The sequence below is a fragment of the Paramormyrops kingsleyae genome, chromosome 12, assembly GCF_048594095.1.
Source record: "Paramormyrops kingsleyae isolate MSU_618 chromosome 12, PKINGS_0.4, whole genome shotgun sequence".
Classification (NCBI taxonomy): domain Eukaryota; kingdom Metazoa; phylum Chordata; class Actinopteri; order Osteoglossiformes; family Mormyridae; genus Paramormyrops; species Paramormyrops kingsleyae.
This window is the reverse complement of record NC_132808.1, coordinates 8,142,475-8,209,963: the sequence shown is the minus strand read 5'-3', so window position 1 is coordinate 8,209,963 and position 67,489 is coordinate 8,142,475. Positions and strand designations below refer to the sequence as shown.

Below are 67,489 nucleotides of genomic sequence, written 5' to 3'. Positions count from 1 at the left end.
TCCCGAACTGTCATTGCCGTGGACCGGTTCTACGTAGATGGGCAGCTCTACCGCGACCCTAACACCACTCCCCGGTTATATTAACGCCACTCCAGATAAGAACCTGTTATATTTTTCTTCTTTTCTCTAATCCTCTTCCATTAACATCAATGTAGCTTATACATGTTAATTCGCTAATTTAATGTTATGTCATAACAAATACACTACCGTCAGTCTCCGCAGCGCTACAGTCACAGTGCTAACAATGTTTTCGTTTCTCTGTTTGTCACTTATACCCTTACTCGCGTGCCGCTTTGTATGTCTTTTTCATTTCTCCCTGCTTTTCTTACACCGATCACCTGCTTTAACTTTCTACTCAGTCACACACAACACCCTCGATTTTTACACATCAGCACGGCACGACCGAGTACATGTACTCAGCATCACCACAACCACTCCGACCTCATAGTGCACACAAGACATATAGGATACACACACACACAAGCGCTCACATGCTCGCTCATATCTAACTCATTTGCACGTGCAATATTAGCTACATACACACGTCTATGAGCACACTAAGGTTTGTCTCGTGGAATGTGCATGGAGCTGGCTCCAGAGAGATTAAAAATATTCCTAAATTTTCCTAATGTGTTCTGAGCCTGTTATAACTCTAGGCAAAGGGGACTAGCAATTTTAATACATAAAAATGTTAATTTCACAGTACTCAACACAATTATAGATCCAGAGGGTAGATTTATAATCATTAAATTATCTATACTTAACAAAAAGTTATGTATTGTTAGTATATATGGTCCAAATGTTGATAACCCTTCATTCTTCCACGTTTTCTTTACCACACTCTCTGAATACCTAGATAAAGACTAAATAAAGAAATGGACAGGCTCAGTACAGCTTCTCAGTGCAATTGGGAATCCATAAATATAGTTAAGCAGTACATGAGCGACCACGGACGATGCATGGCGTTCTCTTCACCCCAATCGTAGGGAATATACTTTCTTCTCACACGTCCATCATTCTTACTCTCGTCTGGATTATTTCCTAGTCAGCAGCTCACTGCTGAGTGACATTTCAGACACTGACATACACCCTATAGCTGTCAGCGATCATGCTCCTGTATGCACCCTAATAAATAAGAAGGCCATTCCACCAATTAGAAACTGGAGATTTAATACATCATTGCTTAAAGATGGAGATTTTATGAACAATTTCAAAAAAGAGTGGGCTTTATATTTAGACTATAATGACCTGCCTGGAACATCAGCATCTATTCTCTGGGAAGCAGGCAAAGCTGTGATGAGAGGTAAAATAATCTCATTCTCATCACATAAGAAGAAGAGAGAAAACAAGTGTATTCAGGAATTAGAAGAAACCATCAAATCCTTAGAAGAAGCTTATGTATCATCCCAGGAACAGGAAATGCTGAACAAAATACGTAAAGCAAAATTAGAATTAAATGAAATTACTAATAAAAAAACACAATTCTTAGCACAAAGACTTCGCTGACAAAATTATGAACATGGTAACAAATCAGGTAAATTTCTAGCTAACCAGTTAAAAATAAATAAAGAAAAAACAACTATATGTGCTGTTAAAGACTTAATCGGGGATACAGTATATGAGCCTGAAATAAACAACACTTTCAGGGTTTTCAACAATCTTTATACTCACCACAGATAACCCCATCTAAAGACGAAATTGATCAGTTTCTCGATAGTATAACCCTTCCGAAATTATCAGACAATCAAACGATGGCACTGGATTCTCCGCTGGCACCAAGTGAACTCCAGGAAGCTTTGAACAGTATGCCCAATAATAAGGCTCCAGGCCCAGATGGATTTCCAGTAGAATTCTATAAAGAATTCTGGACAATTCTGTCACCAACATTCTACAGAATGTTGCAGGAAACCAAGGTAAATGTTAGACTACCACCAAATATGAATTCTGCCAACATTAGTCTCTTGCTAAAACCAGGCAAAGACCCTATATTGCCTACCAGCTATCGTCCAATATCCCTTATTAATGTTGACCTTATAATCTGCAAAGCTCTCTCAAAAAGAATAGAGAAGATAACCCCTCACATAATTCATCCTGACCAAACTGGTTTCATAAAAGGGAGGCACTCATCAACAAACACACGTAGATTACTTAATCTGATAGACTATTCGTGCAATAAAAACCTTCAAATTACAATATTGTCTCTAGATGCAGAAAAAGCATTCGATAGAGTTAGTTGGAATTTTTTATTTGCAACATTACACAAATTTGGTTTTGGAACCTCTTTCATAAACTGGTTAAAAATATTAAATAGTTCCCCAACAGCATGTGTTAGGACAAATGACCAAACATCCTCCAGCTTCTGTCTCAAGAGGGGCACCAGGCAGGGATGCCCTCTCTCCCCCTCACTGTTTGCAATTTTTATTGAACCACTAGCAGCAGCAATTAGACAGGTTATAGTGATTAAAGGCATTAAATGCAAGAATGTAGAACATAAGGTTAGTCTTTATGCAGATGATGTGTTGCTTTTTCTCCAGCACTCACAAACCACTCTCTCTGAGGTAATTACATTAATAAACTCTTTCTCAAGAGTCTCAGATTATTCGATAAACTGGGTAAAATCCACAGTTCTTCCAATTCAGAATTCTTCCTCCACTCCACTGCAATCTGGAGATATTAAATATTTAGGTATTAATGTTTCACCTAGGCTGGCAGATTTAACTAAATTAAACCACATCCCACTTTTAAAGAAGGTAGAGGATGATCTGGCTAGATGGAAGTCCCTAGCCATACCACTAATGGGACGGGTCGCCTCAATAAAAATGATGGTGTTGTCAAGAATTAATTATTTATTTGCAATGATCCCGAGCAAAACCATCACCTGACTGGTTTAGATCTCTGGACTCCGCATTCTCTAAATTCCTTTGGAAAGATAAACCCCCGCGTATTATCTTAAAAACGCTGCAAAGGACAAAGGAGGACTAGATCTGCCTAACTTCCACCACTACTTCTTAGCCAACAGGCTTCAAAACATCTCAGGGTGGTTACAACATACCTTCTTAGATGAACCTTGGCTAGACGTAGAACAGGCACTATGCAATAACTTAGAGATTTCGGATCTACCATTCATTAGCTCAAACATTAAACGACACGAATGCTTCAAAAGCATCAGTATCAGCTCTTCTCTGACAGCATGGTGGGAGTTTCTTAAAATGACTGAGTCTTCATTAATCCCACGCAAACGTACTCCCATCTGGAACAACCCTGACGTACTACTAAACAATAATATGATAAACTTCCCGGATTGGAGTTGTAAAGGTATTAAATACTTGGAACATATATTCGAAGAAATAGATTTTATCCCCTTTGACATATTAGTTAAAAGATATGGGATTAACAAGAATAGATTTTTAGAATATCAACAAGTTAAATCTATAGTAAAAAGGAAATTCAAGTCTAATCAATCAAATTACAAATACCACCAAGTGTGGCAGAATTCCTTAATCTCAAAACCCCCAAATTATTGTCTAAAATATACAGGACACTTTCCAAAATGGATGAATCAATATCCCTTCCTATTGCAAAATGGGAGGCAGATTTATCAGTCAGCTGGGACCACAATTTCTGGTCTAAGATATGTTTAAAAACCTTTGATCTGATTAGAAATCCCAGTTTACAATTAATTGGCGGTTGCATGCAGCGCTGCTGGGGTAGCCTGTGCCGGCGGACGTAGGTTACCGGCCTGACGGCCGTGCTGCTCCTGGGTGGGTCCGGGGCGGGCTTGGGGTTCTGGGGGCGCTCTGCCTCCAGGCTGGGGTTCCGGCTGGGCTGGGGGGCTTGGGTCCTGGTGGGTGTGTCGCCGGGGTGTGGGTTGGCGCGTGCACTGGGGCCCGGCCCCGGCACGGGGGCCTTTGGCGCGTCGGTGAGGCTGGGGGCCTCTTTAGCTGGCGGGGAGGTTGTTACCATCTGTCCGCAGGTGGTCCCTGCCTTAGGGGTATCCACTCTGCAGGGGGGGGGGGATCCAATAGAGGAGGAGAATGGACTCAACCTGGGTGTCTATTGTCTTATGTAGTCTGGGAGTTGACTGAGTGGTGGGGTGGGTGTAGTTTTTCCTCTGTGGTGGGGTCTGGTTGGCTGCCCCGGGCTCTGTGGTGCCCGGTGGTGCCGCTGCTCTGGGCCCCAGTCTGGATGGGCCTGGACCCCCCGCCCTGGGTGGATTTCGGCGAATGGGGGTGCTTATGGGGGTCAGCGGGGGAGCTGGCTCCAGAGGGGGGGTACTTGCCCCCCCCACCCAGTCCTTTCCTCCCCATCCCTAAATGCTTCCCTCCTCCCGCTCTGTCACCCCAACACACACGTAGGGCTCTGAGGTGCAGGTGCGTCGCTGGGATGCAGGGGAGGTATTCCTCCTCTGTCCCCTCCTAACCACCTGTATCTCAATCACACATCACAACTTAGACACTCTCATTACTTACTCTCTCATGACACATACATTTAGGGCCTTGGGGGGTGGGCACACGGAATGGCGTCCAGAGGGCGGTCTGTTCACTCAGCCTTACCTCTGGTGCCAGTGCCCACTTCTCAATTTTAAGTTGCACATAGACATTGAGGGTTCTGGGGAGGGGCCGAGCTGACACCAGCTGCTGATTGGCAGAGGGTGGTTAGCACCATGCCCTTCCCCTGTTTTAAAGCGCTTTAGAACAACACGCACTAACACCACATCTGAGCGGGCGGAGGGAAGCATGGGGTCTTTTCACACCCCCGTTCTCTGTTTGCCATCTGGGGGGGCTGGTGGTCTTCTCGGCTGCTGCGGGGTCTGGGGTGGTCTTCTGGTCCCAACACCAGAGGAAAAAAGGGATCCATCTCCGAGGTCTGGTGGCGGATTGCCCCTCTGGGGGGGGTGGTGCCTGGATGTCGGAGTATAGAGTATATATGGGGAGTGTGAGTGTGTGTACGGCGTTCATTTCTGTGTGTCTCCATGTTGGGCGATTGGGTGAACATTTGTTTATGTGGGCATGAGGGTGGGAACGTATGCTTGTGTATGTGTGCGCCTGTTTGTCTATACGCATGTGTCAGGTTGGGTCTTAGACTCCACCTGAAATAACATCTCAGGCTCTATTGCCCCCCACCACACTCCCTGCTGATGCGTTGGTGGTTCTCGATGTCCGGGGTTGGATGCTCTGGTGTGTGCTGGCTCACTCTGGGCAGTTGCCTGGCAGGGCCCGGCCCCCTGGCTCTGTCGGGCCCTGGCTGGGGGGTGGGGGGAACCTTGGATCTCTGGGCCCGGGGTCCGGTCTGCCCGGCTGCCGGCGGTGCCCGCGGGCTCGCCGCCACGGCCCCCTGGGGCTCCTGCGATGTGGCTGCCGGATGGCCCCCCTCCGGAGCCAAGGTTCTGCCCTTTTCTGGGTGGGGGCTGCAATTGTTCCTGCGGTGGTCCTCCTGGGGTTCCCGTGCCCTGGGGGGCCTCTGGATGTCTGGGGCCCGGGTCTCCTCCGTGTCGGCTTCATGTCCTGGGGGGGCGGGGCTGTGGCTCCCCACACACACTACTAGACATTGACATGGAGAAACCTTATGAACACCAGCGCGCTGACACACACAGGTGCTCACAGACACACACCGTCTTGATCGGCTGTTGCTTCTGGGCATGTGTTGTAATGCTGGTTGTGTGTACTGTTCAACAACATTTAATGTTTGATGTTCGTTGTGATTCGTACAGATGTTGGTTGTTGCTTTTCTCTCTTCAGTAGACATGGAAGCAGATTATCTGTTTTTTTTTCTCCTCTCTCTCCCTCTATCTCCATTCTTTCCCCCCCCTCTCTCTCCCTCTCTTGAGGAAGTAAATAAATAAAAATCATAAATAAATAAGAAAATAGAAATAAAGCAGTCCTCTGCAGAGGGGTGGTGGTGGAGGGAATATATAAAAAAAGAATACTCTGGGGATGCTGGCAACTTCACAGGGGCACTTTTGATTAAACCAAACCACTCCTGACCAGGGGGGTATTCCAGAAAGCTTGGTTAACTTACCATTTGGTAAATCTTAACCTCTGGGTTGATATACCTCAAACCCGCATACCATGAGTATGTCGGTTCCAAAACACCTGAGAAGAGTAAGTTCAATCAACCTCCTATTGGTTACCCAGAGTTAATGCGCGTGCACCGTGCATACATAAAGACGTTTTCAATTGATCGCCGATTTCACGAGTCAGAATGGAAAATCAAAGTGAAAAAAAGAGAGCGGCATACTTCACAGAGGCGGAGTTGGAAGTTTTAATGCACGCATATGAGGAATTCAAGCCAATAATAATGAAAAAAAGCAATACGGCTGCATCGGCTAAAGAGAGAGTTGGCTTGGCAAAAAATAACGGACAGAGTAAATGCGTGAGTGTAATAAATTGCAAATTTGACATCGCCTCCCCTTTTATTATAATGCAAAATAATTAAACACTTAACAAGGCAAAAAATTAAGGATACAAAATCAAGTTACCTGCACATTGATACTATGAATAGATTTCCTCCGCTATCTCGCTGTACTTGTATAGTGACAATAAAGACATCTATCTATCTATCTATCAACATAGTCTCCCTCATTTATTGAAGGAGCTTTAATAGGAATGTAGGTGCCATCAATGCACCCAATTATGAATGAATGAATGCCTTTTATTGTCACTATACATGTATTACATGTATTCCAAATTACATTTGGAAACCCTGAAATAGAAAGTCATATATGGAAGTATCAAGTGTGTGTGTGTGCAGGATGAATACATGTAGGCTATAGATATAAATAGTATGACTATATATTAAATATGCATCATAGATTTTACTACAAAGGACAAACCTACCACTCTGTGGAATTCCTCTTTAATAACACGCAGAGCTCTATGGACAGGGAACTGTACAAACGTGTGTAAGAAGCGTTAAGTACCAGACATACTGTGCGAACGGCTCTACGCACAGTTGCCTTTCCTATATGCTCTGCGTCGCCCATATTGTACAAAAAATGCCCTGACGCCAAAAACCGAAGTGCTATGCACAGGATGTTTTCTGTGCTAAGCGCAGACCCGCGGTTTGGGTTTGTGACATTTGCAATATGCGGTTTCAAGAGATGTTAAGTAAATGAACGATTCTTTTGAAAACTGATAACGCTTTTTCAAATAATCATTAGGAAATGACAAGACATCAATACGCGGTCTTATAACTGTCTCCCGGCGAAAAAAACCTTGTATAATTTATGCCTCCACGTTCACAGGATCGTCATCAAAAGGGCACGCCATGCTCAGTAACCTTCTGCAACAAACTTACCCTGGAACATAACCTGCTACTGAGCAGGTTATCTTCAGGGAGTAAGCTGCTATGGTTACGTACATACCCAGAAAGTTAACCTCCGTTTTTGGAACCGAAAGTTGAGGTTATCCACTAACTTACCCTTAAACTTACCCGGGTATGTCACATAACCTGCTTTCTGGAATACCCCCCAGAATGACATATAAGGGCAGCCCTGGAAACACAGAAGTGCTAGTAAACTTCTTTGTAGTCACTCAGAGTAAATACATATGACTGGCTCTTTGGTAAACAGGCCACTTTGTAAAAACAACTTGGAAAAAGCTTTAATTAAAACATTTAAAATTCACACAGAATCATATAAAAAAAAAATCTAAATACAAACTCTTGCATTGTGGACAGCTTTATCCAAACCAGCTAGCATATCAGTTTTGGGCCCAAGATGAAGCTTACACGTCACACTAGTAAATTTACAAGCATTTGCTTACATGGCCACGCCCGGCTTCATTCGCAAAGTGCGAGGAATCCTTCAGATCCTGTCTGTCTAAGCTGACCACATAGATCTGACTGACCACATAGATCTATCTGGCTTGTTGGGTGCAGGGAACAGAGGAACTTAGGCTGAAGAGATGCCAAGGTTCTGTGCCTCACAGGCTAGCCAGCTATGCCACGATTCCTTATAAGTAAACATGCTACAGTAATGTTGCAAACATGACACTGGAAGGCTTAAATACAGTACCTATAATGAATGTCTTTGGCTCATTTATGCAGAACCTTTTGCAAAATATTACGCCATATGTGAACAAATGGAAGTAGCAATGTGTCCCTCCTACAGGCCTAGTTGTGATGTAAAGTTATCACACTTGTGTCCTTGACTCTTATAAAAATCCCACAGTAAGTACTGTTGATTCGACTCTAGTCTGTGTAGCACCAGAACCCCCCAGTAGATACAGGGGTGCTGTGAGGGGTCGAACTCAATGGGCATGAAGCCCTGGTGATGCCTGGCACTGATATTAGCTACCTCTGCACACATGCCCACATAAACATCATCAATGGGAAAGAGCAGCACTTCAGAGGAGGCTTGCAGCAGCAGGCGGATGGTTTTGTTGGATATCAGGTAGCCACCTCCTCCCATGTATGGAGGATAGGCCCCAGAGTACAGTGACCACGGAACGTAGTATTTGTTCCACCACAAGCGTACAGGAAATGTGTTAACAAACAGGCGGCCCATATACAGAGGCTCTACGTGGGTTGGAGGTCCCCGCAGGAAGTCCAGCACACGCTCCACATCAACAAACACGTCATCGTCCCCTTTGAGCACATAACGGATGGAGCCCATGCAATGGTCCTGGAACCAGTGCCAGAAGAGTAACTCCTTCAGGGTCACATTGTAGAAGGACTCCTGGAAGTCCCACTGGAGGATGTCCCTGTATAGATTGTTCTCCTCCATCACCATGGAGTTCAGGGCTGTGGCGTACGGCCCCACCCCCTTGTCCGGGATGCTAAGCAGGAACACCCGTCTTACGACCTGCTCGGACTGAAGGCGATCCTTCCCCCAAGTGTTTCGGATAGCCTGTCGCTGCTCAAAGTTGGAAATGTGCGACTTCACTGCAAGCAAAAGGGTGATGGGTCTCCGGGATGGGCAAATTCGGGGCCCATGCAGCAGAGGGTAGGTCTTAACTTGCCGAGACAGCAAGAAGGCCTGGTGAAGGCTGGACTGCCACTCGCCAGTAAGCCCGTCGTTGTAAAACAGGACGAGCAGCAGAGCTGAGGTTGATAGGAAGAACATTGTGTACAGAAGCCTTCGAGGTAGGGATGGAGCCTTCTTCAGCTGTGCCGCTGCAGGGAAAAAAAGAGAGAAGGTAAGGCTGGGGGCAAAAAGATATGGGGGGGGGCAAGGCTGGAGTACCCCCATGACGGGATTCACATTCGTATTTACATTTATTTATTTAGCTATGCTATTGTCAAACCATACAGCTGTCAAAGGAGCCAAGGAAGGTCAAGGTGGTGCTAGGATAAGCGATCAGTGACTAGTGCAAGATGGGAGCTAGAACTGTAAAAAGGAGATTAGTGTCTCGAAAAAAGCAATACAAGTGAACAAGAGTCTAAATATTCTCCAGGAAGTGCAAAATTCAACAACATATTAAGCACTGTCAAGTCAAAATCACTGGAAACAGGAACAGTCAACAATGACAGAAAGCTGGGTCAGTGGAAGGGGATGAGGTTAGATCAGGTGTTTCAGGAAGAGGTGGGTCTTCATATTTTAAACGGAAGATTTGACTGTAACACAAATGCAATTCTCCAGCAAATTTCAGATCATTTCAGATCATTTTAAGAGCAAAATCACATGCATTAATAGCCATCTTTTTATTTGCATAATGTCTTGTCATTATTATTATTTATTTGTACTGTATTATTACTGTTCCGATTTACCTACATATTCAACTAAAAGGCAGACTTAAGGAATTAATCTTGTTCATAACCTGAGGACTGCCTGTAAACCCCACCGCTGGTCCTGTACCTGGCTGAACAAAAAGCACCTCGGAAGGGGACTAAGAAAGGTCCAGGAACTACCTCCTGCAGTGGGAAGGTATCCCCTCCTGATGGAAACTATATAATTGCATGCATGACACAACAGAAATGTGATCAATGCATGCATAGATCTGGACACAACAACAATGCTGAGGCAGTCGACAGTCTGCAGGAATCCACCAGTTGCACAGAGAGAGAGAGCTGTTAGAAGCTACACAGTGGGACTGAGGTAAGAATTTCAGTGTGGTCTGCTGCTTAATTCATCCTGAACCAGACCAAGAGCCTCAATATTTCACGCCAAGCCAGCCTGTATTTCTCTATGAATTATGTATTACTGAGATGGTCCAAGACGTTCATGTTCACCCACTGTTATGTCCGCGTGCGTGTGAGTGTGTATGTGGATCCATCTTTCCCTTCAAATCTCGTTCAGCAAGTCTGCCGATCCATTGCCACTGTTTCCATTTCTCTCCATGAACGCCGTGCCAAATCCGGATGAACTGGTTTCCGTCTCCTCATTCCCGTTTCCCGCCTCTCCCCTCATGGACTATAAAATAAAGCCCCACAAAACCCATTGGACAGCTTCTGCTTTAGCTTTTACTATTTTTTTTTGTCTTAGTTTGTGATTATTGTATTTGACTGCCCGTCACGATCCGTTTCGGGTTTTCGGTACACTCTCTTTCGGATTTCGATTTGGCCATTATACTCTTGTGTTTGTCTTTGATATTTTGACCTATTATCTGATTAACGACTACTCTTTGGATTACGGATTAGATTTGGTTGCCCCGTGTAAATACTATGTAAATTCTTTGTACATAGAATATATATGTGTAAAGGTTGCAGGGAGTGGCTGCCATTTGTTTTTTTTGTGTGCAACATTTTGTCTCCGTTTTGTGCTTAGAAAGGGTTAGGTTAGTGACTGTCTCGTTTTATTTTTCTTTTGGGTTAGGGAAGTTTTCATTGGTATGCTTGTAGGTAGTTAACTGGGTTTTGTTTGTTGTGTTGCCCTTTGTCACTCCCGAAGTTCACCCTGGCGTTCACTTATCCCACATTTCCCATATATACCTATATCCGTCTCCGTTAATATCATCGCCCTGGGTGTTAATTATTTCCCGACCTCCATACCCTCTACCCCCCCCCCCCCCCCTTCTTTCCTGCTCTTATCGCTGCTTACGCCCCGACCGTAGACCGGGACGTAACGCAGCAAAACCGTATTTAGATCAGCAACTTGGCCTCTTGGACAAACTGCCTGACACACAGCACAGCCTCAGAAAAGCAACCATTGTCACTGACAGTAGTAAGGGATGATACACCTTCCCACATCAAAGGATGACTTAACACACAGCAAGCTTGATTGGTTAGCTCATCATGTACACAAGTTATGAAAAATTCAGAATAAATTAATTGTTCCAAATTCCATTCAATAATTGGAATTTGAATTGAATTAACCATACCCCACAGGATGTTGAATTGGAATTTGAAATGTATTGGTAGGAAGAAGAATTTAAGTCATTTTAATTCAAAGAAATTCAATGTAATCACACAACACAGGAATGGCATTCAATCTAGAAAGACAAATAATTACATAATAGATTTACTTTCTAGACAGCATATGTATATACTGACCTTGGGTATGTAGAAGGGAGTGAAAAGTACTTTATTTTATTTGCATGAAGACAAACATTGTGTATAAGTTTTAGCCTGTTCTAACAACATACATTTGGTTTATGATGGCCCTCCTTTTTCATTGCCACATAGTTATTCTTTTGGCATATTTAACCATTTGTTTGTCTTACCATTTTTGAGGAGTCTACAGTAGCCTGAGTGTCCATGGGTTGTCAGACGGATAGGGTTGTGATAGGGTTATTGTATGACGTTTACCATAGTAAACTATTGTTAAAAGCTGCACAGCATGCACCTCCACCTTGGATATGAAATTTTATGAATTCAATTCATTTTTCATTCTCCTTCATTAAAATTTGAATTACAATTTTGCACAGTTTTCATTTATTTAATTAGAATTTGATCATTTCTGAATGCTGCACAGCCATGCTATGTAATCAGATTGTATACTGGTGTTAAAGCTACAATGAGGCCTTTTACACAAATATATGCCTACATTATAAATTTAGAATTTGGTGATCAGTGGTCATTGTTGACACACCACAGCATAACAATAAAATGTGGCCTCTGCATTTAACCCATATGTAACATAGCAGGGGGCAGCTAATTCAGCGCCCGGGGAGCAGTGCTTGGGGACGGTACCTTGCTCAGGGTACCTCAGTGGTGCCTTGCTGGTCGGGGATTCGAACCAGCAATCTTTCAATTACAAGTGTGCTTCCCTAACCATTAAGCCACCACTGCCAAAATTTTACAAGTAAATAAACAAGTCAGTCAGTGGTCTTGGCCCAGTTTACATAACATGGGGCTTGGATCAAATGTTTAAAACCAAGCTTAATACATTCCAATTACAGTGTGCTTTTTACTACACATTCATTAATCAATGTTGACGCTATTTATTGTATTCTTATTGTCTTTTACTTGTATAGTCTTTTCCCCCGATTTACTTTGTTACTGTTATTTGGGGAAAAATTTATGTACAGCTCTTAGAATGACCTCTGCGTTTGAAAATATGATATATAAATGAAATTGCCTTTCCTAGATTATAATTTTATATTGTAACATTGACCAATTAGAGTGATATCTGTACCCACGAGCGTAATTGGTTTGAAGACACAGCACGTGGGTACAAACAATTTTTCCCATAAGGAATAATGGGAAAGGGATTAATTGGTTTTCCGGCCCCAAAATACCCACATACAAAACATTTATAGGCACAATAATTGAGCTTTTAGTGACAATATAAGTAGTATTGATTGAGAATATCATATTTTTCGGCATATTACTCACACTTTCATCATTAAATGCGGCGTAGCCTACATCGAGCATAAAAAATGTTGCTAACAATAAAACATTGAAAAACAAGCCTACATTTTACAGTAAATTGTGTTACTAATAAAAAAAAATGTAGAAAAAAGGGCAAATTATCGGTGCTATCACAAATTTAAAGTTGAACATCATTTTATTACAATTAACTATTAGTGTAGTTTAAACATTACATCAAATAGAACAGTAACATAATATTTAACAAATTACAATTATTAATAAACAATAAAACAATAGCTTAATAAAAGTTAGTTTTTACATATTATGTACAACATATACAAAACCATGTTTTGTTTGGGTGATTTTCTGTGTAGATCCAATGTGACGAGTGCATGTTGTGGACACATGTGAAATGCACAGACCTCACAGAACAGGAAATTGACACCATCAGTATTTCACAAAACTTTCACAAATCAGGGTGAGTCCTTCTAGGATAGATGAAGGTGTGAAAGTTTTGATTTGGTCAGTCAGAGGTCATCTTGGTAATTATTAGGGCCTTTAATCAGTCATAACTCTTAAAATATGACTTGTGAAAGCTTTAACAAATCAATGTCAGTGTCTGAGGGGTATATGAAGATGTGAAAGGTCTTTGGTTGACCATCACAAGTCATCTTGATCAGTTTTAACCAGTTTAAATGCATGTATGATTCATGGAATTATTAAAATGTGTATTTGGGCTATACTGTTGGTCCACCTTAAGAACTATCTGTCCGGTCCTCCTTAAAACGCGCGTTTTTCAATGTGTTTTTTATGGGTTTACACGCGATATATGGACTAATTATCAGTTGTGAAATTTTTCACAAATCAGGATGTTTAATATGAGACGCTTTTTGAGTCATGAGGACGTCTGGTTTTGACGTGAGAAGCTAATGAAAATAACTGGTCAAAATACATTAAAGGCTGTTTTTACGCAATGTATTTATATTTTCTGAATTCACACAACAGGACTATCACAAGGAACCATAATTCGTATTCGTGCATATATAAGGTTTTTATGGCCGTTTGCAACGTGAAAAACGAACCGCAAACTAACTTTACCGACGTGATGTACGTTACGTATCATAGCACCGCTCTGGTGGCATGTCGCACCAACTCAAAACAGCTGTTAGAATGAGCCAGCTGAAGCAATCGAAAGAAATCGTATCGTATCTTTTCGTTCCATTTAACTGTGCGTTTCAGTTTAATAGATTTTTTAAAACTAAAGTTACCGCTGACCCGGGTGCGCAAGTTTCCGTTGTTCCCCATTGTTTATGCATTTAGAGATAACTAGGCGGGCGGGCTCGCGGTAACGCTCGTGGCTCCAAACATTGCTCGTGAGTACACTGAGATTTTATTAAATAAAAAGGCTCGTGACTCAAGTTTCCCTTGTTCCCCATTGTTTGTGCATTTAGAGATAACGAGGCAGGCGGGCGGGCTCGCGGTACCGCTCGTGGCTCCAAACATTGCTCGTGGGTACATTGAGATTTTATTTTAAAAAAATGCTCGTGACTCAAGTTACTCGTGGCCTCAGACGCTCGTGGTTACAGGTACCACTGCATTATTGTTGTTGCTGTTATTGTAGTGCTACGAAAAATCGTCAGTGTATTTTTTCTGATCAGTTAGAGCGACCTCTGTTTATCTGTGACAGAATTATAGCTGTCAAAATATAGTCCGACGCTGAACATCATGCGTGTGTGTGTTCAGTCGTTAAATTGACGAACGAGATTACGTAGTGCTTTAGTTAGGAAGGGTTTAGGGGAATACTTAAGGGAGTACGAGAAAACGAAGTACTAAGCGGTACGAAGCTCTTGGAAAGGCATTCGAGGTTGTGGCTTAAAGTAATACTTTAATGTGAATCACATACAACGAATTATTTTAGTTAAAACAAAACAACAAAGTTTATACGACATAAGCTAATTATGATCAGGTTAGAGCTCCAAGGAACCAATTGAAACCGCTAAACTGATGCAACTTTACTGCCCCCATTATAACGAACTATACCATTTAAAAGGAGAAAACGCTTGACCCCGGCTTTCTTTTAACAGTGACATTAGACGATTAACGAGTAACCAGATAAGTACACGTGGGATCGTAGTAAATCTGCTATGGCAGCGATCGTCCTCCATTGTAATTTGATGTATAATTTCACCGAAATACAGGTTGAATGCCTGCTGAGACATGTTTAGAAGACCACAGTTTAGTTAAAACTGTAACGAATCTGGCGAAAACCGGCGTGGGAGCCGTCATTCATGAAACGATTCGCTTTAAAAGGCTTAAAAGTGGGGAAAATATGAATGAATGAACTCACCCATCTCCTGCTGTATATCCGACCGCTTGAAATGCGGGCCTAAGGTTCCGTTTTACGATCCTTCATTAAATCCCAGGCCTTTTACCACCACTCATTCCTAATATTGTGAGGGGCTGCGATGGGATGGATGCAAACCAGCAAATGGGCGTAGCGGCCACGGTCGCGATGGTCGAAATCACCGTGGCATCTTTCCGCGTATAGAGGCGCTTCCGCGTTTCTGTTGATTATTTATTTATCGTCTGCGCAAACAATTAAACAATGACTCGTTTTCATTTAGTTGTCATATGCATTATTTCTGTTGCCTAACCTACACTATAATTTATATTGCAACATTGGCCAATTATTATTGTCATCATTATTATTGTTGTCCTAAAAAGAACTTAAGTGATTTGTCAAAAAAATTATCAATTTGTATCTTTGAGGGCACAATTACTTGTCACTGGTGCTGTTCCCTCACGACTTTTAGTCTAGACCCTAGCTGTACGTAAATGTACCTTTTAAGATAAAGAAATTGATCATGAGAAACATTTTTGTACCATTGGAAGTACAATTATATATGTACCGGGGCGATACCCTTTTTTCTTACAGCGTATGTTTTAAATAATCATTTAGGGCGACTTCTGTCTCTGTGAAAGAATAGTAAAAGTACAAAGTGCGACGCTGAAAGTAAGGAGTGGGTGTGTTCGCCCCTTAAATTTAGGAACGAGATCACCTACTGGTTTCGTCACTAGGGGTTTCGGGAGGAACTTTCGGGAAAAACTTCCAGCAGCTGCAGCAGCGCAAATTGGTGACGTCAGCCCGTCTTTGCAGTTTCCCAGTCACTTGTGCACATCATAAAAACAATGTCCCATTATTTGGAATTGCACAAACTGCAAATGCTTTGACACATTCATGCAAATGATTATTTGCAATTTTCTGGTGTTTCCTACATTACCAACTGCTTAGGTCATGTGGATCAAAAAGTATTATACTGGTTCTCTGTCATACCATCCAAAGCATCTAGGCATTAGATCATTGCATTGAAAATGGTTAAACCATTTGTCATAATCTGTCAAACATATTTTCCATACATTTGTATTAGACTTTTTATATATAAGTGTGTCCTGAATTGATGAATTGCTCTCAGATGAATCTTGACTTTCACTAATGGAGGGAATTTTTGAAATGTTAGATCAACCAATAATCAACCAGTTCTCTAAAATATCTGAGAGATGCATCTCGTGAATCTTCAACTGGCAAGCTTATATTGTCAGAGGGTTACAGTTTATGACAATGAGAGAAGAAGGAAATGAACAGAGTGAACAGCTGGTAATAAGAAGAGGAGTAAGGCTGCATGGTGGATGGGCAGGAAGGCAAAACAGAGGATAGTTTAACATTGATAAATGTAAGGTAATCTATGCAGGGAGCAAAACTATATAAAGTACAGATATTTTATGGGTTCCACTGAAATAAAGATAGCTGATTCGGGAGAACATTTTAAAACGAATTTGATGAAGCACTTCTTTACGCAGTGTGTAGTTAGAGTATAGAATAGTCTTCCTACTAGTGGAACGCAAGCTAAAACCTTGGGTTCCTTTAAATCAGAGAGAGATTTTAACAACTGAGCGATTGAGAACTTACAAATAGTGTGGTTAAACTTACAAGGCTTAATTTACATAAGAACATAAGAAATTTACAAACGAGAGGAGGCCATTCGACCCATCAAGCTCGTTTGGGGAGAACTTAACTAATACTGTAGCTCAGAGTTGTTAAAATCTTATCTAGCTCTTGTATACCTGGATCATGTCCCCCCTTAGTCTCCTTTGCTCAAGAATGAACAGATTGAACTCAACTAACCTCTCCTCATAAGACATCCCTCTAAGACCAGGAATCATTCTTGTAGCCCTACGTCGAAGCCATTCCAAGGCAGCAATGTCCTTTTTAAGGTATGGTGACCAAACCTGCACACAATATTCTAGGTGGGGTCTTATCAAGGAATTGTATAATCTTAGCATCACCTCACTTGACTTAAACTCCACACACCTAGAGATGTAACTGTAAGGCTGGAGGCCTTGCAGGCCCCGTCGGTCTGAGCTCTGGCAAGCCTGTAATGCTCCACCCAGTGTCCTGAAGCAAAGGTCCACCGGCTCCGACAAGACTGGACCCAAATCATCTGATCACCACATCAAAAGGGACATCTCACCCGCACTGGGCGGCCAGAACCCTGCAGCCAAATTCCAGCGACAAGGCCTGGCTGTGTCAAGAAACAGATGCATCATACTCTCGCTAACTCACACCAATACAGGAGGTATTACCCCAGACTAACATTAAGGAAACATACACCCATGTTTGGTCTCGTTTGAAATCAAATTCGTTTTGTCATTCAAAGTAGGTCTAATAGGATTTTTTAAATTTCACGTAACGCTGTCAGTGAAATTTTATTTTATAGAGACGCAGCAGCAGCATCAACAGAAAAAATTGAGGAATTTAAAATGTAGATGCTTAACCTGTATATTCTTTAGACTATTAAGACCATTGATTCCTTTATTTTTAAGCCTATTTTTGTGTAGAATGCCATTGCCAAACGTGTATGTTGCTTAAAAATAAATATTTTCTGAGTGGCAATGTTGCCGTTGCTCATATTTTTTTATGATATAAGGCTTCGGTTTAAGGTGACATTTGTTAGGCATGCAGATTATTTGTCTCTCTTTTAAATTGGAGCGAGCATGGAGCGATTTGACTGGAGCGGGAGGAAATTTTAGTGTAGCGAAGAGCGGTGTTGTGCAGAGCGACTTAGTGTGAATTAGAGCGGAGGAGCGGGCGGAGCCAACAGCCTCGTGAGCGATGAGTGGAAATTCTCACCGCTCCACTCCGCTCACATGCTCTGGTAATCAGAGCTCACACATAGTGCTGTATGAATCTTCATCTGTAATCAGATATTTTCTGCAGTTACTATGTGTCCACTCAGCTGAGGTATGGAATTGTTGTATACTTTTAATTGGATTATATAGTTTAGGAATTGAGGCCACATGTTAGAATTACTGTTATGTTATATTTGATTAAATTGATGTGATATATATTAATTGTGAATAAACTGTGTTTTGATTACTTCTTGGCTGCCTGCTAAACCTCTGCATGTTCCTCAGAGACTGGGGTTATTCTAACAATCTCTTGAAGGCTCTGCCTCGACCCCATTTCTCCGGGACTCGATGCGACTGCCCAAGTTGAGTTACGGTGAATACCGGCTCAGCCTCTGAGGTGCGCACACGCTGGGTTACGGTAAAAGTCCGGCCCAGCCTCTGAGGCGCGCACACGCTGGGTTACGGTAAAAGTCCGGCCCAGCCTCTGAGGCGCGCACACGCTGGGTTACAGCAAAGTCCGGCCCAGCCTCTGAGGCGCGCACACGTTGGGTTACGGTAAAAGTCCGGCCCAGCCTCTGAGGCGCGCACACGCTGGGTTACGGTAAAAGACTGGCTCATTTAGATTTAGTTTTGCTGGAAACTGGTATGAAGTCCTCTTGCACTTGCAAAAATATGCTTTTAAAAAATTACCATATCTCTTCAACAGTTTTGCTGTTGAATTCCATCCAGTTTATAGTTTCAGTCTCATACCATTAAAGTTAGCCTTACTAACATTGGGCCTGATTCACCAGTATTTTCATAAGAATTCTCTTAAATTAGTTCCTACAAAATTTAAGAACAACCTACGTCGGATTCATGAGGTGTTCTTAAGTAGCAGAATTGTTCGCACCTTTGTTCTTAAGAATGATGAATCCCAAGTCTTCGTAACTGAAAGTGCTTGCAAGTTTGTCCTAATTAGCATAGGGAAACGCCCTGCAATTTCCCATAAAAGGGCATGAGACTGTAGGACCGTGTGCAAGGAATGGCGAAGAGACACATAGGCTGTGGGCCGCTTGGTACGAAGAGGAAAAAAAAACTTCAGTAATGCTGAAGTAGAAGTATTAATACAGTAAAATCCCGTTATAGTGGACTAGCTTATAATGGTCCCAGCCGTGCGCCTTCATGAACATGCAGAAAAAGCATCGGATATAGCGGACTCGCATATAACGGAATTTCGCTTATAAAGGACAGACAATTTGGTCCCCAGGGCCACTTTTAGCTGTAGTTTTGTTGGGCTATAACGGAAATGTAGCTCCGCCTACAAGGCGCGTGGCGTGCCGGTGATATCCAGCGTAGATACGGAGTCGGGATTATTAATAGTCACGCATCTGGTCAGGTAAAGTTGGATTACTACATGTACAATATAATAATCTATACCACAAGTGTGTCTGCTGGGGTGTGGCATGAGTAAATGGTGTCCTGTAGTTGTGTTCTGGGCATACAGCAACTCTGGATATAACAGACTGTTTTGCCAGGTCCCTTGAAGTCTGTTATAAGTGGATTTTACTGTACAGGAGGTAAATGCAAATAGACACATATTATTTAGTAGCGTAACCAGTGGATATAAAGCCCCAAAGAAAGCTGATACATGGAAAGATATCACCTTCTCTGTGAATGTTGTGTGCCAAATAAATCTAAATGATCTTCAAACATGCGTTCCCTTCTCAGAGCACGATTGGCAAGCTCTTCAAGAAGTAACAGAAATGCCATTTTGATAGCAAGGCCAATGCGCAGAAACAGACCTATTTATAATCCGCATGATTGCCATTACTACCATGAAAATAATTTTTACACTTTAAAATTATTTTTTATATTTTACTTTTATAAATTATTAAAATACTATCATTTTATCAACTGTAGACTGAACAAAACTGCTATAACCGATTATTTTGAACAAACTATCATTATTCAAATGTGCGTACGAATGGTCTTGAGTTCGCGTAGATTCTGTTCTTAGCTAAGAACAAATTCAGATAAGAAAACATTGATGAATGTCAGAATCTTCGTAAAAAAAATGCGCACGTGGGGTTTAATTAAGAACAAATTTATTCGTAAGAACGGTTGGTGAATGAGGCCCATTGTATATTTTTGGTTTGGACTTTGCTCTTCAGACACTAAAATTAACCTCAAATTTAACCACGTTGTGATCACTATTGTCCAGTGGTTCTAAAACCTCAAATTTTCCAATCCTATCCTGGTTATTAGAGAAAACAAGATCAAGAAGGGCTTCTCCCCTGGTAGGGGTATTAACAAACTGAGTAAAAAAAACAATCCTGTACTAATTCCACCATCTCAAGTTCATTTACAGAAGAGCCAGAGACTGTGTCCCACTGTATCCCAGGTAAATTAAAATCAACATAACCACCACATCATTTTTATTACTCATAATCCTGATGTCGTTATATAACATTCTGCTTTCCTCTGCAGCTACATTAGGTGCGCTATAACAAACACCGACAATCAGGCCATTTGAGTTTTTAGCATCAAGTTTTACCCATACAGCTTCTGTACTTTTATGTTTATCAGTGAGCTCCCTTGCCTGCAAGTTCTTTCACATATACTGCAGCACCACCTCCCTTCTTGCCTATCCGGTCTCTGTGGAACAACGTGTAACCATCCATATTGCATTCTTCTCCATCATTGTCACTCATCCATGTTTCTGTTAGTCCTATAATATCGTAAGAGTCTGATGAAATAAAAGCCTCTAAATCGTGTATTTTGTTTCTAATACTCCTAGCCTTTAAGTACAGACTGTGAAGGATAGGCCTTTTACAGTGCCCACTTTTAATATTAATTGGGGCATTCCGTCTCACCCCACCTATATTCTTAACTAACCTCCCTTCCCCCCCAGTCCCTAGTTAAAGATTCAGGATTAAAGATGTTTATTCGTCACGTACACAGTCGTACACATACAACATGTAGTGGAATGTAATCAGCTGTGCATGATAAAATATAGAGAAAAAATAATGAAAAATAATTCAATAATAATTGTTCAGCAGTACATAATCTATACATAAGTGATAGGTAAGAGGTATACTGCTGTGCAATACAATGTGCAAGAGGTTTGAGGTGTGTGCCAATGATTTGAACAGTGTGAAAGCAGGCACTGAGTACTGTCCTGGTTTAGGAGCCTTATGACCTGGGGAAAAAAGCTCCTCCTTGACCTTTCCGTTCTGGTAATAAGGCTGCAGAAGTGTTTGCCTGCATTCAGCAGGCAAAACAGAAAGTTATTGAGGTGGGAGGGATCCTTGAAGATTTTTATTGCTCTGGTCCTGCAGCGGCTGTTGTAGATTTCTTGTAAGGAGGGCAAGGCAGAAGTGGTGCAGCGACCAACTGCTCTAACCACATTCTGCAGGGCTTTCCGGTCCTGGGCGTAGCAGTTACCAAACCATGATGCTCATGGTCAGGATGCTCTCTATGGCAGCCAAGTAGAATGCCTTAAGGACAGCAGGAGAGACCTTTAAACATAGAAGGCGATAGGAGTTTAAACATTCCTCAACTACTCTACATATACGCCTCCCCAATACACTGGTTCAGATGCAACCCATCCAGCTTGAGCTGTTCCAGAAGGTCCTCCAGTGCCCCATATACCTGAACCCCTCTTTCCTACACCACCATTTTAGCCAGGCGTTTAATCTCTTTATCTCAGCTAACTTAGCCTGGCTTGCACGTGGCACAGGAAGTATTCCAGAGAATACCACAGTGGATGTTCTGCTTCTAAGCTTATCCATGACTTCTATAAATTATCCTGCAGAACAACCCTCCTGCCCTTGCCTATGTCGTTGGTACCAACATGCACCATGACCACTGGATCCACCCCTACCTCCCCAATCTCTTCCGGCTCTAAAGCTAGAAGCACCTGAAAGCGGTTAGACACAATCACTTCAGGTGATGCCGCCTCTGTAAACTGTGTACGCCCTTTTCTACATCTATGACCTACATTCACCCAGCTCTCTCAACCTCTCTGCCCTTCATTCTCCCCCCTCCCCGCTTGTGACGTACACACTGTCTCCCTAAAAGGCGTGTTAACTCTCTCCTCTAACTCCTTGTGTCGGATGAGAGCTAGTTGCTCCTTGTGGTCACAAACCTTGACCATGAGTGAGTCCACTAACCTACATGGCTCGCAGATGAATTCCAACTGGACACAAACATCCAGAAGGGCAAACATCTTGCAAACACAACACTGAGCTGGCCCCATAATTACCTAACTTGCTACGACACCGTCCTTTACTCCCAGCCCAGTATATTAATATAGTGTATTTAACTTTAAGTTGATTATTGTATTAACTATACTGTACGTTAATTTAAAGTGCCGAGCACAATTAAACACTAAGTTAACACTTAAAACGGAACTTTTTAAAATGATCTGATAGGGTCAGAAATAAAAAACCTTTGAAATCAAACTTTTAAAATAACCAAATTAACAATTACTTACCCAAGAATAACTTCCTACTGAACCACGAATAACTAAAATAAAGCGAAGTTGCTCTTTTGGGAGGCTGAAAAAACACAAAAAACCCTCTCAAAGTAGACTACTGCCGGAGTGGAAAATGTCCTCCCCCCGCGGGTGTTTCTTGCGAAGTTACACGGACAGAAATGCCGTAGCCGCAACTCAATCACTGTTCATAACACTTGCGCTGTTTATTAACAAAAACAGACAAGCCCTTTCGCCAACCGAAAAAATAACATAATATAAAAACAGCCACCCACGTAAACTGTACTGGCACAAACACTCAAATATACTTCCAAACAATTTCAATCAACCGCTTCAACAAGTGCACACCACGTCTACACCAGTCCCTCACAGTGAAACAATCCCAGCAGCAACTACAGAACTGCTGTAAGTTGCAAATTCATTTGAAGTAATAATAAACTGAAACCTAAATTATAGTTCTAAAAGAGCTGTTCCGAGTTAAAAAGGTCTTTCACAAGCAATCTCATTGGGTGCATTTTAATTAGTAACATCTTTGCAATAAAATAAAACACCAAACATTTGCGTTTAGTATCGCTTTGGCAGCCAATGACTACAGCTGCGATTAATAGCAAAATGGCAAGAACAGAGCTGAACGAGTCAGTCAAAATGTCACTTAACAGAAAGAATAAGAAGAAGTTGTGTGGAGATACGGTAAGCATCGCTTCTCAATGGACTTTTATGAAACCAAGAAAAACACAAAATTTTTACAGAATTAAGCAAGTACCCCAAGACTTTGTGAGCATCGCATCACACACACACACACACGTACAGGTTATAGTTTGCGACCCACTAAAGGATACTGATGGAATTCCTCCCACCCTATTCTCCATACCGTAACCCATTTGAGAAGTTCTACTCTGCATGGAGGTGGGGTTTACGATCGGCAACCACATACTCAGGTGACACTGTTGCCTGCCATGGGTGCAGCATGTAAGGGCATCACAGCAGATGCCCGCAGAGGCTAGATGTGACATAGCACAAGATTCTTTCCACACTGCATTGCAAGCGAAGTTATCCGTTGTGATGTGGATGAGAATCTGTAGCCCGACAGACAGGAATGTCAGGAGGTATAGAGGGACTGATCTGTAATTCCTTGTACAGCACTGCATGTACAATTCTGCCTAAGAGGTGCTTCCTATGTCTACATTTCTAATTTTGTATTTTTTCCTCCTGTGTGCTATGCCTTTGTCTGTTTTTCCTGTATTGCAATGATATGTTCTGTCAACAAATAACAGCACACACAATACAAGTGTAAATGTGAATCTTGTCCAATATCTTGCAATTAGGGGTGGGCGGTATATTCCAAGCCATAGTCATTACTGGTATGATTGTGTGCCATAACATGGATTGCACTATACTGTCAACATTGCGAGAAGTCAGTCTAATTATTCAACAGCCCATTTATAAGTCAGCAATGCAGGTCAGGCAGGGTGGTGGTTCTAAGGCTAGGGATCTGTGCCAGCAATTGGAAGGTTGCTGGGTTGAATCCCGTGAATGGCAACAGTAATCCTACTCCGTTGGGCCCTTGAGTAAGGCCCTTAACCTGCAATTGCTTCATCCTGGGTATGATGTTAATCTACATCCAGCCCTATGAGGAGGTCCTCCAATTTACAGGGAATAACTTGGGGGTTGATGGCAGGATTGGCACTCCAGCCACCAGAAAAACTCACACTGGTCCATTCAGGCTAGTGTGGTGCTGAGGTATCACCCGCCACATGACTGTACTTCAGGTTCTCATCCCTGAGGTGGCTTTTCGTGTGGTGAGCGCAGCAATGCACTGTAATCAGTGTGCACCCCTTACCTCTATTTACACAAAAATAAAGCATTGTATTTTCTTCAAAGCTTCAGCTGTAATCTGAGTACTTGTCCTTATATAGTATATGTAACCAGTTTATCCGTGTTGTGTGAATTTTCTGTTAAATACAATCTGTCGCTTTGTCGTGATAGCAAATTAACAAATTCAAAATAAACAGATTTTGTGTGATTATGCACTTTAAACAAAAATAACATGTTTACATATATATAGTAGCAAATTAAGAACTATCTGAGGCATCGACAGGAGTCGAGTCTCCAGAAAAGGAGGGCACCTCAGTTATTTTTTAATTCAGTGATCATGGTTGTCACACCACAACGAAATGTGTCCTCTGTGTTTAACCCATATGTGACATAGCAGGGGGCAGCTAATTCAGCGCCCGGGGAGCAGTGCTTGGGGGCGGTACCTTGCTCAGGGTACCTCAGTGGTGCCTTGCTGGTTGGGGATTCGAACCTGCAATCTTTCAATTACGAGTGCGCTTCCCTAACCATTAAGCCACCACTGCCCCAATTATTTGGAACTGGTTAATTTTAAATCATCCAACTCTGAGCAAATTTCAGCATTACGCAAGGTTTGTCACCATGTCCTGATGGCAAAAGTTAGAAACACAAGCAACCAGTTCCATCACTTAAAAAACACACAAAAAAGTTCATATCAAGCTCTGCAGGATTTTTGCAAAAATAAATGCTGTTGATGTTCTTCCTGACCACACTCCCCACAAATGTACAAGCGAATCCAGAACACTGGCTCTGGAGAGTAAACTTCTGTTTTTGTTTTTTTTTTGGTTCACTTGGTCACCTTGACGGGGGAAGAAACTACATTAGCAGAACTAAACGAACAGATTACGGAAATGCAAGATAAATGACACTGTGAGTGGATGCAAATCGCGCATGCGCCAGCATTGAAAGCCAAATATAAATCATCCAATAACTAACTAAATCTACCTAAAAAAAAAAAAAAAAAACTAAAACTGAAAAATGACTAAAAGCAAGTCAAATACAAAAAGTGTACGTCCCCTGTGACAGGCTTTGTCAGTGTCAATAAAGACAATTAAATGAAATTTATGCAAGTACATGAGATGGGCCTTAACTTTCTATAACTGATAAAGGTGCAGGTTTGGCAGATGGTTTGTTCTTTATTACTTGAACAATTAAATACTTTAATAACAGTTTAGAACATGGTTGACTCCGATTAGCAGAGCATGTGCAACTCAAATTCTCGGTTGACTCAGATCCTGTAGTGACCACTGTACATAGTATATTTTATGCATTTATGAGTTTTGTGCATCTTCTACGGGTTTTGCAGAACCCCCCAAAAATCCAGTGTAATTTCTCATGTCGACCCCATGATATATCGAAACCGTAATGGTGAACATCGCGATACAAAAGGGTTGACTGTAATGCATGTAATGTAAAGATAGATAGATAGATAGTTCTCGAGGTGCTTCGCCTTCAGTATTTCTCGCCTTGTACCATGCACTGCTATAATTTTCGCCCTCTGCACCTGCCATTACTTCGCATATAGCCCATACTTGGACTATAGAACAGATCACATTTCCTGTTGACTGTCGGTGTTCAAAAACTCGTTTTACGACCGCTGTTTCCTTTGTAAACTTTATTTACATTATCAATATTCATTTGGAGAACTGCGAACCTGACGTCTACATATAAAAAAACCCTAATTTTAAAAATTTCTAGTTTAATCTAGAAAATGCCTCAACAGACCACATTCGCTTTAGATTGGAGGACGACGAGCGCTATTTTTTACAACGGGGATGCAAATTACTTTTCCTTCCTACTTAATGATCACATAAAAGTACTCGTTGACAGACATAATTGTAATATTTGAACTACTTCGCAGAGCAAAGAATTTGTCTAAAAAGCTCCACATCAAACTTTTTATTTTAAAATAGTGAACTAGAAGGAGACCTTTCAAATCATGTTTTCAGTCCCTTTGAATGGACTTTTATTGTCTTATTTCGGGACCGGGAAACTCGCCTGGCCAATACACTAACAAGACTCCGAGTGTCTTATTAGAAATGGTATGAACAAGAAAAACATACAAATCTTCATTTTCAAACTAACATAGTACTCTATGCGAGTTTACCCCTCAAAGCATGGATTCTTAAAGTTTAAACTATTCACCAAAGTGCATAAGACATAATTATGATCAGGTTAAAGATCCAAGGAACCAATCGAAACCGTTAAACTGATACAACTTTACTGCCCCCATTATAATTAACTATACCATTCAAAAGGAGAAAACGCTTGACCCCGGCTTTCTTTTAACAGTGACATTAGACGATTAACGAGTAACCAGATAAGTACACGTGGGATCGTAGTAAATCTGCTATGGCAGCGATCGTCCTCCATTGTAATTTGATGTATAATTTCACCGAAATACAGGTTGAATGCCTGCTGAGACATGTTTAGAAGACCACAGTTTAGTTAAAACTGTAACGAATCTGGCGAAAACCGGCGTGGGAGCCATCATTCATGAAACGATTCGATTTTAAAGGCTTAAAATTGGGAAAAATATGAATGAAGGAACTCACCCATATCCTGCTGTATGTCCGACCGCTTGAAATGCGGACCTAAGGTTCCGTTTTACGATCCTGCTTTAAATCCCACTAATATTGTGAGTTGCTGCGATGGGATGGATGCAAACCAGCAAACTGTCGTCTCCCCCGGTCGTGATGGCCGAAATCATCGTGGCATCGATCTTTCCGCAAACATGGGGCTTCCCTATTTCTGGGAAATAGGTTCTGCGGTTAACATAACTACTGGCGATTTCAATGTATTTATCACGCGCGAATGTTTTATATATACAACTGACAGACGGATGGAAAACAAATAATGACTTAGTAATGCAAGACATTGTGACTTAAAATAATTGGAATTCTTGTTCCGGGTAGCCAAAATGTGCTTTTAAGTTGTATTTTTATACTTTGAAAATGTCGTTATTGTCGTGGTAGTGCTTCAGAGCATGGAGTTGGTGCGAATTGCCGTTTTTAAACAGCAAAAGCATTAAAACCATCGATACGACCTGAATATCTGCTGCAATGCACGACAAACCCAATAGACTATGGCGGTATAATGCCGCTGTTTAAGATGCAGCTGAGCAAATACAGAGTGTGGCGTGTTTCGGCTTTGCCGAGAAGGGTCTAGCTGCAGCCGCTCAGAACGTGCATTCTCAGCCATAACATTAAGTGCAGGGTAATCAAGCGCTAATTTAGTTCTTGAGGCCAATGTGAACGGTGAAGAGCTACGAGAATGATTCCTGGTCTTAGAGGAATGTCTTACGAGGAGAGGTTAGCGGAACTGAATCTGTTCAGCCTTGAGCAAAGGAGACTAAGGGGGGATATGATTCAGGTCTATAAGATTCTAACGGGTCTGGATGCTGTTCAGCCAAATGACTATTTCAATATTAGTCTAAATACTAGAACTCGTGGCCATAAGTGGAAATTAGCGGGAGAACATTTTAAAACAAATTTGAGGAAGCACTTCTTTACACAGCGTGTAGTCAGAGTATGGAATAGTCTTCCTGCTATTGTAGTGGAAGCTAAAACCATGGGTTCCTTTAAATCAGAGCTAGATAAGATTTTAACAACTCTGAGCTATTAGCTAAGTTCTCCCCAAACGAGCCTGATGGGTGAATGGCCTCCTCTCGTTTGTAAATTTCTTATGTTCTTATGTATGTTATGGTTTATTATTTGTATTACTGAATTATATAGTTAGGGGTGATAGTGGTGCAGTGGTTAGCACTGTTGCGTCACACCTCTGGGACCTGGTTTCAAGTCTCCGCCTGGGTTATAATGTGTGTGGAGTTTGCATGTTCTTGTCGTGGGGTTTCCTCCCACAGTCCAAAAACATGTTGAGGCTAATTGGAGTTACTAAATTGTGAATGGTGTGTGAGTGTGCCCTGTAATGGGTTGGCCCCCTGTCCAGGGTTGTTCCCTGCCTTGTGCCCATTGTTTCCAGGATAGGCTCCAGACCCAGTAGGATAAGCAGGTTGGATAATGGATGGATGGATACAATTATTATTATCTTATGAATGTATTAGTTTCCAGCATATAGTGTTTAGTTGTTCTTGTGGTCTTGAGGAGAACGTTTCTCGGTCTCCTTATGGCAAGGCAAGACAAGTAATTATTATCATACACAGAGGTTATTTAAATTAGATGTTCCTATCGGTTTGTTTTGTTTGTTTTTAATATTTTATCAGAAAAAAATGAACATTTGATTCCTGATGTCGTGTCCAGTGTTCTTTGTTTTTTTCCATCCATCTTTTATTAAGCACTGTTTGGTACCTCATGGCGTATGTAAAGTGTATTACATATTACAGTTCTGATATATAAGATTAATAACACAGAATTGTACACAGTATTTTTTTATTCTGTTTTACTCTTTTTACACACACACACACACACACACATATAAATATGGTGTGTGTGTGTGTGTGTGTATATATGTCATACATGTATGTATGTAACAGTGGTTATATAGAATAAACTAGGGGACGCGCATGTTAGTGAGTTATGATGGTTGCACAATTAATTTTTCCTTGGAATAACAGCGTAAAAAATAAAGTAGCATTGTCTGAACATCAGTGCTCTCGATACTACCACGGCCACGATGCTAATAATTACAAGAGTAACATTTAGTTTGATTAACTTGATCTGGTATTTAAAATCTAACATTTTAAATAAACCAATGGCCAGCCAAACAACATAAATATGCACATGTTAACATGATTAAGAATATTTCATATCGTTCACAAGACAGTAACTCGAAAACGTACCATTTTTAAACTTTATTAGCACTAACTTAGCAAGCAGGAAACGATACCCCGGTTGCACTTCCTGCTGAGAGTGCACGTTCTGAGCGGCTGCAGACAGACCCTTTTGGAGGCTTTGCCTATACAAACAAGGGCAAGATGTTACGCTGTTCTCCAGTTAGGAAATTACCTTACCATGGCAGAGGGGTTTTCGTACTTCGGCCATCCACAGAGCTTTATAACTCGAGCTCCTGTTAGGGTCCCTTGATGATCAGGGGCTTCTATCACGAATCAGTGACCTGTACTACAAAGCGGGGTTACTGGCTTATCGGGGTAACTTGTTGGATTTAAGGTGGTCTGGGCAAAATGTAAGTGAACGAATATGAAACTCTGGTACCTTAAATCCGACAAGTTACCCCGATAAGCCAGTAACCCCGCTTTGTAATACAGGCCACAGGTCTTTTTTGCTTAGCCGGATAAATTGTCGGATTTAAAGTAGTCTGGGCCGAACGAAAGTGAACGAAGATGGTGTCCATTAAAGACCCCAGTGGCCTGTATCATGAAGCAGGATTTCTTGCTTGGCTGGATAACCTGTAGGATTTATATTGCCCCAGTTTAAATGGACCGTATCTTCGTTTACTTACATTTACAGTAGCCCAGACTACCTTAAATCCGACAAGTTATCTGGCTGGTTTGTAGGCAGAAGCTAGATTAATAATAATAAGAATAAATGCCCCTGCGAGAGATCAAGAAAATCTAAAATACCATGCTCTGAAGGGGGGTGCTGTGACTCACCCTTTGAGCCAGGTTTGGGGGCAGTGTGTGTTAGCAAACATCTGATAGTCAGACCACCATGTAAACCCGGCAGGCTCAGTGGAAATGCCGCCTGGAGACGTTAGCTCACTGGCTGAAGGTCGTAGGTCATGGTGGGAAGCATGAGCAAGAATTCCAGATGAATCACACCTGGGATGTTACGTGTCAGGTAGATGGTCAACCACACAGGTGGGCTCTGGAGTCAAACCTCGCAATGGGGGGCGGAGGCTCCTACTCTAGAATTCCTCATGGTGAAATATTTCATGAGGGGGTGGGGATACAAGTACCAGGCAGACGGCTGTGCAGTTTTTACATTTTCTCAAAAATGTCAATAAATGTATTACATTTTTGCAGTAACAATCATAGTCACAATTTTTCACAGTACTAATTTGAATTAACAGCTTATGTAATCATGTAATGTTATACAATGTTATCCATTTTATGCGTTACATAATAAGTACATTTCAAAATAACATACGATTGTAACAGAATCACCCCCGTTTTATGGGACGCGGGTTCCATTGACAACAACATGGAAAGTCGTTAACAGAAATTTAGCTCACATTAAATGGTGTCTAAATTTCACATGTCCACATATGCATTAGACTGATGTAGTGCTGCTGTTCAAGTAGCACCATGAAAGGATAATGCTATATTGTGTTCCAGGTTATACTCAACTGAACACTGACGATCGTCCCCGACTTACAATCTATGCAGCTTACAAGAACTCGCATATATGAGCGAAGTTCGAGAAAAAGAACCAGCACGTCTAGCAGCCCTACTCTGCCTAGGGCACGTTAACCACACCGCATGACAGTTGCTGTGGGAAAATACTGTACGGCAACGGTACTGTCCCAGCCTTACACGCTTCTCCCAATCTCATTCTCAGAATGGAACTTAGTAATAATTCAGGGACAGTCTATAATTTTAAAACGCTAGTGCTAATAGTACCCTTGGGTAGCAGGGAACTGGCGTGTGGTACTACAAGAATCGGCAGCATTTCTTGACCAAACACTGTGCATAGTTTCTCAGGAGGTGCTTTTATATCCAGAACTGGAATCTACTGCCATGCAGTCATTACGTTCCCTGTATTCTATTATTGTACGTGTGTGAGCATGAACAGCCCACTAAACATCAGTGCTATGCATGTCTGCTCCAGCCCGGTGGGCTTGTGCCTCCTGGTGTGTCTCTGGAAACATTACACGACCAAGGGGAATCCGGTACGAGGACAGATTGTGAGCCGTCAGCAGCAGCATTAGTGAGACTGTGAGCGTGGCCGCCCAACTGCATGCTGGGAGGCCCACCTGTTACAAGAAGTGTTTGGGGTCAGTTGGAAAGGGAAATAGGTGTGTTACTATGCTGTTTTTTTACAGCCCTATCTGGTTAGTCAAGTGTAGCCAGTTCCATGGTAATGGAAGTAAGGTATTATTTTAAATATACAAATTCATAGATGAAACCTTCATTTCAGATTCCTGGTACTTTACTTACGGTTCCCAGAAGGTTGCTTAGGGCAATGTCTCCATATGAAGAGAGAAAAGCTGAGAAATGAGTGATATGAAAGGTTACCCTCTTCACATACAGCTGCCTGCTTCACCAGCCTTCCTTGTATTTTGCTCTTGTTGGTAGTACCACCACAGACGATCTGTGACATTTTCTGATAGATTTGATTTTCTGCAATTTCATTCTGTCATGTTACTGTAGAGATGAAGTACAGTACAGTACAGATAAAACTGGGTGTTACAGGAAACTGTGAATTAAGCTCTGTCCAGTCAAAATGACAATTAATGAGCTTTCAGTTCATTTCATGGTTCATTTCAAGAACCATTTTGCAAACGTCTTTGTCATTTGCACTTCACTTTTTCAGTGTCTTTTATGGCATTGAACAAAGAAATTTTGCAAATAGTATGACTATTTTGTCTTCAGATTCTCTGCATATGTCCAATACCTTAAGATGTTTTTAGTGATGGTGCTGTAAAAGTATTTGCAAATATATTTTGACTTTCTGTGAAAAAAAATCACATACAGTAATAGATTTAGATTTTAGAGGCACAGATAGATGTGCAGCTTTGTTGTTTGGCTATTGTCTGAAATTAAAAAGCAAAACCACACATATGGCAATTTTTATCCACTATATCAATGTCCGCTAAAGCATGGTCGTGTAAATGGATAGTCTACTATGACGATAGGTAGTGAAAATTTGCATCGTCACTACATTTACATAGTGTAAATAAATTGGAGCTTACTAAGCATCAGATCTGGTCACTGATGTGCTCACTGCTGTCACCTGGCAAGGCATTACAGCTATAGGCTGCACAGAGAATGGTCAGGGATAGGTGGACATCAATGCCTTTATCTGGTGTGTGAGGCAGCTTGCTGTGGCTGCTTAAGGAGGAGAGAGACGTGGGCTCAGATGCGACAGGACTGGTTTCCCCCACTCACCGCTGGTGATGGACAGAAGGTGGGTCTTCCAGTTGAACTTGAAGAACAGCCCCCCAACAGCCATGCAGCCCAGGGCCCCATTGAAGCCAGAAAGACCGGCGTACAGCCAAGTGCAGCGAACTGCTACTGAGAGCCCTGAGGTGCAGTTGGGGAAAAAGAAGTTCCGGTTGCTGTAGTCAAAACAGAGGCTATTCATCCGCCCCCAAACAGCCTCACGAGTTGCAGCGAGGCGGCGTCTCTAACTCTCAGCCAGAACGTGCTCGCTGCCGTCACCTGGCAAGGCGCTAAAGACACGCAGAGAATGCCTTGGATCTGATCTCACGGCCTGCTTTCGGTAGTTGTTCTGTTTCATTTAATAACATGTGCTTTCTTGCCCAGACATGGGTGTGCATGTTCTTCTAAATAAACTGCAAGTAGTGAATGGGTTGCCATGGTAAGGCATCTGCAGGGTCAGCTAAAATACTTTTTTAAAGGAGTGTGGAAATTTAGGAAAATACCACTTTTGGTATTACAAACATCCACCGGAGGTGCGAGGTGCCCAACAACGATTTCTAACATTCTCTGTACAAATAAGCATAGAAAAAGTAAAACAAACATCTGAGGAACAGTATCTTTACCCTCCTCTTAAAAGGTATTAAGATGGTGGACAATACAGAAAATTCCGAGCACTCTCTTCACATTCAGGTTTCTGACATGCAGGAAATATGCAGTATTGCATTTTAAGCTGCGGCGCATATGTAAAATGGAACCCTGTGAGGTATATAAGAAGGCTTAAGAACACTAAAATAATAAAGGGCATCAATAAACTGATCTTGTGTGACCTCTAAGTCAAACGATTTTATCAACAAGTACCTGCCTTCATGTTTGGGTGACCCACTTGTTTTTATGTTTTTCAATCTTACATCTTGCGTTAAATATAATAATAATTGATCCCTGTGGGGAAATTCCCTTTACGCCTCTGTAGGTGAGAGTAAGCTGGCTGCGAAGGGCAGCCATCCATAGCAGCGCCCAGGGAGCTGGGGGATAAGGGCCTTTGCTCAAGGGCCCGCAGACGTGCTGAAGCCGGACATGAACCGGTCACATGCACAGAGCCCACTGAGCCACACACTGCCCCTGCACATTTACATATATTCAGGCTACACTGCCTTAACCTCCCTGCATTCATGTGCACTGCATAGTTATTTACAGTAAAAGTGTTGTTTAGATGATCTATCTATCTATCTATCTATCTATCTATCTATCTTAATGGATGGATGGATGGATGGAACTTTATTAATCCCTGGAGGGAAGCTTGGGGTTTTTTGTCTTGCAGTGGATTATAAAAAACATGCCAGCACATTTTTTTCATGCTGCTTCACCGGGTCTTACCAGTTTGACATCCATCGCTGTAAGAATTACTTCATGAAAGCTTGGGAGCCAAAGTCTGAACATTTTATACTGCATGTAACCTAGAACCTGGGTCAGTCTCAAACACGGTGTGGTGATGGCAACTAGAGCTCCGGGGACTTGTTAAAACGATCACGCCTTAAAGCACACCTGGCAACCCGAGTGCATCACTACTCACGTTGTGCATTCATTTCGCTGAATACCAAAGTCCCCACCAGTGTTGTGTGGCATATCCCCCTACAACATGGTTATGACCGTGGCACAGTGGACCCAGTTGATGAACAATAGAGAGCTTTTGCTGCCCTGGTCAGAATGTGAAGTGGTCCAAACCACTGTGACTCACTGAACCAATTGTCATTTTTCATGCAAATAGTCTGAATCACCCAAGCTTTCGTGTAATTAGTGCAGTGTTTTCATCAGCTCCCAGCACGGATGGAAATGCTTCTATCATAATGACAAGACTCAAACTTATTTGGAACTCAATATCTGCAGGAAAAAAGTATTTTGTGTTACCGGCTACTTGTTTTTTATGCTTGATACACACTATTTTATGTATCATCTGTGTTAATTTTATCTTACTTTGCAAAAAAGTGTGCCAGATAGTTAAATGTATTTATAATCTGGATAATAATTAAGTTGTAGCACTTTGTAAATTATTAATAGACAGCTTAAAACAAGTTATAACACAGTTTTCTTTTTATTAATAAGTTACTACCATTTGCAAGTGGCAAACGGGAGCCTTATTGTAAAGTGGTGCCCCTTATTACTCTCCAAATGGTTATATACATTTTTGTGCTGCAATGTCAATGACCTGCATCACCATTGCAACTCTAATGCATCTTTTCATGAAGGTTGTCCTCATAAAGGCCATTGTTACAGCTACAGATACACGCCCCTACATGTCTGTTCAAAATTCCTTGTAAAATTCTTACAAATTCTTGTATTCTACAGGCAGAAGACTCAGGTTGGTCACTGTCATCAGTTGTCAGGTGATGTGTCAGGGCAGAGCACCACTGTAGACTGAGGCTGGATGACTTTCTCTCATCCTGCCCTGTCTCGGAATTGGGAGAGAGAAGAAATGGCTCAGAGTACAATGTCCTAAATTTTCATAAAATGGTTAATTACCTTCAATTGTCTCTGTTGACACTGGCAAAGCTTCTTGCAGGAACTGAAAATATGTTTTTTTTTTTGGCTTGCTTTTAGATGAGTTTTTAGTTTTCGTTAGCTTTTAGTCGCTTTTGTGATAAGCTTTCAGTGCTGTCGCCTGGACGACTCGCATCCAAGGTTGACAGTGGCCACGCTAGCTGGCCCAGACAGTCCAGAAAGGTCACGCTGTAGACTGTCAGTGATCAATGACTTATTATTACTCATTAGAGCTGAATCCGTATGACACTGACAAGCAGTGACAGGCACCATGATTCCCATGACTTGGTTTACAGTGGCCAAACTGGGGCCCCGAATAAGCTGAGTGTGTGTATGTACTGCGTCCAAGTCTCCAAAAGTGTGTCTATGATTAGCCACCTTCCCGTAGCCTCACTGTTCCCTTATTTGTTACTCTAAACCTCAAATATCTAGCGGTTTTATGAGATGCTAATTCTCTTATCTCTCTCTTTGAACACCGTATGGAAAACATAGTTGTGGCTTGGCTTTCTGTTTGAATGGGGGCGTTCCAACTCCCTGCCACCGGGCACGCGGCCTGTAAGATCCAGGGAGCATGACCTTGTGGTAATGAGTCATCAATGGGCCGGGCATCCACTCAGCTTGTTATCTCTGCCTCCCGCCTCTGAGTGCAGGATATTGCTCTGGTAGTTAAAATTCCATTTTGTTCAGGATGCCCACAGGTCTGCTCATCCTAGCAAGCATATAGCAGCATAGAGATTCATGTAGCCCTTTCAAATCGTCCTGTCAGTCTAACTTCACTTTATGCTTTGCTTTCAGTTTATGACTCCCATTCTGTGGTAATGTAAAGGCTTGACGTCATCCATCCATCTTCTGTACCCGCTTGACCTATGCAGGGTGGCAGCAGTGCGAAGCCTAACCCAGAAACAATGGCCACAAGGTCGTGAGTAACTTGTGTGAAAAGTCCTGGTGACCTTCTCACTGGCTTTTTCCTATATCACTTTTCTACAGTATAATTCCACACATCAGCCCCTGCCTTGCAGTGCCCCCTCGCACTTCGGCAAGCTGTCCCCTTTTAATGGGGCCCCCATATCTCTTCACACTTTCACCACTCTGATCTGAGAGCTGCCCCTTGTGGTAGCGGTACTGTAGCACCCATCTGCCCCCCACAGCTGAGCCCACCTCCCATCCATGACTCATTCACTCCCGCCCTGATGGTGTCAAGCAAAAACTACAGAAAAATAGTGGCTAAGATTAAAAGGTCCCCATTGAACTGCATAAATATTACATGCTAAAAGCCTATTGCTGCACCCTCCCACTTGCACGTGGGTTAATGTGACTGACAGGAAATGCTGAAGAATCCTTCTGGTATAGCTCTTTGTTTGAACCCTGAGGAGCATTCCTGCATTTTTTCTGTACTTCATACTTTGCGTGAAATATTTTTAGTTTACTGGTAACACTCTGTTGGAAGAGATCTGTGTGGTGCATTGTACCAGTATGTAACCTGAAGAACCTGACTCTGATCTGTGAGATCTTCTGCATCACATGTTCCTTGCACCAAAATGAGATCCCTCAGATAATGCATACTGTACATGTCATCTCTATTCACTGGTGGACCTGGTGGCCACAGGGTGAATAGTTTCTTTATCTTTTAAGCCTCTGCGTCTGTGATGTGGCCTCTGCACATCTGTGGGCCCCCTGACCCTCAGCTCCCTGGGCCCCACAAGGTGGCTGCCCTTCGCTGTGGCCCCCAAACTTCATGGAGAGCAAGATGGGGTAAAGCAGCAAGGAGAATTTCCCCATGTGCATTAATAAAGTATCACTATTAATTGGTTTTATTTAAATCCCATATGTGAAGCACTTTGAGCTGCATTCCATGTATGGAAAATGCTATAATAATAATAACAATAATAATAATAATTATTATATTCTGTTTTCCCCATTTCCAGTAAAGCCCCCCCACTGTCACCCACAAGCCATGCACGCCAAACGCAGGCTGACCCCCTCCTAACTCCCAATCCACTCACCTGCCAGCAATCCTGCCCCAGAGCCCAGCAAGGCGTGGATGCAGAGCAGGGGGGAGCCGATGAGCACAGCCAGGAGGATGAGCAGCGAGGGCCAGAGCTCCTCACAGGCATAAATCTGGCCCACACCCCTCACCACCCCCTGCAGGAGCTGAGGGAGGAACACAGAGAAAGACTCTGTCACTCTGGCAGCACAGGCTTCCGCCACCTTCATGTTCAACACCTTTAAGAACAAACACATCTGCGCCATTAATCACAAAATCCTCTGAAGCGCAGCAGTGCTGGAAAGAATATCTAATATCTCAAAAAGTAAAACGCCAAATCAGTAGCAGTGCCATCTAAGACTTCTTATGGAACTGATTTTAAAATTGATCAGTACAAATTATGAACTTAATCCTTTCATCTTCTGTCCTATTCAGGTTCACGGGGGTCTGGAGCCTATCCTGGGGGCTTCAGGTGCAAGGCGAAGATCTACCCAGGATGGGGCAGCAACCATCACAGGACACGCTCACATTCCATTCACACCTATGGGGTAATTTGTTAATTCCAATTAGCTTGTTTTTTGACCGTGGGGGGAAACCAGAGTTCCCAGAGGAAACCCCACTACGACACGGGGAGAACATGCAAAATCCACACACCAAGCCATGGCAGCGGCTCACAGCTGGTCCTGGAGGTGCGAGAAAACAGTGCTAACCACTGCACCACCGTGCCAAGAACTTAATCAATCACTATCACTAATTACTGTCAATATTGATAATCACTGTTACTTTTACTCATGATCATTAATTAATCTTGTATGTCCATAACGTATAAACCAGGGATCAGCAACCTGCGGCTCTTTGACCACGAGGCTGCGGCTCTTCACAGAATGATAGCCGCATTCACATTTTCACGTCTTAACATAATTATGATAATTCTTTCGTAAAGATCAATAATTTATTTATGGGTTAATATTATTTTTCATGTAGGTATTTCTTTAGCTACATATGACAGTCGGTCCACCGTGTGCCTCTGTGGCTTCTTAACTGCATCTTCCTAAAGGTCATTCTCTTCTAGAAGATTACATCTCCGGTCAAATGATATGCTCTCCAGAGTTTTCTTCAGTACCCGAGATTGGATGTACGCTTCAACGTTTCCTAATTTTTTCATATACCTTTTGTAGTAAATTGTCACCACACCTTCCTAGGTCTTTGTGAATATTACTATATTTTGTCTGACTTACAGCTGAGTTTGGAGTGGTGAGGACATTTTGCGCTGCTCGGTCAGCAGTTACAGTAGCGAGGTGGAGAGTGAAGGGCAGACGACTGCAGAGCCGAATGAACTTAACTCAGGAACGGAGGGGTGAGGATTATCACTACAGAGCTGAACACTGCTGTAATATTAGTTACCTTTGTACTGTTACGCATTCTCATGCTTTTCTTTATTTTGTGTAAGTAATTGAAGTTTTGTTTTTGTTTTAAATGCATATATACCCATATCGCATAAAAAAAAAAACGTATCTCAAACTGTCACGGACCAACCCTGGGGATCCCCGAGTGATGTCAGGAAGACCACGTCTCCGGGGAAACCCCGACCAGGCTTACCTTCCTGAAACATGGGTTTTTCCAGTTCTTGTGCACCCTTGTCTCTCAGCTGACTCCATGCTGCTCTAATCAGTGGAGTCTATTTTAGTTTATCGGATCCTGCACTCCGGTGCTGTAGCTTCATGGTTTGTCCTGAGTTTGGCTGTTTTTTCCTTTCTGTCATCCCGGCTTTCTTGACTCCCCTTCCATACCGATTCCGAGGCCTGCCTGACCCCCCGAACTCCGACAAACATCGCTCGACTTTTGCCTGCCCACTGAGCACCTGCCTGAACCCCCTGATCGCCGACACACATCGCCCAACCCTTGCCTGCTTTTTGATGAGTTTTGTCTTTCAGTTTGGACTTCATTTTGGCAAGACCTCAGTGTCTACCTCACAGCGACTCTCGAGAGTAGCCCTGTTCCGAATAAAGCTGCTTCCCGTTCCCAAATTCACACAAGTGTCCTCCTAACTCTGTATCACTGACACAAACCCCCTTCTCTACCCATTGCGGCTCTTTGTAAAACACAAGTCAGACATTTAGGATAAAATGGCTCTTTGCTTTAAGAAGATTGCTGACTCCTGCTATAAACCAACATTGTAATCAACAGGTAGGTATTTTGCAAGTAAACAGAATATTGTAACCAACAGTTATAATTCTGTGCATATTAACCTGACTGCAAGAATTGACCCATCTGTAAGACAAGATGATCTTGTGGAAAAAAATGTGCGAAAAATTTGATATGGCCAAATATATGAGGTCTGCTTCTCTAGCAACCCCTAGTAACGAGTGATGCCTCAGACTGATAAGGGGCATCTGGCAGGATGCATGGTGAATGGGGCCCCCTGATCATTCCTGGCAACCATAATAATTTCAGTTAAGTTACAAGGTAAGGAGGAAACTCCCCTTGAGCAACTGGGGGGTAAGAGAGGGCTGAGACTGACTTAGCCGGAAGCTGGGCAAAGGAACGTTGGTGTTGAATATTGTGTGAGGGTGTCTTTGATCACGATTAAATATTACACAGCTCTATTAGAAATTTTCTCCTGCCTTTGTGTTTCAATTTTGTAACCACAATTTTCTACATCCTCCATCAGTATACCCAGAAGCCACTTCTACGGAAACAGGATAAATGAAATGCCTCTCTGTGACAGCCCATAATATTTCTTGAATGTAACTGCTCAAAGCAGGATTAATAACAGAACAATCCCAGCTCACATGATTTTTCAACATCTTGCTGGAAGTTAGATATATTATTATTATTATTAAATATACAGTACTCTGCAAAATGCTTACACAGTCAAAAGAAATGTTTAAAGCTGTTTATCTGGATAGTAAGTGCATTTTTGCTCAGAACGAAAAACACAATGTAGCATTAGAACATCTGCAAATTAAGAGAAACAGAATAAAAGCTAGTAAAAATTTCTTCTGTTCTCCCAAAAGTTACTGATATCTAGTTGGATGGCTAGATGAACACCGCTTCAGTTCCCAAACCTCTCCTCAGGGGCACCTCAGACATTCCATTTATTTATTAAATTTCACCCCCAGCTCACTTAATTAATTTTAAAAAGTCATTGAGATATTGATTAGCTATACAAGGTGCGCTAGGGGTCCAGTCAAAAAATACATGGGTGTATTGGATGGTTATTGGAAATAATGGGGTGATTTTAGCAGAGGTTTGGAAACGGCTAAGCTGACACACTTTGACAGGCATAAGAGCATCATTTTACACCAGCATGAAGAGCATTAAAACATTTTCTTTGACTGCATAAGACTTTTGCACAGTAATGTAAATACAATCATCTAATAAAACACTGACATTATGAGGAAGGTAGGAGAAACAGAGGCACGTTTAGTAGATACAGCGACAGAGAGGGATGCGCGATAGTGGTAGCAACGAAAGACATGGAATCATAAGCTGAAGATGGCGAGTGACTGTAGCAGTGACCTTTGGCAAAGCCAATCTGATTGGGGTAATAGCATCAACTAAGAAACTACATCTGAATCTGGAAATGGAGGTACAGAGGAAAATGGGTGAAGCTCCGTGTGAGGAAAAGCAGAGAGAGAGCAGTCTGCAGCTACCCTGGCGTGCGGGAGCTCGTGTCTTTGTCTCAATTCACACATCATGCTTCTGAAGAGGAATATGCCACTAATGGCTGCTGACTGAAGCCATTAAATAATAAATGATGCAAGCAGGGGGAGTGAAGGTCCCCCACCAGCCTGCGACCTGAGTCTGATCCTTCTCTGCGGGGCGGCTGTCATTTGGCCCTTGTCCGACTGCATTGTTTCTTCCATTTAATTCACTCCTGCATGCCAGATTCTTACTTCCTGGGTCCATAATAACTGACATCTTATCAGCTAACTGAGCTTGCTTCTAGCCTTTGTACCTCCCCCTCCTAGTCCTGTGTCACGGCCAAGCAAACATGGGTGACGGTGACCTATTTCTGTGGGACACTGAGGATGACATCATCGATCAAGTAATTAATCCTTATTTTCATTTGGGGGTGTCCTACTCAAGTCTGGTGTCTCCTTTCCCCAATTGCTGACTTTTGAGCAGTTATATACCTTTATCAACAAGGGTCAGACATCCTTTTTGGTAATGTAATATACAGTACCAGTCCTTATGTTTGCAATGTTCCATCTCCTGTTTTGTGGGGTCCTTGTATAATAAACCTTGGGAATGGCTCTCATCCTGAATGCTTTTCATTCCTTGCACTTGAGTCTGGACCAGAAGCGTTTTGAACCTGGTGCTTCCAAGACTCCCTTAAATCCTCAAAGCCACTTCTTGCCACTGTTGACATTTCTCTTGGACTTTCATCCTTTGTCTTTCATGCTGGCAGATTGACTTCTACTTCTCCCTTCCTCTCCGAGAAGCCCCTCTGGCCCTCTCCCCTTCCCTGACCTGCAGACCCTGGAGATGCGTGTTGTTGCTATGCTCTGGTGCCACCGGTCTCTCAGCGGGGTGGTGAGGGAAGTAGGGGTTGGTGCTGCCGGTACAGGAGAGGTAGAGCAGGATGACGGTGTTGAAGGGGAACACACTGACGGGCAGGTCCCAGGGATCAAGTAGGGGCCTAAGTCCACTGTGGAGGAATGTGCTGGAGGTAGGACACACACACAGGGGTGGAATGTTCAGGTCCAGAAAGTACAAATCCAGACCAAGATTTTGTTACGGCCAACCAGCTGAGTACTCTGTGAACGTGACTCTTTAAACTCAACTCATTGGTTGAAAAAAAATCTTAGTCTGGTTTTGTACATTCTGATCCTGAAGTTTCCACCTCTGCACACAGAGGGCAACCCAGTGTGCGCAGCTTCAACTTCACAAAGACAAATATCAAGAAAACATAAGAAAACCAGAAATACATGCATGCATTGTTGATAAATGTAACAACTTTCGTGTGAAAACCTTTTTGTTATTAATTTTCACAGTGTCTGCAGGTCCGCTTGGAGTGACTCACCATGTGGCTGCAGCAAGGCACCCCGGCACCAGCAGCCACCAGTACCAGTCCCCACTGGAGCTGAAGACTCCCATGAGGAGTGTCACCAACATCCCATTGCAGCCATGGAGACCCCTGGTCACCTCAGTACTGACACAGAGTACATGGACACTCAGAGAGGGGACGCCAAAATTATTACTCTGTTGAAATAAATTCAAGACGATTCAGCTGATATTAATAATACTTGGTAACTTAGGGGAAGATTACAAGACAGGGCTGGTTCAGGTGGACGAGTCCATTCATTCATTCATTCATTCATTCACTCTCAGCTGCATTTACATTTATTTATTGGGCGACGTACAAGTGAAGCAGATAATGCAGGGGTCTCCAACTCCGGTCCTGGAGAGCTACTATCCAGTAAGTTTTCTATCCTACCCGGCTTCTGATGAGCCACACTAGTTCTCAGGTAAATACCAGGAGCAGGTGTGGCTCATCAGAAGCCAAGTGGGACAGAAAACCGACTGGATAGTAGCTCTCCAGGACCGGAGTTGGAGACCCCTGAGATAATATATAACAAGCATACAGCCAATTCTGGTGCCTGTAGAGGGAATTCAGTGACCTATGCAGGAAGGTACCCTGGACCGGATGCCGGTTCGTCGCACAACATGCAAAACTCCTCTGTTTCTTCTTTTGTTCTGTAGCGTAAGTATCAAATGTGTTTGTAACATGCCAGTTACAGTTATATTTATAATGCACTTTTTCAGTTTTACATGATTGGCCCGTTTAGGTAAAAACAGATTCATATTGTCTTACTATGTTTACTATTGTTAAAAATACCCAGCAGCTTGTGGGCCTGAGCATATGGCTCCTGATCCCCTGCATTAGCAGGCGAGAAAGCCTGTGCCAGTGTCTGACTCAACAGCTCCATGCCTCCTGCATGTGTTTGTGCAGCCATGTCAGTGTTTGTCGTCATGCTATTAGTTTATTAAACACTTTATTAGTTTAGACAGGACAGGTGCACAAACACTGACACGTAGCAATGGCTGAACGGGGAGCACAAGACTGGGAGACGCTAATTAATCTAACTAACAAGGGATCAAACGCAAAGCAGCTATAGCTGGTTAATAGAAGGGCAGGAAAGAGAGATAAGACTAATGAGCTCCAGGTACAGCTAGTTTAGGGCCACACTCAAAAGAAACGCAGGGAGCAGACAGACATGGCGGGCTGGACAGGACAACAGGCCGTCCCTGGGATAGGAACTTCTGACTTACGAACAGCTCACACTTACAGACTGCCATACAGCCTATTATATTAAACATTTGAGTTAAATACTACAGTTCATAATAACAAATGCATGCACTTTGTGACACTCAGGAAAACTGTGTGGCTTCAGTGGATCGTCAGTTTGAGGTACTGTGATGTGCTATGGAATGATTTTCCTGTCAAATTATGTTTAATGAAATTAAATGAGACTAAAATAAATTTCAGCTGTATGAAGGGAACTGAAATGAGTCGACTGAGGCCAGTAAATTGTATGCAACACAACACAATGTAGATGCCGTTTATTTTATATATGTAAGGTAATTAAACACCCAGAGCTGGAGGTATGAAACTCACTGAGCTGCCATATCACCCCTTGTGTTGCCAGAAACATTTCATATATGGTCAAATTAAATCTCTATTCGGAGAGCTACAGTATAGCGGCTGGGCTGTGGGCGTCAGCATGCTGCTCTCTGCCGGCTAGGGTGGAGTTTTGGGTTTAGCTACTGTGCAGAAGTCAGCACCGCACGACGCCTGGCACCTGTCCAGCCCGATGATGATGGCAGTGAAGGTGGATGCCAGCAAGCCCAGAATTCCCTGCACAGCCTGCCAGGGGCTCTCCACGAGCAGGGCGGCCAGGACCAGGACTCCGCTCAGGGGGTTGTCCACCATGATGACCTGCGCCATGCCGCGGAAACTCCATTCTACCAACTGCATCGCAAAGGGCTTTTCTGAGGAACATCGAGGTGAAGGAGCACATTTATCCTTGTGTAGAAACTGACATGCCAAATTAACAGTGTAGTGGTCGACTTCGTTTGGGAACGTTATTCTTTTTGGCACAATCTAAAAATTTGACCACTTCTGTGAAATGAACATTGGTAGACTGTTTTTACGCGTTAAAATGGTAGGTTACCAGTCACGGTAAAACAACCGTGTGGCTCCCAACGTCCACGTCTTTATTTTCATATTCAAAACAAAAACTTTATTGCTCCTCTGACACATACTCCTTCCGGCAGTTGCAAACCAAAACTAACCGGAGAAGCACTTTCATGTATAATATGCTACATAAATTTCAACTTATAATGGCAGGTTTAAACAACATATTCCATCCATTTAATTAAACAAAAACTACACCATTCTGCATAAATGGCGCTTACAAACAGTATTTCCTTTTGTAGCAAGAATCACTGCAAAATGTTGTAATATAATTTGGTTGGTGACAATCGGGTAGATCAATCCTGACTTAGGTGCAATGAGGAGCTGTGGAGTTTTAATAAATAAAAAGCTCTTATTTTCTTTATTGAATGTCATTTAGCAAAGAGTGTCTTTTTCACCAATGCAGGCCAAGAGCTGATATGTTTGTCTTTGATATGTAGTGCAGGAAACTACATTATATCCATTTATGATGAAGGTTGGTAATTTACTGGAATACCATTTACAAGGCCGCTTCAGAAGAGCCTCAGGGCTAGAAGGAAACATTCTTAACTGCAAAGCTGCCCGCTAACCCACTACACGAGTTTATTTAAAACAGCCCTTTGCTGACAGCTATTTAATTGCATTGCAGCTCTGCCCTGGACCACATTTTGCTGTTATATTTCGCAAAAGCAAGACTGACTGTTTGTAATGTTCCATCACCCTCACTTGCAAACCTCCTCCTGCCTCATGAAACAATGTTTGGTCTCACACCCTCTGCTTCTGCTGTATTTCACCACTGAGGCTTACAAACCTCATATATGAGAAAATTCATTCCGAACATGCAGAATCAGGAAATGTGGCTTTGGTAAGTTTTGGATTGACTAAGCTGATAACAATAAAGGACTGAAAAGGACTGGAAGATAATAGACTGTAAGAGCATGTACACTCTGAATAATCTTGTATGGTCTTGCTCATACAAGTTTATAGGGTGTTAATGTTGTCAGTGGCTTTTTAAAAAATATTTCCCTGCAGTCACTAGAAAAACACTATTATCTTTTTGTTATTATTCATATTTTTATTAAGATAGATAGATAGATAGATAGATAGATAGATAGATAGATAGATAGATAGTGCAGTCTGAGACATACACTGTTATGCAATCTTCCTTGCTATCGTGTGAAAATAATGAATTCTATTTAAAATGTACTTGGAACCACTTTTCTTGCTTATGTTTCATGTAATCTGTCCTAAGTACCCTTTTACAGGCTTTTCTGGTTTTTATGGGCTTATATAAAACGACTGTCTCACATACCATTCATGAGTTTCCGGAACTCGGTCATGTCGCCGGTGCAGTAGAGAAAGGCGTCTCGGATTCTCTGCCGAGTGCCGCTGGCTGGTCTCCAAGCCGTGTCTTTATTTGATTTCCACATTCTGAGACGTGCCTTTTAGCTTTGTGGAGAATCCTCCACTGCAGCTGACAGTCAGATGGCTTTTAACGCGCCGGTAATCTTTACCAGTAACTGAGCAAAGTTCTCATTTCTGCGAAAAGTTCAACGACCGTGTCAACACCTTCCCACACCTCAACCACACTCAGCTGGTTTTCTTCCCTTTAAGTTTTTAACCTTTACGACTTGTCTCAATATCAGTATTTTCAGACTATCCCATATGTGTAAGACTTAGCCATCTACTTTTCCTTGACCAGGCTGCCGTTCTCCAAAACACTGTGTGATGATATTAAAAGCGAATGAGTGGTAGCAGGCATTTGACAGGCAAGGAAAGATCACTGTAAACTCTACTGTGATTATCATACTCTTTTCACTGTGTAGTCAAGCATATGTCTCCGCTTGAGTTAAATAAAAGTGAACCCCTTGTTAATATTTCACAAACCTAACAATACAGTAAGTGTGGGTTATCATTAGTAACTCGTGAAGTAGTCATGTCTGTTTCCACATGCTAAGAACCGTTGAGATTATTGAGGTTTGGCTTGTGGAATAGGAGCAGGAGAATACTGAAATAACTTCATAAACAAGTACAAATGTCTGACTTGTATTCTGTGGCAGTACATCAGTATATTTGAAGCACAGTATCATTCAAACGCTTATCAGGATTTTAAGAAAAAGAAACAAGATGTGAAATTATTCTAGCTTTATAAACAGCAGCAAAGGTTTATAAAACCACATAGAAACATTATGAAGTCATTCAAAGTACAGTGTCCATGTATTTTTGTCTATTTGTTTGCCCAAAATCCCAACAGGATCCAGCTCACAGGATGCAAGTAAAGAGCACATGCTAGGAATCTCTCATCACGTAACTGTCCCCGTCATTTCAGAGTGAGCAAAATAATTTCTTTTGAATCTGTGAGTTTGTCAGCTACAAGTACATGTGTCAGTGGTACTTCTGGGCTGAAGCTGAATCGATGCCAAACCAATTTCTGAACTCCAGTTTCTTCCTGTAATGCTAAAACATTTTAGGAAAATTGGCATCTCTGAACTGCCCATAGCTAGTGCATGTGTGTGTGCCCTGCGACGGACTGGCATCCTATTCTTATGTCCTGTATATCCTAGATAGATAGATAGATGGATGGATGGATGGATGGATGGATGGATGACTTTATTAATCCCTGGATCATACCAGGCAGGTACATTTAAATCACACCATAACATTACAATACAATATGATTAAAATAAGACTAAATAAAATAGAATAAAATAAAAAAAAATGATACAATACTGAATAGGATATTGCAAAAGACATGGTGCAATAGACACAAAGCCAAAATACATAACTAATCTGGTTTGGTCACCTCAGGTGTGTCATGGGCAGTTGAGTTATAGAGTCTAATAGCACTGGGAAGGAATGATTTCCTGTATCATTCCTTAATGCAGCAGGTTAAATGAGTCAGTTGCTGAAGCTACTCTTGAGTTTCTCTAGTGTTTTATGGGGGGGTGAGAGGCATTGCCCATAACTGCCAGCAGCTTCGCCAGTATTCTGCCCCTGTCCCCCTCCCCCACACTGACAAGCTTGGAGCCGACAACAGACTCAGCCTCCCAAATGAGATTGTTCAGTCTGCTGCCTTCCTTTGCCTTGATGCTCCCCAGCACACCATAGCAGAGAAGATGGTGCTCGCAACAACAGACTGATAAGACATCAGTAGCATCCTAGTCTTGGTGGACCATTCCAGCTTATTGTCCAATTGAATTGCCAGATACCTGCAGGATGTTACGGTTCCCACATCTGTCCCACCAATGCAGACTGGAGAGGGTGGGGACTTATTCTTGCTGAAATCCACCATCATCTCCTTTGTCTATGTCACGTTCAACTGTAGCCGATTCTCCCCACACCACCTCACAAAGCGGTCGGCCAGGTCTCTGTATTCGTCCTCCTGTCCACTCTCCACACACCCAACTATGGCCTTGTCATTGGAAAATTTCTGCAGATGACATGACTCAGTGCAGTAATTACAGTCTGCAGTATAGGAGGTGAAAAGGAAGGGAGAGCACGGTGCCCTGGGGGCCTGATGCAACATCAGAAGGTCAGACACACAGCCCTGAAGAATCACAAGCTGTAGCCTACGTGTCAGATAGCCCCCAATCCATGTGACCAGGGGAGCTTCCACCTGCATGTCCTGCAGTTTAGCCAGCAGCAGTCTGGGCAGGATGGTATTGAAGGTGCTGGTGAAGTCAAAGAACATGATGTTAACTGTGGCTTCTGGTGCAGATATGTTACTGCATCCTCCACACCCGCATGGGGCCGGTATGCAAACTGCAGAGGGTTTTGTGATGAGTGCAGTAGTGGCCTGAGGCATGACAGGACCAGCCTCTCCATGACCTTCATTACGTGAGAGGGTAGTGCTATGGGCCTGTAGTGGTTTGGTGGTGCAGGATGTCCCTTCCTGGGCTCTGGCACCTGGCACCACATGAGGGCTGATGCCATCTGGTCCAGCAGCCTCTCCAGCTGCTTCTCACCTGGCTGGCTGTGAGTCCAGTCTGGCGGGCGGGGGATGTGGCAGAGTCTGAGGTAGAGTCTGTTGTGGGTGTCACAACAGGGGTGGGGGGGGAAGTAAAGTCTATAGAGTGTGTTAGAATGGGAGTGGGGGGTGGAGCAAAGTGGTGTCTGTTGCAGGATCTGGTGGCGGGTTGTGGGGGATGTAAGAGTGTTCTGCTGTTTTGGCTTGGAGGAACAGTGGGGGGGGGGGGGCACTGGGGGCGGGGGAGCTAGAGTCAAACCTGTTGAAAAACTGGTTTAAGTCATTAGCTTGTTGTAGACCCCCCCCCCCCCCCCTCAGCTGTACCCCTCCCTTTCTTCTGGAAGCCGGTGATCTCCTCATCCCCTTCCATACATCCCTGGCCTTGTTCTTCTCCAGTCTCTCCTCTAGTTTCCCCCTGTAGGTGTCCTTACTCTCCTTGAGTCTGTGTTTCAGCTCTCTTTGTACCCGCTTGAGTTCTGCTTGGTCCCCTGACCTAAAGGCCCTTCTTTTCAGTGAGTAGGGCCTTCAGGTTGCTGGTGACACAGGATTTTTTGTTAAGGTAGCAGCAGATGTCTCTAGTGGGGATGGAATTGCCTAAACAGAACATGATGTACTCAGAGACCCAGTCTGTTAGGCCATCAGTGTCCTCAACCTGTGGTGCATAGAGGGCAGTCAAATTGTTAGCGTCTTTAACATTTGCATACAGAAAATGGATGTGTGCAAAGACTGTTGGCTGGCTCTCATTTCTAGAGTAGAATATTATCGATAAATCAATAAATGCTCAGCACAACCACAAATGTAATAATTTTGCCACTGCTGCTTTTTCTTTTCAAGAGCCTATTTTTGCTTGTAAGCGCCTGAAACTTGCTTTTGACTTATTTCCTGAAACTAAGAATCAGTCAGCTGTAAGAATCTGTGTACGATCAGAACATGAATGATTATTTAGTGAGTCAGTAGTCAGTAGGCAAAATACCAACAATAAACAAGAACCAATCTAAGCATACTCATATTAATTTGCATTATCTTTCCTCTTTAAGATGGAGTAGCCTAGCACATGCCTTATGATGTCTTTCTTACTGTCTGCGCTCTGTATTTGATTGATGATGCCTGAGGAGGCTTTGTGGATCTGACATCTGGATGTGACTGTGAAGCCTGTTTCTGTCTGACTGCTGTTCTGCAGGGGGCTGTCTGTCAGGGCTGTGTATAGGGCACCAGGGACAGGAAAGGCGTGCACGGCTGGGGGAGGGGTAAGTCAGCTTCTCATTTCCTATCTCTACTGGGGATATGGAATAGTGCTACTTTATTAACCCAGTGGGGAGATTCTCTTTCCTGCTCCCCCATCTTGTTCTCCATGAGACTCATATAGGTGTGAGTGAGCTTGGGAGACACAGTGCAGGAAAAACGCTGCAGCACCTCTGAAGATGGGGCTTAAGACATACACGGACCTGTGAGAGATTAAGACACACAGAGACCTGTGAGAGATTAAGACATACAGAGACCTGTGAGAGATTAAGACATACAGAGACCTGTGAGAGATTAAGACATACAGGGACCTGTGAGAGATTAAGACACAGAGACCTGTGAGAGATTAAAACATACAGTACAGAGACCTGTGAGAGATTAAGACATACAGAGACCTGTAAGAGATTAAGACATACAGACTTGTGAGAGATTCAGACATACAGAGACCTGTGACAGATGAAGGAATAGGTTTCAAAGCCGTGTCTGACGTGATCAAATCACTATCGAGGTATTACACACTTGTATTGCCTTTCCATGACAGTTGGCACAGATTGCTGTGGTTTTCTTTACTTGTTATTCTGGTTCTGGTTTTCTAAAACACTTGGAGTGGCTCATTTAATTATAAAGAAAACTCGTCAGACTGATAATTGCTCATATGTGATTTCTTTCAAAGCATGAAACAAAATGACGTAATTTTTTTTGACATGCTAATTAATTTCTCATGATTCACACGGTATACGTCTACAAAAGGAATCTTACCAAGCCAGGGAGAAAGCCTGATAGAAATACACATGCTTTTCATAGTTACATTAAATGACGGTAGTATTGTATGTGACAACCGTTTGCCCTCTTGACGTGATTAATTAGAGCTCCCTCCCTCCCTCCCCCCCCTTCCCCTAACTGCCGGCTTTGCTATGCTCAGGGCGGGGGTGGGGGTAACAGCTCATATGAGTCGTTTCTAGGTGTTTTGGATTCCTCCCACCCATCATCAGTTATTAATGGGTGTATGTCTGTGAGTAGCGTCGAGGTTACCTGAGAAATTTGGAACTGGGGCAAACAACCGCGTATCCGGAGGCAAGCGAACAGTTGTTCTCTACAAACGAAATGTGTTAAAAAAAAAACACCACTTCTCCACCTCATAATATTTCTATATCATACCCACACCCACCACCACCACCCTTAAAGACCATGGAGAAGAGCTGAGTACCGCAATGGACACGAGAGATGAGATTTCCTGTGAATTTCCTCTGGGGGAGGGTGTTTAGAAAAAACAGGAAGAGGGGGAGTGCCGAAACGCTGAAGCACTTGCTCAGTGAGCGAAGGTGCGCATGCGTATGGCTCTGCTCTGAATCTACCAGGAGGTGGCGCTGTGCAGCCTTGTGAAGACCGCAGACAGGCGTATGTAGAGAATGCTGATGCACATTGACAGGCCTTCTCCTCTTTACATAGAAATGGTGAGTGAGCGTGGCCCGGTGGAAAATGCACCCACCATGCAGCCCCCTGTTTATGAATCCTTCTCCTGCTTACACTGGTTTTGATTAAAAGGACTAACATGGTGCCATGTGCTGTGTCCAGTAGAACTCATGTCCTGTGGTCCATGGTGCAGTCTAACCCAAACGCCAGAACCATTCCTATGACAAGGGGAGGGGAAGGATTCAGAGTGTTCACCTCTACAGTCATGCTCCTCTGTGAGAGTAATTGCCTTGCTTGTCACTGGGATGGTCTATTCCCTCTACAGTGGGTATGCAGGGGCCATACCCACTGGTGAGTTGAGTTCTTTTTCTTGAGTTATAGAAGAGTTTTGATATTGTACTTGTTTTTTTATTTTTGTCATTTGTTATTTTATTCTTACATTCATTACTCAACTGCCAACAGCTGCACTGATGGATGTTTTTACTTTTCTGATGAAGGTAAATAAAACAAAAAAAACAAACAAAAACAAACAAACAGAACAAAAAACAAACAAAACAAACAAAAAAATACCAGGTGAAGATCCTGTCTGATGGTGTTTTATTATGCTGCTGGGCTGAACCATTACGCTGTGGCTAGGGCATAGCTATGCAGATATTAATATTACATTGGTGCTGGTGGACATGTGGTCTGGTGCTGTATTTATAGCCTGCGGCATTGTGGATTTGACCCAAGACCTGGTTCTGCATGTCTGGAGTTTGCATGTCCTCCTGGGGAAGATTAATGCAATGATGCACATGCAGATTCTTGCACTGTGTGCCCCAAGGAAACCAGTGACACACAGACCCCCCCTCCAGGTCACCTGACCCACCCTGACTGTGTTTGCCTTCATGAGGGGTCCAAACTAAACCAACAGGCATCGCAAAAGCGGATCATTGCCATGAACAGCTCCTGTCACAATTCTGCCTCCTGTCCATCATCTAAGATACTAATCACTCCGGTTTGATTGCTTGGGGGGAGGGGATTCTGCTGGTCCTGACAGGGGGATTGGTGGATAGCAGGCGTGGCGGATTGGTATACCGGTCACAGACGCCAGGACAGAATCTAATTAGATGTGTGTGATGTCAGTCAGCTTTCGATCGTTAGCCCCACTGCCAACAGCACCTGATTACTCCTCATTGTTCTGATTAGTGGCGGACTTTCTGTAGAGGAAGGAAAGGCTCAGGTCGGGCCCATCTGTCTCACCGTGTTACGGTGGGGGAGGCAGCTTGAGCGGCAGACTGACATGGAATGTAAATTCAAGAGCAGGCAGGGAAAACTGGGCAGTTTAATGTCTCACCAAGGCTCTGTGTTTTATTGTGTTAGCCATTTACGATTTTAACTGGGCTGCTGAAGGTAGGCGTATCCCAACGGGGCCCCGGCTGTGACTGCGACTCAGGGTTCAGGATTTCAGCCCTTAACACATGGCTGTAGGCTTGGTTTCGTCATTGATATGGATAATCAGCCCCGAACCCCCTGCCCCACTAAACACACACGGTACTCCCGCAATATTGGTAGGGGCATGACCCTGCTGTACAGAGCCAAATCTATGCCCTTGCCTTAACAAACACCCGGACTTGCTGCTCCTGCGAAAGACAAACTGGGGAGCCTGAAAGGGTTGTGAGAATGAAAAACAGAGACATCCATCCATCCATCCATCCATAAACACTTTCTCAACACCAGATCCCAGGAATCGCAGGGCAAAGGCAGGGGACAACCAAGCTAGGGTTGCAGGGTTGTTCAGATCTAGGAAAAAAAATCATGTTAAGTTAATATTAAGTTGGTATTCAGGCTGGAGGCCTGCAGGCCAGTCCTGCTCTGTAAGTGGCGTCTGCACGTTCTTCACATGTCCAAAAATATTAGATGAATTAGTGACCCTAAGTTGCCGGTAGCCAGTGCATGTGTGAGGGACTGGCTTCCCATTGAGGCTGCAGCCTCGGCTGCAGATAGGCTGCAGGCCCCTCAGGGATTCTGACCAGGACAGACAGCTGGAGGCTGGATGAATGATGGACTCTGTAGTCTTGGTAATGGATGGTGGTGTAAATGGAAGCCGACAGCGGAGGGCTGAACCGCACGAATCCTGAGGAGCAGCCATGACGAACACAGCAAACGGCTCCTTTGAATGCGTCACTTAATTTCTTCCTTAACTACACGGGTAAATTCTCACTTTAAATAGCTTTCGCAGACCTGACTTGGCCACGTATTCCTGCAGAGGGCAGCCTCCTGTCGAATAGTCTGTAATTCAGAGGCGGTATAAATGGCTGAGTGTGGTTCTGGTTTCTGTGCCACCCTTTCACTGCTCTCATCCGCCACAGGATTAGACACATCGGGGAGACGTATCTGTGAATTGTTTCTTCTGCAGCACTTCAGTCTCCCCCACTGAATACGCCGTATTAGGGCAACATTTAAATAATAGAACAAGCAAGGGAGCACAGTCCCCACGTCTGTCATTCTCTGCCTTACTACAGTGTGCCGCTCATGTAGGTATCATAAGAAATCCAGCTTCACAGCATCCTTCCGCTTAGGCATGTGATTTATTTCATTAAATACGCATCCACGCTTGTATCGTGTGAGGTATTCGTAGAGAGTGACATAAATCATTTAGCAGATTATCGGGCTTTTTCTCAGCGCTTTGGTAGCGTCGCAGGCTCTGAGGAATTCATCACGAGGCTATTTCAGCACAGCGTGCCGGGTGGCTCTTATCACACCTACCGGAGAGCCGCGTTTGCGGCGGCATCTGGGCAGAATCAAGCGACGCTCTGAACTGCGTACGATCCCACCCCTGCAGGAAGAACCAGCTTATGAATGTTGACCAGCTTAAGGTATGTTTTCACCTGATTTTTGATAGTTTAGCTGGCCATGCTAGTTTATGACGGTCATTGTAGTTAGTTTAGCTGGTCATACCATACATGGGACATGACCATCTAAGGACCATCTTAGACCAGCTAATACCAGTGTAAGCTGGTTTTTAGCTGTTTTTATCAGCAGGGGTTTAAAAGGCCCAAGATGCATTTGCCCTGTCAGATACCTGCTTCTTTCAGCAAACGGCCCGCGAGCTTCGTTTAGCCTCCTTCACTGAGCTCCACGCCGCAGCTGCCCAGGGCGAGAGCAGAGATTACTGACTGAGAGGAAGCCGCCACCCCCCCCCCCAGCCTTCGGACCTGCAGGCCTCATGTGCAATGTTACATAATTTAGATGTATGTGATAATATAAATTTAATATCTCGATAGTTTAAATAATTTTAATATATATCATACATATATACTGTATGTATATACATACACACACACATATATGCATATATATACACACAGTGTGTGTGTGTGTGTGTGTATAATATATATTTTAATGGCTGACCCTCTGCTCAGACCCCACACTTTGCATTCACCTCTACATGTGTGTGTATCTCAAAGCAGAGCAGGAGGCCATATGCGAATATTCCCATGTACAGTCGTGTCCAGCTTATCATCGGCATACGGTTCCGAGCAGAGTGTCGTCAGTCGATTTCTCTGTTCAGCGAGTTGACGTATGCACCTGACCTGACATAAGCTACCCTTAGCTAACCTAACCTCAAATAACCTAGACATAACATTAGCATACATACATACATTGCATAAATTAATATTTATTATTGATATACATTAATAATAACACATTAATAACAATATAAATGCTGTAATGCTAGAAATATACTAATACTGTAATGACCTGTACTTACCAACTTTATCATGAAGTTTTTGATCTTCTCTTGTCTTGTGAAGTGAGGCAGAGGGGTTTTTAAGACTCAATGACATCACAACAGAGCAGTGTTTCCCAGTCCGGTCCTCGGGGCCTCGCAGACAGTCCATGTTTTTGCTCCCTTCCAGCTCCCAGTATTGCCTTCAAAATCCACCCATTTTCCTATTCAGGGGCACCTGGGGCCTCCAGCATCATTTATATAAATTTAATACAGTACTGTGCTGTAATTCACTACAAAATTTCTCTTTACATTTTCATATTCTTAATGTGATATAAATTTAGATGTATTAAATATTAAGATATTAAATATGTATTAAATATTAAAATTAATATTTTTAATTTAAAATATGTTTTATGACTGCTTACAGCGGCGTTTAGATGGTATTCGACTTCATCTATTGTATCTCAGTCCTGCTCTGTCATCAAAGTGCGATGGCCGTTACTGGCATCATGACTACTTGTCCTTGTGTGAATGGCAAGTAAATCATCACGTCACTTAATGCTTCATAAAGTCTACAGTCTGATGCTATGCCCGACCCCTTTGTTTATGTGTATATGAAAATGACCAAGCTTAGTAATATGGACAGGGGAGGTGATACATTTCGCGGTTGTTAGTGGAAACCTGTTTTCTGTTTATCACGCAAACAGAACAAGTTTACCCTGAAACTCCATGGAAATGTCCGCTGGAATACAGCCACCAAGACTGGTGATATTCTGCCTGACGCTTCTACTGTTCCTGGTCAAATACAAGCCAGACTGTAATTCCTAGGCCTCCTTGCCACAAATAGCACATGCAGCACAGCAGGGAATGAGCTCTGGTTCCTGCAATAGGACACGTTTTGCAGAAGCCCAGGCTGGGAGCTATACAGTCATACACCAAGGATTGGAGGCTTATAGGTTTATGATACTCCTGTAAAAATAAATGTTAGTACTTCCCAACATCAAGATTTAAGCCAAATCCAAAAGGTATCAAGGCACTACTATACTGATAGAATTATTACAAATGCACTTACAGAATCTCACTTCATCTAAACAATGGAATGAGAATCATAAAGGCTGTAATTGATACTTATATCCCTGCAATGTTCTGCTATCTGCCTGTTCCTTTACCTCCCCAAGCCCCGGCGGATTTAAGGAGGGGGGGCACTGGCAGCCGTACCGGGCAGCATCTCACCGGGGGCGTCACTCAAAAAAAATCGTTTTTGACATTTGCGCCATCGGTTTTCTATCACTCATTCGCATGTCACGTCAATGATATCATGTCACCTTATGGGGAACCTGATTGCAGTTTGTGAGCTAAGCAGGCTACCATTCAGCTTGAACGACCACTGTCCCCAAGTATCTCCAGCTACTGCACAATCTACCTCTAAGAATACGGTTATTGGATCATGAACACAGAAGTATTTCCAAGTTTACAGTTCAAATTTTCACCTTTAAATGCCTTGACAGACATTTACCTTATCAGTGATATTCCCTTATTCTCATCCCACTACTTTTTTGGATCATTTAATAATTTTTGGTACCAAGAATTATTGAAATGTAAATGTCAGATATAACTTTTTAATAAGCCTGCTCCAAAGTTCAGGTTCTCTTTAGTCTATAGCCACATCTGCTTTATTGAATATGTAAAGATCCCCCTGCAGGACAGTGTGACAGAACTTTGGGGAAACTTCACAACACGTCCTAGAAGGAGTCCTGAGTGACATTTAAAGGTAAATACTGGTTTGTTAGCATTGACAATATTGTGGTGTACCCCAGTTCTGAGAAGAGGCACCTCAAACACAAGCTATTTTCACTGATCTAGACTCAGTGTGATTCTTCATGGCATTTCTAGGACGTGTGGTGATACCAGATGGTAGTGAAACTAAATCTCACAAAAGGGAGGCAGCCATGACCCCAGTCATTCACAGATGTACAGACGTTCCCAGGCATGATTGTGTGGATTTTGTCATTTCATCAGTTCGCTGAATGCCTTGGAGAAGAAAAGAATCTCCATTGTCTTGCCAGAAGAACTGGAGGTATAGGGTAACCAGATAATCCATGGCAGGGGGGAGACTGGGAGCTACTTCAGGTTTTACAAACTGCTTCCAATTGAAAGGCTCCTGTGCTTAGCTAAGTAGTTCAGTTTTTCTTGTGCTTTGACTGGTTTGTTTGCTTGATTGAAAGATTCATCCATTTCATGTTAACATTAGTGACACATGAATGGCAGAAAACAGAAGGGTATATAGGGTCTGCCATATATGGGAATATATAGGTATGTCCAGGCATTCAGATATACATGTATATACAAAACATTATGTATACAAAGCTGTATAGAAGATTCAGTAATGTGCTAAAGTCTTAGGCAGTCAAGGGAAAAGTTACTCAGCGTGTGCGCGCCTCAGAGGCTGGGCCGGTATTCACCGTAACTCAACTTGGGCAGTCGCATCGGGATCGGAGAAACGGGGTCGAGTCAGAGGCTGCAAGAGAGTGTTAGAATAACCCCAGTATCTGAGAAACATGCAGAGGTTAACAAAGTCAGACAGCCAAGAAGTAATCAAAAACACAGTTTATTCACAATTAATATATAACGCATCAATTTAACTAAATGTAATATTAAGGTAATTTTTACATGTGGCCACAAGTCCTAAACTATATAATCCAATCAAAAGTATACAATAATTCCATACCTCAGCTGAGTGGACACATAGCAACTGCAGAAAATATCTTATTACAGATGTAGATTCATGCAGCACCATGTGGGAGCTCTGATTACAGAGTGACTCCCCGTTCTACCAGGTGATAAGATCCTCCACTTTGGTGGATTTATTCTTACTTTCTATATTTCTGTTATGGGAGAACATACTGCTTTAAGGTTGAGAGTATTGTGCCCGTCGTACTGTGACCTTTCAAACGAGACCAAACATGGGTGTATGTGTCCCTAATGTTAGTCTGAGGTAATACCTTAGCGAGTGCAGGATGTATCTGTATCTTGACGCAATCAGGGGCCAGTACCACAAAGCAGGGTTTCTTGCTTAGCTGGATAACTTGTTGGATTTAAGGTAGTCTGGGGTAAATATAAGTGAACAAAGATAACGCCCATTTAGCCCAGACTACCTTAAATCTGACAACTTATCCGGCTAACCAAGAAATCCTGCTTCCTGAAACAGGCCCCAGGTCTTGTCGCTGGAATTTGGCTGCAGGGTTCTGGCTGTCCAGTGGGGGTGAGGTGTCCCTTTTGATGTGGTGATCAGGTGATTTGGGTCCAGTCTTGTCGGAGCCGGTGGACCTTTGCTTCAGGACACTGGGTGGAGCATTAGAGGTTTGCCAGAGCTCAGATCGACGGGGCCTGCAAGGCCTCCAGCCTTACAGGAGCAGCTCAGGAATTCCATGTATTTCTTACATTTCTCCAGCAGCTCAATTCATTGATTAACTTGATTTATTAAATAACTCATTGGGGTATGGGATTAACCAAACAGGGTGAAGTAGCGGTCCAGTCAAAAAAATACCGTGGGTGTGTAGGACAGTTGCTGCAAATACTAGATAATTTTCGGAGAAAAGCTGACACACTTTGACAGACACAGTATCATAGCTGTACACCCACATGAAGATCATTTAAACATAATTTTCTATGGCTGCCTCAGACATTTGCGCACCCCTGTATATGAAATGTTATTTATCATGAATAGAAAGCAGCAGTAAGTAAATGGGATGCAGCAGAGATCTTTGGCATTACTTGTAATTTGGGTTGCTGAGACAAATTGCATTGTCATTACCCTTAAGGCAGGATCTCTAAGTAAGAAGGAGCTGGATGAGACCAGTCTTCTTTGGTTGTTCTTCTTGTGACAGTTTTGCTTTGCTAAGATTAAGCCTTTCTTTGAAGTGTCTGAAATCTACCAACCTGTTTTTGGTTTCTTTGGTGAAGGATTGTTGCCAAAAACTGAGACTGACACTCGCAGTGGATCAGTCTGAGGTTGTGAGTTGCTTTCCAGGTGTGATTTGTGTTGTATTTTGTGTTGAAGTTAATTCTGTTTGGAAAGTTTCTCCTTTCATTAGGAGCCCAGATGAAAACCTGCTGGTGAAGATTACTGGGTGTTTCTTACATCTCTATCAAATTTTAAATGTTTGACAACTGATAGTGTGCTTTAAGGACACTTTTAATTTGAATACTGGAGGCTTTAGGCCAGGGGTGGGGAACCTGATCCATGGAGGGCCGGAGCGGGTTTTTGGGATGACCTCTGAATCAGCCAATAATAAAACAATGGTTCTCAACTCTAGTCCTGGGGACCCACTGTTATTGGCTGATTGAGTGGTCAGCTGAAAATCCCACACCAGACCTCCATGGATCAGGTTCCCCACCCCTGCTTTAGGCAATAGCTGCAGAAATAGGCAAAGATTTAAAGTTTCTTTGGAGGGGGTCTGTAAAATGCCATACATTCAGTTTTATTGACTGAACATCAATCACCAGTTTTTGATCACTTTCTTTTCATGACACCTTATCTTGACACCAAAATTATTCTAATATAATAGCCCTCTCCCAGGAAGGGTCAGCAACAATCTTTGTGCAATTCACAAGCATCATATCTAGCATCATATCTATACTTAATCTCCAACTAATTTTCTGCTACTAATTGCAAACGACCAGTGGCAGCAATAATCATTTAATCGAGAAGAGACTTTCTAGTTGCTTGAATTCCATTCAATCAGATTCATTTAGCATTCATTGTTATTATAACCAAGTTGTTTCAAAAGTGCTTAATCATTTTTTGTAATAAAAAATGGAAAAGGGGTACAGTATTGGGAAAATTTTTTATATTCTTTCATTCAGAGAAGATCGTTTGCCGCAGTTTTACTAATAATTATGCTAAATAAATTCTCTTTTGATTGATTGATACCACTGCATAACATTAGTATCTGTTCTGTTGTGTTCTAATCTTTTATGCCTGTCATGGTAAATTACTGATGCTGCTATATCCTTGCTGAGGTCTTTGCCACTTAGTATTATTAGAACAAATTAGGTTTTAGAAGTGACAGGAGAGAAAAAAAATGAAAAAAGAGCAAGGAAAAGGAAGCGATTAGATCAAGGGAAAAAATCAATAGGGAATACTTGTCCTAGATTAGTTTCCTGCTTGAGGGAAATGTTTGCTAGAAAAGACAGAGTGGTGGGCAGAGATCAAGGAGATGTGTGGATTTGTGTAAGGTGAGCACATGTAGAAGTGTCTTTGTCTAATGTCTGCCGTACCACTGGCAGTTACTACAGCTGACTCTGGGGAATAGCCGAAGCGCAGAGAGAATTTGCACAGAAGACTTCAAGAAACTTCAAGTGATTCTCAGCTTGCTTATCTTTATGAACAGTACTTCTCAGAAATACTCCCCCTGGAACTCTCTCCCAGCCTTGGAGTGACATGATACAGGCCACCCAGGTGGGGTTGGATGGGGGGGAATCCTCTGTAGTGCCAACACTCCAAAAATAAGCTGTAAATTTATACTAAATACTAAATCAACCCAAAGATTCCTACTGGTAGTAAATTGTTGAGGGACAGTTTAATCTACAGCATCCAACTATAAAAAATGCTGGATCCAGGTACCTGAAAAATCAGGAAAACGCTTGTAGCCTTAGCGGGACGTACTGTAAACAGAAGGGAGGGTCACATGATGAATCGTTCAGCAATGCATGTGTGTTACAGCTGTCGACTGTGTGGGAATGCAGTTACTGTACTTTACGCTGAAGGAATAAAAAAGCAAGTCTGAACACAGTAAAATTAATGCAAATAGGTCTTCAGACTTGCATTCTTTCTAAAGTTTGGTTAATTACCACTTAAGTTTTATCTATCCTCCATTTTATATGTTGTACTGGAGATTTGAGTGTACTTTTGCACTATAAATGGTGATATACAGTGATATTTTTATGATTAATTTCATTATTACATTTCATTTGGCAACAGATTGCACAATTTCTGCTCGTTTTTGTGAAAGTTGTAACTGAATAAACCAGAAGCAGGCTTGTGTAAATCGTGTTGGCCCTGGGTTTCATCCTGTAGCGTAGCGGCACAGCTTTGAGCCACACGACCATTAAGTTTTCCTGTTAGCATAGTTAATGCCACCACAGCACTACAGCAAATGCTGATAGTCTGCCATGTTAATTGAATGTATTGATGCAAATATGTCCTTTCATGCTTAGTATTTGATATAGGATAAAAAAATATCGATTGGTATTGGTGTTGACAAACACTCAGAATTTTAATATTGGATCCGAAAAAAAATGATATCCTGCTATTTCTAATCATCAGTGGTATTGTGCGGGCTGAAAATCTAAGGATGTCGGATAAATATTATACCTTTTTGAAACAAGAGTAAGCGTACTTCATAAGTTGGTGAAGCACCACATATCAGTGTCAGCTTTGGAAAGAGGTGCGCAGCACTAATTCACTTTCTTTTTTATTATTTCGGTTAGGGATAACATGTGAATAACACTAGAAACCCGGTGTGTTTTAGGCCATATGACATACATCAGGCCTAGTCACATGTGCTGGCTGACCAGCTGTTTCGCTCTCACCTACTGCTACTGAAGTTGTGACCCAAGGCAATTCTGTGAAACTAACCAACTACAACTTTTACCTATTGTAAATAAAACTGAAATCATCTTTACTGTATCCTCCTTCTGCCCCCCCCCCCCCTTTTTAACACCACCTTTCCCTATTTTCAATTTTCCATCGACTGCAAAATGCAGTTTAATTTCATGTAAAGCAGGTTTACATGAACATGAAAGTTTATATGATACAAAGTTGGATCGTACCATTGGGGAAGGGCCGTCTTTCCATTGATTTACTACAAGCGTGCATTTATTTATGAGAATTTGAAACGATGTGTAAGGCAGCTTGAGCGGCCCAGAAACGCCACCAGTGCGCCGTGAAATCTCCCCGATGGCCACTCAACGCCTGCCTCAATGTGATGTGTTTCTAATGACTGATTTATATTCAGTTTATATTCCGGATTTCCGAATAGCCACTAGCTCAATGTGCACCTTCATCATATTTCCAGTCTCTAAGGGGCTCTGACTTTCCCTCCCTAAAAACACATGCATATACAGCTGCCAGTACAAAAATGATTAAGCATATGGAGTACATGATAGTAAACTTTTGTTTCACTTATTCACTTGTTATGACATACATGTGCACTGCGAGTGGGGATCTCTGGAAGCAGGAAGCGAGTGCAAATGTTGAGGTTTAATCATGCAAACAAACAGGTACTGTACAAGCCAGCTGGCACAGTCCCCAGCAGAGAACGCAAAGCAAACTCAGGTGAATCAAAGGGGGAAGGAATCCCATAAACAAGGCCAGAATTCTTAATGGCAAGAACAAAGAGGCACCGGGTTTAGCAAAGAGCACCAAGCGCTAGGCAAAGATAGATAGATAGATAGATAGATAGATAGGACTTTATTGATCCCACAGTGGGGGATTACCACAGCTCTAGACAGATAGCCTGAAAGAGTACAAGAGTAATACAAGAATAAGAATACAAGAAAAAAAATAAAAAATAAAATAAGATAAAAACACTAAATACAGCAGTAGTGCCTATGTACACCCATACACAGTATGTAATATATGGATAGTGGGTTGTGGGAAAAAGTGCAAGTAATAATAAATAACAACTATTTCACTACTACAGCTGCATTTACCTCTATAAGGTGCGTTATGTATGAAGTGGTGAGTAGTGGTGACCGTAGAGGTAAGTATCTGGGTGACTCATGACAGAGGAGACGCTAAATGACAGATCAGGCGAGCTGTAATGGGGAAACACACTGGGAAAGAGGGAAAACCAGTTTAGAACTCTGGGAACCAGGAGCGCTGGAAGAATTACGCTGGGGCGACTCCTGTCATACACCAGTAAACCAAACATTGTAACCACCTTCATGTGAAGGGAATAATGTTGACAAGGACTCCGCTTAGTAGGTGCTCACCATGACTGGCCGTAAGCACCCACAAGCCTTGTCCTTTCTGTGATGTTCTCATGCAGTCGCCTGGCCATAATGATTTTCCCCTTTTCAAAGTCATTCAGATGTACATTTCTTCTGCATTCAACATGTTGACGAGTACCGAATGTTAGCTTACCGACAAATATTATCGCAGATTTTGACAAGCACCATTTTTATGAGTCAATATTATTTGCTTCATGTGAAGCTGGTCATAATTTTTTGGCTCATTGGTGTAAACAGTAACAAAAAATCTGTAGAACTGTCTCAAAAATCACATATACTGAATATACACTACTAACATTTTTTGCACAGTGCAGGTTTTTGCCACTTTTCCATTTATTTCATAAACTACAGATTTTAAAATCTTTTTAAGCATTGGAAAGTTGAGTGAACAATTATAAATGAAAATGTAAGTCAAATAAAACAAGATTCCTTTATAACATGGAAAGATTATTTAACAGGGCATGTCTGACGTCCTATTCATTGGTTGTGTGGCGATGGTGTAGTCAAATTCTAGGCTGTCCTTTAACTTTAATTGCAATAGTCAGCTGCGTCATCCCATAAAACAGAGCAGTATTTAATGTCCCTTGTACAAAGAATGCCTTGAATTTTCTCTGCCTTTATAATAGGTTACTTTGATGAATCATAGGGATGACATTTTCTTACTAATAAAGGTACTCAAATGGTACTCAAACATACTGTAAATATATTTGTTAGCAAAGAATTTTGAATGTATTTTTGCTAAATATTAAGTGAATAACATGCAAAAATAGAAAATCTCATTGTGTGCAAAAACCTTTGACTGGTGGTATATCAGGTGTCTTGTCTCAAATATATTCTGCAGACATGAGCCAAATGTCAGCATTCTATATCATTAAATGTGATACAGAAGATGTACTTACAGAGTAATCATAATCACGTGTGATGCAAGCACAAGCTGGCTAATGGTCAGCTTCCTCATATTTCAAGCCCTGAAGTAATTCTTCCAGTCAGTGCCAAACAGCTATTCCTTTCTACAGGAGCAGTAAAGTGGAAATGTAAGAGCAGCAAATGTAAGAGCAGACATGTAGAAAAGGGATTCAGGGAGGCCTGCTTACAGGCTGAATTCATCTTGTGTAATGTTTTCTTTCACAAATGAACAAAAGATACATAACACAGGAATCACCTTTTCACTGGGTTGTGTTAGTTGTGTTAGGACATTAGAGAAGAATGATTGGGCTGACATTAAGAATCCTGGCTGCGCCCAGACACAGAAGACAATGCGAGAGGTCAGAGCATGCTTAATTAGTTTGGCTGACTCACGTTGAGAGTAGCGTTACAAAGGCAGTATGATTCGGACTGAAAAAAATATCTGTCAGACTGGGTTGCTATTAAACATTTTGTCGAGGCGAAGCAGAGCAGCGGGACAATGGATTCAGGAAAAGGCAACAGAGAGATGATGTCCTTTGATCCCTAGGGGAAAATTTACATTAACTGGTGGGGCACATAAACCGCACAGATAAACACAGCGCAACAAAAAAGTGCGAAAACAATGCAGTGTAAACAATCCTGTGCAGCATATAAAGCTAATGGTTTATGTATGTGTAATTCATTCAGCCAAAGGCTTTTTATAAATGAAATGCTGTGCTGACATGTGCTTTGCCTATGGGGGAGGCGGGGCGCATCTTAGCACTGTGTGGTGGAATGAGCCGGAATGAGACGGAGCACACCGTAGGCCAAGTGGGCAAAACCGTTAGTGATGCTCCTTGGTTTGGCTGCCACCCTGTTCTCTGCAAAGTCGTCCTCTGGAAGGGCCGGGGGGGGGGGGGGTCAACCTGTGATGAAGCTGATCATCCAGATAAGCTTGATCATGCGGCTTTGAGGAAGCTGATCATCCAGATAAGCTTGATCATGCGGCTTTGAGGAAGCTGATCATCCAGATAAGCTTGATCATGCGGCTTTGAGGAAGCTGATCATCCAGATAAGCTTGATCATGCGGCAGACCCCAGCAGACCACAGCGTACAGAAGTACATCGGCCACTACGGACTGGGAAAACACGTCAAAAGACTGAAGCTTCATCAGAGGGTCTCCTCTGGCCTTTCTTTTACGGAGCCCCTGTCTGGTTTGCAATCCAAGTGCACCCCCAGGTATTTGTTGCCCTGCACCACTTTGACTTCCTCCCTCTGGATGGTGACATGTCTCGGGGGCTCCCAGTTACGCCAGATGATCAACTACCAGCTCCTTTGTCTTGCTGATATTGAGCTGAAGGTCATTCTTCCAGCACTACAAGACAAAGTGTTGTGATAGTTTAGCACAAGCATTTATTAAAAGTACTGCTGACTAATGCAAAAATACTGAGGCGATAATGTCAATTGTGACAGGGGAAGGCTCTAGAAAGAAGAAAAAAATCAATCCGGAACCCGAGGAGTTCCACAATAAGAAAGCAACCAACACGCGTCTTTAATTACCAAAGCTGGTTCCTGCAAGGTGGTGTCCGAGGGCCATGGAGGCCCTGACAGATTTAGGGGGCCCAACATTTTACAGTGTCCCATGAATATGTAAAATTATATAACGTAAGGGGGGTGGCCCCAAGGTGACATTTTGTCAGGGGGCCCGTAATGTCAGTTACTCCCCTGGGTTCCTACACAGGCGATGTAAGACATGACATAGGATTTCAATTAGAAGATGTTTAACACTGACAATCACATTCCGCGGGAGTAAAAATAAAATGCAGATCAACAAGTATTATTAAAAGTACTGTTATTTCTACTGAGACGACAAGAAATGTTAAAATCCTGATGAAATCACATATTGAAATGTTGAATTTTAGGCAGCAGTTAACTGAGAATGTTTTTATTACCAATAATACCAGTGCTTAGATGGAGATTAGTATGCACCACATCATGGTGGCTCTGTGGGCAGAAGGGAGACTCACACTTTCAAAGCTGTGAGTTTAAATCCTGACCTTGTTCTCTGTGTGCGGAGTTTGCATGTTCTCACATTGTTGCGTGGGTTTCCTCTGGGTACCAAATTCCTCCCGCAGTCAAAAGGCATATAGTTATGCAAACTGAATAGCCCACAGTATACAACTGTGTGTGTGTACTACGTTGGGCTGGCATTTCAGTCGGGAATGTGGTGTGTACTACGATGGACTGGCATTTCAGTCGGGAATGTGGTGTGTACTACGATGGGCTGGCATTTCAGTCGGGAATGTGGTGTGTACTACGATGGGCTGGCATTTCAGTCGGGAATGTGGTGTGTACTACGATGGGCTGGCATTTCAGTCGGGAATGTGGTGTGTACTACGATGGGCTGGCATTTCAGTCGGGAATGTGGTGTGTACTGCGATGGGCTGGCATTTCAGTCGGGAATGTGGTGTGTACTGCGATGGGCTGGCATTTCAGTCGGGAATGTGGTGTGTACTGCGATGGGCTGGCATTTCAGTCGGGAATGTGGTGTGTACTGTGATGGGCTGGCATTTCAGTCGGGAATGTGGTGTGTACTGTGATGGGCTGGCATTTCAGTCGGGAATGTGGTGTGTACTGCGATGGGCTGGCATTTCAGTCGGGAATGTGGTATGTACTGCGAGGGGCTGGCATTTCAGTCGGGATTGTGGTGTGTGGCTCAATGGGTTTGAATCCCAAGGCCTGGATAATGATGCCGCCATTAGGCCCTCGATCAAGGCCCTTAACCCCCAGCTCCAGGGCTGCTGCACACTGGCTGACCCTGAGCTGTGACCCCCAAGCTTGCTCACACTTGTAGGTGCGTCTCATGGAGAGCAAGATGGGGAAGGCGGAAAGGGAATTCCGGGAATTCCCCATGGGGATTAGTAAGGTATCTCCATCCTATTTGCTGGGTGTGTCTTTCCATGTGTCCAGTGTGAACCCTGAGATTCAGGTTCACCTTGCACTAGATAAATGATATGAAAATCAGATGGATGGTCTGCCAATCTGGCTAAAGTGTATCCTGCACTCAATACTTAGCTCCAAACTTCGTGTTGCCCCAAACCTCCGTTGTCAAGTGGACTGGAGATGTCTGCATGTGTGCTTAAATGACTGATCTCCCCTTTGCTCTGATGTTGTTGGTTGGGTAGTGACTGAAATTTGATTGAACGTCTTCCTGGGTGTTTGATCCTAGGTCTCCTGCTTTCATAAGCTTTCATAAGAAACACCTATATCTCAGAGAAAAACATGAGTCTCATTACAATCAACCTATATACTGACATTCTCCTTTTATCCAGACAACCAGAATCCACATATTATTCCCAATAAAGCTGCAAGCCTGATGACGTACAAGTAAATGCAATATGGTAACAGCGAACGCAAGGAACACTACAAAATGAATAATGACAAGGCTTGCTGTCTGGGTAGAGAGCCGTAATCACCAGCATGTAGGAAATTTCTACAGAGTAACTCTTTGTGTTGTATAGTATTCACACTTTAGACACAGGTTTACAGTGTCTCGGATATTTTATTGAAAAAATAAATCACCTTTTATATTGCATGGAAGTATCAATTTACGTAATTTCAAAAGGTTTTGAAATCATTTTTTTTATTTAATAGACCTACCACCAATGCTCTAAGCTGAAATGTGCAATGAAAATGGAGGAAGTTGCTTGTTATGTGCCTTCCAGTAATTGGGTTTGATGGGCAATCATTCTCCTTTGAAGGCTTTCCTTACTTAAGAGTAGAAAAATGAAATTGCAAAACAGTGAATACCATCTGGAAATCTTAGTATGGAGGTGCTAGGCACCATAACAAGAGCAACAAATAAAGGACACCTTCAGCTGAGCCTTCCTGATCTATTCATTATTGTGAGCTGGTTGAACAACATGTGAGAGACCTGTGAGATGCGGGTATCATCTGTGAGATTTGTGTGTGTATCCTGGCAAGTACTGAATAGAAAACTAAGACTGGACTCCTTGTGGTTTATATTTGTTAAACCTACATGACATTGAGGAAATCTTCTCTACCCTCTTTTTAAAAATGGACAGGGGCCCTCAAGGCAGACTATCCCCAAACAGAAAGAGGACAGGAGACAGCTGCTTTAACCCCTCAGGGCAGTTCAACTACATGCCACAAGATGTCACAAATGCTCCGACATTTCAACAATCAAAGAAGAAATATGTTTGTCTTACTTCAGAAAAAAACATGCTTGCCTTCTGCACGTTGTTGGGTTTTTTTCCCCTATCAATGTGCTGCTCTAGGGGGGCATGCATCATGTTTAATAAATGTT

General features: G+C 42.7%; 2 protein-coding genes across 4 annotated transcripts; both read right to left on the bottom strand.

The window, feature by feature from the left end:
• Positions 1 to 7,575: 7,575 nt before the first annotated feature.
• LOC111857366 (acetylgalactosaminyl-O-glycosyl-glycoprotein beta-1,3-N-acetylglucosaminyltransferase-like) lies at positions 7,576 to 27,655 on the bottom strand. Of its 2 annotated transcripts, none has more exons than XM_072718587.1 (2): positions 26,758 to 27,655; positions 7,576 to 9,114 (listed from the first exon to the last, which is right to left on the bottom strand). In XM_072718587.1, exons 1-2 carry the CDS (start codon positions 26,759 to 26,761, stop codon positions 8,105 to 8,107), a joined length of 1,014 nt encoding a protein of 337 aa, XP_072574688.1. In that variant the 5' UTR covers positions 26,762 to 27,655; the 3' UTR covers positions 7,576 to 8,104. The 2 variants fall into 2 exon arrangements, with proteins under 2 accessions (XP_072574688.1, XP_023693906.2); XM_023838138.2 differs by lacking the exon at positions 26,758 to 27,655 and adding an exon at positions 15,038 to 15,832.
• A 2,435-nt stretch (positions 27,656 to 30,090) lies between these two features.
• LOC111857367 (urea transporter 1) lies at positions 30,091 to 45,427 on the bottom strand. 2 transcript variants are annotated; one of them, XM_023838139.2, is made up of 8 exons: positions 45,237 to 45,427; positions 43,551 to 43,740; positions 41,771 to 41,899; positions 41,218 to 41,410; positions 36,761 to 36,908; positions 32,229 to 32,363; positions 31,278 to 31,327; positions 30,091 to 31,093 (listed from the first exon to the last, which is right to left on the bottom strand). In XM_023838139.2, exons 1-8 carry the CDS (start codon positions 45,352 to 45,354, stop codon positions 30,917 to 30,919), a joined length of 1,140 nt encoding a protein of 379 aa, XP_023693907.2. In that variant the 5' UTR covers positions 45,355 to 45,427; the 3' UTR covers positions 30,091 to 30,916. The 2 variants fall into 2 exon arrangements, with proteins under 2 accessions (XP_023693907.2, XP_023693909.1); XM_023838141.2 differs by having other exon boundaries at positions 41,771 to 41,949; positions 45,237 to 45,367.
• Between the last annotated feature and the right edge of the window lie 22,062 nt (positions 45,428 to 67,489).

Bases quoted from the DNA above. Each gene is read 5' to 3' on its own strand.
- LOC111857367 (XM_023838139.2), bottom strand. From the start codon at position 45,354: ATGTGGAAATCAAATAAAGACACGGCTTGGAGACCAGCCAGCGGCACT. The intron at 43,741-45,236 runs GTATGTGAGACA...GATGTTCCTCAG, and splicing joins GTTCCGGAAACTCATGAATG to AAAAGCCCTTTGCGATGCAG. The intron at 31,328-32,228 runs GTGAGTGGGGGA...CTCATTTCTCAG, and splicing joins CCTTCTGTCCATCACCAGCG to CTTTTCTCTCTTCATATGGA.